Source organism: Fistularia commersonii, chromosome 26, assembly GCF_037954325.1.
Source record: "Fistularia commersonii isolate RoL2024-O1a breed Wild chromosome 26, RoL_Fcom_v1.0, whole genome shotgun sequence".
Lineage (NCBI taxonomy): Eukaryota > Metazoa > Chordata > Actinopteri > Syngnathiformes > Fistulariidae > Fistularia > Fistularia commersonii.
Window position 1 is genome coordinate 8,014,181 of NC_141309.1, and position 55,278 is coordinate 8,069,458.

Sequence of the window (55,278 nt, forward strand, 5' to 3'; positions counted from 1 at the left end):
CAGGTGGTAAATTCCAGATAGTATCGGGTCGGTTTTTGCGCCGTGTCAAGTCGTTCAGTTATGAAACTGGGTCCCTGCAGCTGTGGCATCAGAATGCACTTCGTCTTTGTCAGCGTGTCCATTGCAATTCATTTTGTCTGACGATGGAATCACAGATATGTTGGGATGTCATGTTCTGAATTGTCTAACATTGAAAATTAGCTTATAATCAACTCAGCCCCGTGTCAATAGAATGTTTGTTGAAGCTTTTTAGCATAAGAGGCAAGGAGAGAGAACGCAGCTCTGCAGTTTCTGCCCAAATGACTGAAAAAATAGCAACCAGTTTTCAAATGTTGTCAAAATTAAGAGTAATGAAGAGACATAAAATGCCTCCAGAATGCTCTTTTTCCATAATTCTGGTCTCCTGATGCATCACAATGCTGCGGTGAATTGCAAGTCTTTGCTGAAATATGTGTAATTGCAACTATGCATGTGACTGAGATGTAAGCAGCTACAGCGGACATGCTTGCAAAAAAAGAAAAAAATATATATAGATTATGTGTTTTCAAATCATTTTCAGGTTTTGGGTCTGATTATTCCTCATTAACAATCTTTTGATTTAATACAAATAAAAATTGGACATCATTTGCTTTTGCACTTGAGGTGGTTTTCCTGTAAAATTCCAAATTTTGATTTTTTTTCCAAATCCCCAAATCATCTGACATTATTAAAGTGACTAAATAATCACTTTTTTACTTTCTGTCTTTCCTTTCCTTGTTACTACCAAGTAGAGGGTTTTCATATGATTTAAGAAATTAATTAAACATATTTGCATACTGCCTCCTATCCTCTGTCCGATCCAGACCAGTCCAGTCATGCAGGTGTAGAACTTTGCTCTTTGGCTTCAACAGAAATTCCTCATTGTCAATGACATAACCCTACCACTCAAAATAAAATAACCAAAATTAACAATTACTCGCCAACTGATGTCCATTTCAGGCGGAATCTAGATTTTTTGCCATCATTCAGGTAAAAATTGCAAAGCTCTAAAAAAAACCTTCAGAAATCATTAATACGTACCTTTAAAGGTTGATTTTGATGTCTAATTACAACAGCTTTTAGTCATGTACACCTTTTACACACTTTAAAACACTTACATTAAATGATCAATGATTGGTCCATTAAAACCTAATTTTGGGTCAAAGAGTTTTAGTTTAGTCTTGCCCCCCCACTAATACAGTACACATAACAATTCATCCAAGATGCTAATGAATGCAATTGCTGTGCCTGTCCTTTTAAGGGCATATGTTTAAATGGAAGAAAGAAGAAAATAGAAGACAATAGAAAAAAAATAAAGGAGTTTAACATTGTTATTTATGTAATGTAGATTTGTTTGAAGCTCGTCACTGACAAATACCGCAAAATGATTTTTTTTTTCTCTCAGACACTAAGCAAGAGGCACATCATCTACCACAATTCTATGATCCCAGTCAAAAAAAAATTGAGAAATGGATGAGTCATGGACATCTTGATTCTGAAACAGGGTATCTTTGGCATAGTTAGATTAACTATATATTCATGAATTTTCTTCCAAGAGCCAACGATACTATTTGATGTTTCCCTCAGTCAGAACTCTGTACCCCACTTCATGTGAACTAGAATTAAAAGCAATCAACAGATAGTGATTTTTGATCAGTCAGTCCAAGCAGAAAAGGATTAATAAAAAGTTTGAACATGTTTAACTGAAGTCGAAATGGTCTACGATACAAGAGTTAACAGTGATGTAGCTCCAACTCCCCACTCCTCGCTCCCACCCAGCCGCACCCAAGAGTGGAAAGTTTTATTTAACTAGTTCTTTCTGATATACTGATCCCAATCTACTTAAAGCAGGCAGTTTAGCCTCTAATTAATAATAATAAAACAAGAAAAAGTAAACGAATCAATGATATTATTACCATCTGAAATAATCAGTTTCTTCTGCTCATTTCCTTAAGACATTTAAGGTAATGTATTTAGGAAAAAAATATTAATATTGATATTCAACTGAGAGATATTATACACATGGCAAACTGTTTATGATTCAGTCGGATGGTTTGGAAGAGTTTTCTTATGATAATGACAGAAATGTGTTATTGGCAACAACGACTTGTGACTCATCCAGGACCAGAGACATGACACACTGTATACAACACCCTTGGACCTGACTGGTGCGCTACCAGGCGTTTGCGACTTTGGATGTGCTCGGACTTTGGAATCTTGGTGATTATATTTCTTGCTATATCTTTAAATTTTGATTGAATTGAATTACTTTGCAGGTAATCTCATTTATACAAAGTTTAAGTGCGCTGATTTTGTCTTTGGAGGAGTCGCCCCTCGCCTAAAGTAACGGATGTGTTACCTGCAATAGACGCAAAGTCGGAAACTCTGATTGGATAGGGATGTTCCCTCAGGCATGAGGCCAAATTAGGTCTCTCCCCTCCTCCCCAAGGTGTCTAACTCACTTTTCAGATGGGCACTCTGCCCCTCCTCTTGAACAATGGCGAAATAACAGTGTGCGTAAGGCAAAAATTGAAGTTATTGCTTGCCAGACCCTCACGGTTTCTGTGTCTCCATTCAGAACCGGCACTTTCCAGCGGCGGCCATTCTGGACCAAGAGGAGGAAAAGCGCAGCAGGGAGACAAGTGCTGTTGCGCTCACTTGGAGAGGGCACATCTGTTTTTTTTTTTTTTTTTTTTTTTTTTACATTTTTTTTTAATATTTCTTTTACGCACAAATGTTACGCACTAGGAATAACGGGATTTAAGGACAGTTTTCTCCTAAAACTGTGTTTTATGGAATAGAACGACTTTCAACGTAAGTGGGTTTTCACATTTTAATAATGAGTGTTTAAGTCTAAAAGCAAAGTATTTATATGTGCGTAAATCTTCTCCCCCTCTAAAATAAGATTTTTCATTAAGATGTCAGGCAAATGAGTAAAAAAAAAAATACAAATCTAGTTATGTGTGGTCTTGGGATATTGGATCGTAAGTTATTGCCGCGGGAAGCATCCAGTGATGCACTTTTGTCCTTAAATAACCTTATTTCCTTGGGAAGAGAACTGCGGCGCTTGGATCTTTGTAGCCGCTCTGCAGATCCTGCATGTATTCAGCGGAAGCGATTTTTTTTGTCAATCAATAAGAAATAAAAAAATAGTTGACGAAAAAAAAATTAAGCAAATTAAAAAAAAAAAAAAAATTAAAGTACATTTTAAATTTTCTCGATAAAGGAGCTGAATATCAACATGCCGCAGGTGCGTCTCAAACAATGAGCACAAGAAGTGACACTCTCTCGCTCTTTTTTTCTTTTTTTTTAAATCGTCATCATATCAGGCGTTAAAAAAAGAATACAATTGTACACACAACATAAATTTCTCCTGTATGCTGGTCAGATCTCCCAAGAAAAACCTCTGTAAATCTGTTTCCAACACACTGTTGTAGGTTTTCTGCAAATGTTGTCTCAAGTATAAGCACTTGAATAACATGAGGTTGCTATTGGTCTCATCACCACCACAAAGTTTCATTTCATGAGGTTCTCATTTGGGTGGATCCGATAGACTGTTAGACTATTAGTGCAATCTGCGGCCATATACACCCTGAAATATAAACTAATGATGTTTAATGCATTTCGATTGCCCTGTTGTAAAAATGTCTAATTTTTATAGAGGTGAGGACTTTTCTGCTTCACCCAGAATCAGCCACTTGTGTTTATCCAGAGGGATACAAGTAAGGCTGTGGGGTCACTGCTCTCCTTCCTCCCCCCTCCAAACACTTTGCTGCTCGACCCCACATGAAGATTATCAGTCCAGCCACCCACAAATTCATCTATAATTAAAAAAAGAAAAATAAATAAAATGCTATTTTATAATGCTATTTTCTACAGAGTGCTGAAATGTGCATGTATCACTCAACTGATACTGAGGAAATAATTCGTGGTTGTTTGCGAAAATGATTTTGTTCAATTTTGTTACTGAGATTTTAGAATGGTTTCTAGTAATACTTTTTTTCTGCCCTGTTTTAATGGAGTTTTTTTTTTAACATTGAATTTTGCAGAAATTTGTTGAAATTTAAACATTTAAATGATTGGAAGGAATTACTTTCTAATGTATGTATTTTTTTTTTTATTCTGCTCACAGATGAATCTAGATATAAAGCATATCCTGTGGTTATATTGTTTCTGGGAAGTTGCAACTGCGAAAGGTAAGCTTGAAATCATCAGAGGCACCTCTGTCTCTCTCTTTATTTCTGTGCCACTCATCTCTTCTTATTCTCATACAGCATTCTTCTTACTTCTCTTTTCCATCTCAACCTCTGTGCTTCAACAAACATCAAAGTAGTGTTGTGCTTGCAAGTGTCCCAACTTAGCTGATAAATCTTACAACAACAACTGGTTTTGCTCAATTAGTAAAAGTCCAGTTGCCATGATAAGCCATGATTTAGTGATGCTCCACAGAATTAAGTAGATTATGGCGAGACCCTTTAGTCTTATCCAGTCAAACCTGTTTGCGTCCGCTCATGGAGTATATGATACATTTGGCCATGGAGGCACCTCTCGTCACCCCTGGCCCCCCTGGCTCCCCTGGCTCCTCAGCTTTGTCTCAGTGTGTGGAAGGACACCTTTCAATTAGATCCTGCTTCCAGTCTGAAAATAACAGCTGGTTTTACTCCTCATCCTAATAAGGGCCTGTGTTAAAGTACACACTGATGCCCCTGGGGCAGTCCCACCACTGTTCCTGGAGCATTCCCTACATTGTTCATCATCAGCTATCCCCTCCCTCCAAATATTATGTCCCCCTATCACGAAATGAGGGGCGATTCACTGGTTTTACGTCCAAGCTTTAACAAGAAAGTCACGAGTGTGTTACATGCTGATGACAAGTCTCAGTTATTTTTGTGAGTCTACTGTTCATCATCAATTAGTCTTTATGCAGCTGACTGTTTAAACCAACTAAACCATTATTGATGTACTCTGTTGATGTACATTACTGATGTACCCTAATTTTAGTTTTATAACAAGTTGAAGTACTATACTTACACTATTTCTTTTCCTCCCACACTCCCAAAATTTCAAAATGATGTTTGACTTTCCAGTTGCAGACCATGATGTATGCTTTTTTTAATAGTCTGGGTGTGGCAGTCCCTCCTTTTCAGCATAAATTGATTTGACAGTTTACAGTTGCATTCTGATGCAGTGACAGTAAATGAGTATGTAGGACAACAAAATAAAAATGCTGCTGGAAATGCATCCATTCCAAATTAGACCTGCACTGACTTTCACTTTTTTGCCTTTCAGTCTCCAACTCATTGTCGATAATCCGGCCAGTCACCGGAGCCCTCTCGGGAAAGGTTAATCTTCCATGCTTCTTCTCCACCATCCCGACCTCTGCACCGATCATTAGTCCCGATGGATCAGCTCCATACACCCGAGATTACTTGCGAATCAAATGGACCAAAATTGATGGAGAAGCAGAATTAACAGTGCTGGTCGCACAAAACGGAGTCATCAAGATTGGCTCCAGCTATAGGAACCGTGTCTCAGTGCCAAGTCATCCTGAAGACGTAGGTGACGCGTCTTTGACAATGGTCAAGTTGCGTGCCAGTGATGCGGGGACATATCGTTGTGAGGTCATGTATGGTATTGAAGACACCCAGGATACGGTTAATCTTGATGTCAATGGTAAGAACTTCATGTCTTTTCATGGTAGCCCTGAAAACAAAGACCACAATGGCTCCCTTTGAGCATATTGATGGGTTATTTCAAGATCTTAATTAGAGAAAATGAAATAGAAATGGTTGAAATGTAAACAACATGAACAGCTACCAAGCAGTAACATGGTAATGACATTTATGTTTAGGTTTTTGAGAGACCATTGGGGAAGTGTTATGAGAGTTTGATTTGCTCTCTACTTAACTGCAATGTTTAACATTCAGTTTTTATCGATCTGACCCAATCAGATATGTCTGATGTGTAGTTCTTCTCTCATAGCCTGTACATTTCTGTCAAAGATTTCACATTGTCAAGTTAATTAATGGGTTATACTTTACATGCATCATTCAGTTCCAATAACATTTTTAAAAGGCGTTCTGATATATTTTAAACCACTTAAATCTATTTGATTAATAAAAAATAAATCCTTATTTTCACGGTGAATAGGTTTCAATAGAACTTCACCTGAATTTATAGATCTGAAAACTTAACTCCATATCATTGGGTTTTAAATTCAAATGCCAAATGTCATTATATTTGACATTTGAATTTTCCATTTTATGTTTTATTTTCAGGTGTTGTTTTTCATTACCGCACAAATGCCAGCAGGTACACTTTAGACTATCAGAGTGCCATCCAGACATGCCAAAACATTGGAGCATCCATTGCTACATATGACCAACTGAAAGCAGCCTATGAGGATGGCTTCGATCAATGTGATGCTGGATGGATTGCTGACCAGACAGTGAGGTTGGTGAGATATTAATTCTCTGTTGTAACAAATAAACAAAAAATTCTAATCACTACAATTGCTCTGTATGAGGTGACTTAAGGTTTATCAAGGATCTTGAACTCTCCATGTTTACAGATACCCAATTACAAATCCAAGGAAAGGCTGCTATGGCAACCTTCACTTTAAGCCTGGGGTTCGTTCATATGGAACCAGGAAACCTACAGAGACATATGACGTATTTTGTTATGTCGATGAACTTGACGGTAAGTCACCTGCAATATTAACCTTTCTGAGTTCTCTAAGCAAAGTGGAAGAGGGTTGATCCACCACCTGCACAAGTAAAATTTATTGTTTGCATTTGTTGCTATAAAATTATACAATAAAATGTGATAATGGTTGTTTTAAATGTTTTGGCACTGTTTGTGGGAAGTTGTCTCTTCTCAGCCAACAGTCGTTCTCTTCACATTCATTGTCCAACTCGATTTCATTCAGGATACAAAGCATTTTCTGAGTGTTAATGTATTTTTGAAACAAAGCCCAGTCAACTCTGTGTAACTTGTCTGTCTGGGATCTAGACGTTGTGGCTCACAGAGTTTTTCAGTGTAGCATACATAAATTTGGATTCATTTGCGAACTTTATACTTATGGCAAATGAATAGTATTGCCACATATGCATCTTTAAATAGATAGTTCACCAATAGGAAGAGTGTGAATGAAGTAAACCTCAGCTGGTTCACTCTCCCTGTAATAGCTACAGTAATATTCTGAAGCATAGGCTTGGCACATTGCTATCCATTGTTATCCCACCTCAGTGTCATAAAAGAACTACTATTGTCCCAAATATTCTTGATTCTTGAAAAATGAGTGGTGGGAGATGTTTGGCCGTGTACGATGCCTTTTGTCAGTTGTTTTGGGATTTGTCTCTTAAAAAGGTCAGACATTTTACTTCTCTTTTCAGCTAAAAAAGTAATTAAACTAATAATATGAGCTATTGTGAAATTACTTACCAGTGTGTTTGTTACATGCACTGATAAATGTATTTGTATTGCTCGAAAATCTGTTGGGTAATCAAATGAAGTAGGTCCAAATGATAATTTTTTTGCCATATTTCCTCTGAATTGCCATCATTTTTTTTGCCCTTTTTTTTAAGTCTTCATTGTATTGTCAATATCTTGATCTTAGGTGACGTGTTCTATGCTCCCACGAGCAACAAGATGTCTTTTGAAGAGGCAAGAGAGGAGTGTAAGGGGAGGAATGCTGTTTTGGCATCTCCTGGACACCTTCATGCTGCCTGGCGACAAGGTCTGGACCGATGCGACTATGGCTGGCTTTCGGATGGAAGTGTGCGACACCCTGTTGCTGTACCCAGGATTCAGTGTGGAGGTGGCTTGCTTGGTGTGCGGACCATGTATCGCTACCGAAACCAGACTGGCTTCCCTCATCCAACGACCAAGCTTGGAGCTTACTGCTTTAAAGGTACCTTCATCCAGTGTATCTTGACGTCATTTTTTAGTATGTTTCCAGTCTGTCATGGAACATAGTGTTACCTGTTTTCAGGATGTACAGTATTTCTGTTTAAATTTAACCTTATAAAAGTCAGTGATTGACCATGCAGACATTTCTGTGAAGAACGAACCAGACTGTGACAACCGATGATCTCATCTTGTATTCATCTCTGCTCCTCCACCCTTTGATTTTCAGCTTTTTTGCTCTTGTATATACAATTGCTCATCTGTACTAACCCAACACTTTAAATATGTTTTGCTTGTCTCATCCATTGTCATTTGAAATGTTTATTTTGTGTCTCTCTTCCCTATGCACTGCTAATATAACAGTTTTACTCTACAAGGCCTGCCTCACAAATTGTAGATTCCAGTTGACCTCACTGTCTCACATTTTTCCCTCGCCCATTTCTGTGGCAACAAAATTATCTGAGAGGAGGGAAATGTAATCGCTATAAATTCTGTTTACTTTAAACTCAATGAGCAGAGCAGATGATTTTTTTACAGGGAGGTAGATTATTTGATTTAGTTTGTGAGCAGTATCTGTGATTCTTAAATACATTAATCTGATTTTGTCAAACAGGCACTGATTGAGCTTAATAGTCACACAAGCTCTTTGATGATCTTCAAATGTAAAAGCACACTTTTACTAAAGGACTATTTATAGTCCACAATTAATTTAGATTTATCAAAATGTCAGATGATGTGACATCTAGTTGGGATATTCTTAATATTATCTGAAGGGTAGTTTTTCTTGAACCACATAACATAGTATGTCACTCATTGGCCAAAAGGACAATTTAGCAATAGATATCAATAACAGCAATGCTTGATGATTAAAAAGATTTTCTAACAATTATGCTAATACCTCTTAAGTATGAGTGTGCCATTCTTAACAGTATTTCCATAGGAAAACCAAATGACTGATGACAGTTGTCGTTCAGAGGAGCAGAAAAAATAACTAATGCCACACCTGTCAGTCCTTTTAGTCTCACTATTTCACTCCTTTTTTGTCTTTCTTCTCTCATTTCCGCTGTCAGAGTTTGCACTCCATCATTCTCACTTGTACTTATCAGGTCAGACATTTGGATAATGGACAAAGCTACTACTGGACTTCTAAATTCAGTCATCCTTGGTGACCCTTGACCTGGCCTTTCCATCTTTACAAATGAGAGGTTGGGCAGATAAGCCAATCCCTGCCTGGTCATTTAGTACTCCTGAGCAAGGCTAACTCTCGCGGTGATAAGTCCCTAGTGAGTTCAGAGGGCACACAAACAGCCCACCCTCACCTCCTGCTCTATGTATTCCATGTCAGCTCTCTCAGGCATGCTGTATTTACGCCCCCATTTAAGTGCTTTTCAAGTGCCTTTGTTTGGTGGTACTCAGTCAATCATTTCCTGCTGTCCTACCATGAATAATATCTGCTACTACACTATTATGAAACCATGTAAAGCTACATTTGTCAGACTGTACAGAAAGCAATGTCAAAAGAGGTGGTTTCAGAGGGAAAAGTATGATAATTGCTGTCTGATTGGTCTCTGGACTGGACTGTAGAAAACAAAGGCTTCAGTAATGGCAGTAACTCAACTGCTTCAGTGAGATAATGTGCTCCCTTTGAAAAAAAAAAAAAAAAATCCTGTTGGGGAAAAACGTGTCTCACACTTAACATCACAGATAGTTTAATGAGGAAAGAGGGTCAGTATGCAGTGACGAAGCGCTGGGTTTACACAGTGTGTCAGACTGAGAAAAGCTTTCAAAGCTGTTACATTGCTTTTTATGTGCTGTTAAATGAGCATGTGACAAAAAAGGGAGCAGAGGACATTGAACGAGCAGAAACAGAGATGAATGAACAAAATACTCAATTCATTTATTGAGAATATGACATCTGCCAAGGACTTCAATTGACATCTTCGGCATTTTAATTATTTGTGGCAGAAGGCCGCCTGCTCACAGGTTACAACACAGGAGACAATGGGGATATCATCACTGTATCATGCTATAAACTGATGACTACCTATGTGATTCAATGATGTACAACTAAAGAAAAACATAAATACATTTTTATTAAAAGAGCACTTTTTTGATTAATTCATCTAACATCCTGATTATTACCACAGTAACAACCATTATATTGCTGAAGAATAAATATATGCACCGAGGCTTAGAATGAAGCATCGTTCTAGTGGCTCAAGACCAGACTAAAGCTAAGATTATGTTGTCATGGAGACACTGTTCCTCGACAACATAACTTTAAATGACGTTATGACTCCTTAGAGAACACTAGGAGCTCAGGGTAGGAGACCTTGCCCACTCAGTGTATGGGACACTTTAAGAATATTAGTTTCCCAGTTTGGCACAGCTACAGAATAATAATCAATGACTGTTCTTTCATTCAAAGATACACAGTCACAATTTTTTTTCAGCACTAAAATCAAGATTTTTCAAGTCTCACTTGTGTGCTGGAAACATAAATTTTGTTTACTTGTTGTTGTTTTTACAGGCTATTCAGAATTTGCAGGTCTGAACAAATGCTGTAATTTCCTCATTTAATCTCTAACTGCAGTAAACATTTCTTGTCATTGCTGAATTTAGTCAAGGCATTTTGGTAGTGGTAAAAATGTACTCCTGTAAAGGAAATAGGTCAAGTGTGTTTTAAACTCAAGACAAAACAAGTATATCTTTCACATGTTGACTTCGGCACAATATATGGCTCCACTCATAACTGTAGTGTAAATGAAAAAGATCACACGAATAAATGTGCCCAGCAATGCTTTGTCACATTGTATAAAATGATGTGAGATTTCACCTTGAAATTACCAAAATGATACAAATTTCTCTGAGAAGTATTTTTTAGATTTTCTTCTTTTTACAGTTTATTAGATAGACACAGGTATGTTTCATGTAATCTATACGCATTTAGTAATTTCTCTAATTTTGTGTTTTATAGAAAGGAGTAGGAGGATCAACCAGACCTCCTTTGTGGATGTTACCGTGATTGGTGTCACCAGTATGACCCCAAGCTCCACTCCCTCTGTTCCCTTCCTGGAAGGAACCACAACAACCGAGTTGGATGCAGAAATTGAAACTCATTCAAATTCTCCATCTATGTTTTCTACAAGTATGGCTCCACCTCGCCCCACCCCGGTAGGACAAGAGGAGGAGTTATTTACCACAATTGCGCCCACGATAAAAGAGGATCAAGAAGACTTTGAAGATGTATTGACAGTGACACTAGACTTTGACATTGATGATTTAGCAAAATATGAGGAACCCGGTCCGCACCGGGGGGACATTTTCTCAGAGACCCAAACAATAACTGAAAGCACAGCATCAACATCTGATCCATCGGAGGAGCCGGATGATCACTCAGTTATTGAGATTAGTACAATACAACCTGATGTCCCCATCTTGGTTGAGTCTCTTGGCACGGATCCCATGTTTGCCAAGGGCCAGACAGAGGAGACTGTTTTAGAATCTGGGATGATGAATGCAACGAAAGGATCAGTTGAGCGGGCCAGTGAGGATGATTTCAACTCCCTAGAATCAACACTCTCCCCTTCTATGACCGATTTAACAACAGCATTCTCAAATTATGAAGCTGGTGTGGATGACATTGTGACAGAATATGCTGAAGAGGCTTTATCACATGTGCAGTCAATGCCACCGGACCACCCATCAGACACTGATATTACTACAGCAACAGAAATCCCTGACATCAGCCAACCCCCAGAAACTACCAGCACTGCAAGCAAAACCACAGCTACCACGCAGGATGCCCCTGTTGCTGACTACAAGCAAGGGAGCACATCAGCAACTGTGACGGGTGCTCCAATTCTCATTGACATCGGGGCGCCAGCTGAAGATGTGACAGTCCACGTTTTTGATCAGTCCCCTAGTCAGGTGGCAGAGCAGGGTAATGACTTACAAACGGAGGATGGCACAGATACAGACATTGGCACAGAGTTTTTCACATTGACTCCAGCAATATCAGCTGTGGCTATCACGACCACCACCACCACCACCACCACCACCACCGCCAGAGGAACAGTTGCTGCAGATGAACAGAGACCATCTGGTAAGATGTAACCAAAAACATAAACCTGACTGGATTGTCAGTGCTTTTTTCTATACAGTTTGCAATGATTCTAATCTAAATGCAATGTTGTGGAAATATTATGTATGCCCATCAGAAAAAAACAAACAAAAAGGGTCCCCTTTTAATCATATAATAACGCAGGCCGATTTGATCATTCCGACTAATCTCCCTTTATTCTGTTTTTCTAAAATGGTCTGGCAGGGACAATGGAAGTTGGTTGCAGGGCTTCTGTTGACTATCATAATTATTTTGCTGTATCTAGTTTTGTTCACACATGAAACCCAGGGAAATTTTGATTCTTAAGGGGTTTGTGAAAGGCAACGGCTTCGGACCGGGCCTCTCAGTGTGAAAGTTGCATGTTCTTTGTGTCAGTGCAGTTTTCCTTCGGTTCTCTGGTTTCTTCCCACAGTCAAAAGACATAGTGAAGGTTAATTAGACCTTGTGGCCCTGTGATTCACTGGCAACCCGTCCAAGGTGAACCCCACCTCTCGCCCAATGACAGCTGGGAGAGCCTCCAGCCCCCCTGCAACTGTGATTTTAGATTATGACTTGCATTCCAAAGGCACCCAGAAGTTATTAAACTCAATGAGTTACTTTTCCATATTTCTCCAATGATTATTAGAATCCACACATAATGCCAGAGCAATGTCAATAGGAATATTTGCAAAAGTTGTGGTGTGTTTTCTTTTATAAATTCGGTTTTCTTCCCCAAGGATTAAAAAAAGTCCTTGTGTTTTGTTTTCTGATTCTATTGCTTATCTTTGTGGTTTCTCAGTGTAGACTGCTTCTGGAAGACTGTTTAACCGCAGTACTCTCTCAGTTGGTACATCTGTGAAACCTTTCTTTCATATAGTAAAAAAGACAAAGGAGAAGGTTATAATGTCCCCGGGCAAAAGTGAGCAAATATATATTTCCTATGTATGTTTATTGGAGAAACATGGCAATACACAAAATGTGTTTGGCTCTGGATTTACGAGACAACTGAACATCTCATTTACAAATAGAAGCTAACCCACTTGCTTTTTATTCGGTTATTTATCTCATTCGACTAAAATGTAATGAAACTTGTTCCCTGCCTCATCGAAGAAAGGTCATGTTATAAGACAGGGATCTGACTATCAGAATGTCTACAGGTCAGTGGGCAGCCTGTGGAATTTTTTTTTTGTTGAAAAGAAGGTATTCCTTCTGTTTTCCTGGTTACACACGTTTTTAACTTCTGGGATGTTTAATGGAACATATCAGAGCTTTTGTATATGCCCTGTGTTCAGTTTAATTGCCAGGAGAACACATTGCAGGGCTTGGTGTGTGCATGTAGTCTATACAAAGACAGTTCAAAAACAAGAAACGCCTACTTGACAGTCACTTCCTGTATCCTTGTCATACAGACTTTGCTGTCACACTGGCAGCTCCGCAGGCTCCTTACTCCAGAGGGAGTTTGGAATATAGTGTAATGTCCGAGCAGACATGCCCAATGATGACAAACTGCTGGTTAACAAACCTTACTTTTATTTGAACAATTATGAACAATTATGCCACACTTAAGCAACAGTGGCTAAAATAACCTTCTGCGCCTCTCGCATTCACCCTCACTCACACACCTCGCCCTTGCTCTCTCTCATCCCAAAATACATTCACAGCCAGTAGGAAATCACAGAACTCTGAACATTCCTCTAAACAGTACCGCATGGTCGCTACACTGCCCTCCCCAAAGACCCTCACCCTTTAAATGGGCTGGAGGCCTTCTCTGTCTTCGTGGTCGCCTTGGAGTGAACAAGAGTGGCTGTATCTGCAGTCTCAGAACTGCCTGCTGACAAGCAGGGGGTCAGCTTTGGGATGATGAAGTTAGGGGGTTGCTAGGGGGGACGGTCCCTGAACCTGGGGGTGTGGTTGCTTTACTTTTCCGGGCAGCCATTAAAGGTCCAGGGTTCTGATGTGAATGTGCGTCACCTCTGTATGGGGCCAACCTATCCCTGTGGAGAACCTTCCTTCTTCCCCAAGGAGTCAGTTAAACCCTATAAACCACCTCCGTCAGCCTCTCCAATACCTCACAAGGCCCCACCCACTAACTTTCCAGCTTAGGGCTTTGCCCTTCTTCCCCTTCAGACTGTATACCCACACCAGGTCCCAGCCATAATATCCCTTCCCCTGGCCATCATGTCATAATTTCTTTTCGGCCTCAAGCCCACTGTCTTGCAGCTGGTCATGAGCAAAGGCATGAGCAGACTCAATTTGATCTTGGAGCCTTCCAGCAAATTCGGGTCCTGGTGGCACCACCGTTGTGTCCAGGGGTCTGCCGAACACCATTTCCGCTGGTGCCTGCAGCTCCAGCCCCATCATGAGCACGGCAGGTGTGCATGAAGTGGATTCCTGTACAGCTGACCTGAAGGCCAGTAAAATGAGGGTGAGGTGCATGTCCCAGTTACGCTGATGTTCCGCAGTGAGGATGGCCACTTATTTTGCCAGGGTTCTGTTGAATTTTTGGACGAGCCCGTCACTCTGAGGATGAGAAGGAGTAGTTTTAGTCTTGCACATCCCCAGACATTCACACATGGCAGAAAACACTTGACTTGAGGTTTCTTCCTTGGTCACTGTGGATGACCTCCGGTGCGCCAAACTTTGGGAAACATGCCCTCCATGAGAGCATCTGCAACAGTCCCTGCCCCTGGTCTGGTATGTTATATGCCTCTGGCTATTTTGTAAAATAGTCCATAGGTGCCAGATCATAACAGTTGCCAATGTCTGTGTGAGGAAATGGACCCACTATGTCCACTGCCACCCTCACCACTTGGGCCCCGACTGCCAGTTGTGAGTCGGGGGTGGGGGTCCTCTCAGATGTGCCCAGGTCTAACATTAGACGAGGCACGATGGTACACAGGGACCAGGGTCTGCGTTGCCCCTAGGGTGTTTCCCAGACTGCTGATTGGATCCCGTCCCATTATACCTCACCACTGTATGTGGGTGGATCCTATGCATTCGTTGATGAAGCAATAGAAGATATTTAGGCTTAAATCAGCATTTAAGTCAGCAGTCAAAATAAAGTGTAGAGGTCTGGGGATGATCTTCTATTCCCTGAGAAGCAACAGTGTGTCAGTTCACAAAGTCTGACTGGCTATGTTTCCCTGACCCAGTGTTTTTATAATACAAAGAATCAACTGTGCAGTTGTAGGGGTCTTCTCATTGGCCATTGACAGTTATTATGATCTACTCCCAGGATGTGGCTTCCGGAGATATGCCCGTCTGATTCCTGATGTCTTTTTGGTTCCTCAGAATGGTGGGCTGCAACTTGTAGTTCATTATGTTCACAGCTCTCACCTCTATAAACAACCCTCAGAACTTGCTTGTTTGTCTTTGTTTATCATTTATGTAATTGTTATCCATTTCTCTACAATCACATTCTTTACATGAGGCCCTCTATTGTGGTCAAGTATGACACTTTCTGATGTGCAATGCACATTCTTTTATCTGTACTTCTCCATCCTGAGCTGCCCGTGTACATAATATTGCTATGGTTGAAGACATCTTGGTCTGCTGATGTGCTACTGCTCTCATGACATCTTGATGTAGTTAATAAGGCTTTAGTGGTTTGGCTTAATGAATATTATTGTAATAATTTGTTAATGACTAATAGCGTGTTGAAAAGGATTGAGCATGAATGTAAAGCTGTACAACGTCTGTCAGCCTGGGGCATTGTATGCTGATGTGGCGGGGCTGGCCATTCACCCAATGCACAGGAGGGCGCTGGCGAGGGGGGTTGCTGCTGCGGAGTGGTTGCAGTGATACTACATGGATCAGTTCCACCAATCCACCCATCCATTCCTGCTTCTTCTGGTCTGGGTCCACCTGTCCTGAAGCTCTCACAACAGGGCCAGCTCTGACATGGTCATTCTGAGCAGACCTCCGGCCTCCCTCTCCCAGGCCAGTGCCTCCCATAGAGTCAGGGGGTGTGCTAGCTGCGTCTGTATGCACAACGCCCTGGGAGTTAAGGCATGGATAAACTGCACCTCAGCAGGTATGTGGGTATGCTCTCCCCGCCAGAGTCTCTAAGTCATTTGCTAACACATAGTAGTTCCCCGGGCTTTCTCTTCCAATTCCATAGCTCTGAGAACAGAACACCAGGTTGATTGCACTGTCCAAAACATCCGTCGAGCACCAACTATGGCCCAATAGTTGTCTCTTTTAGATGGGCTCAGCAGTAGCGAGCATGTTGACACTTCCTCAGTGAGACACAGGGCAAGCTGGAGTACCTAACTGTCCACCAACTAGCCTGCACCCCGTGCCAGCAGTTAAAACTGGGTATGGAAGGCCTCCCAGTTGGTCTTACTGGAGTATTTCAGCATTTTGATATGCCGTTGACTACAGTGAGTGTTGCCATCTTTGCACTCATTAACCCTAACCCTGCGTTGCCTGTGGCGGCCATTTTCCAAGCGGTGCTCTTCGCTGCACTGGGTGAGCCAAAACCAGCGTCAGCAGCTAGCTTCTTGACTGTGTCTCAGGCAAACACTATGCTCTGCATCACGGTCAGACTCCTCTTCACGCCCCAATGTACCCACAGAAACGTCCGTCGCCTCTTCCTTGACTGTCAGATGGGGGTCTGTCTTGTCTTGCCGTGTCGTTATCCTTCTGGCTGAAGAAGAGTAGTGTAGGGTTGCTACAATAGTTTTAGTGATTTGTTGCACCCAAGAGTCTTTGATATTGACCGTGAAATAAAAAGAAAAATGTTGACAAGCTTCGTATTGTAGCGTTTTCAGTCAGCGAAACACTCGGTTGGTGGTAATAGTGAGCAATAGCTGTTGTTGGCCACAGCTACGCTAGACAAGCCTGCATAACTAACTGTTCCCGCTCAATTCCAGGTAAACCCCCCAGAATTCATTGCCCCCCAAACCACATCTACATCATTCCCAGCAACCCCAAAATCACACAGAAAACAAGCATCAGCATAAACACCAACATTTGTGACTTGCTACAATATTTTCCAAATATTCTAAAATTATCATTGGATTCATGCTGTCTTTTTTTTTTTGCGTTTAATGGTTTGTATTTAAGTGAAATGATATGGAGGTACAGTATCTCTGACGGAGTTATGAGTAGTCAATATCCAAAATCAGAACCTTGATCAGCAGTTTACTGTTGTGAATGGTGCCCTGTGTGAGGGGAACTCAAATGCAAATTTTGATAACAGTAAATTAGCCATGATCATTAACAATTTTACATAATGTTTTGCTTAAAAAACATTGGATATATCTGTATATCTTGGACAGGGATAGCATAGCATAAAAGCTAGTGGGCAGTGTTCTTGTGGTGCACTGTTCACAATGTCTTTGGGTTAAAAACTGTTTATTTGTTTTCTTCTGTCTGCTTTGGTGGACCTATCGCAGTATGCTAAATGAAAAAAATCATATACGATACAGGTACAGAACAGGATTTTTTTTTGTAAATAAGTACATGCAGAAAAGTCCTCGATGGAAGGGGATGTATACAAGTAACTGTGGATACTCTTCTGATAATATAAGCAACTACAAGGCTGTCTTGTCAGCAGCAGAGATATTACTATACCACACCTGGATCCTGGAGTAGGAGTACACAAACAGCTATTGTTATAGGTTGATTTTCTGAGTGAGCAGAGCCTCTATTGTACTGTCTTGGGGGATAAATGATGCACCCCCAGAGAGAACATGGGATGTAAATGCATTTGGAGTCACAGTTGTTCATGTGCTATACATTGAAATCCTACATATGTACAATATCTTTCAACTGTAATAATCTGAGACTGGAGGATATTTTTCTTCCCGCTGATCAGAAAAGATGTTGAATATTATCTCCCCTGTATATTCCTCCACTAAGTTTTTGACTGAGGCTTCTTGGACACATATACTTACTTATACATAAACCAATAACCTGCTCAGAGGTTGAGATAAAGAATTATTGTTATTGGATCATGAGAGAAGTCTTTGCAAACTTTATACTGTCTCATATATTTAATCACTGCCTTTTGTTTTAAAGCACCTGTCATGTATTTCCTGAGGCAGGAATATGATCAATATGCCCTTCGTGCACTTCTAATTCAAACTAGTATGCATTTTGTAGTATTCTTGTGATCTTACAAGTACGTTCAAGCTTCCTAGGAGCTAGCAAGCAATGACATCTGCTTGTTGGCAGTCTACCTGAGTAATCACAGATGCCCTGTCATATGTTTATAATGGATACATCACAGGGGCTGATGTCATCGCTAACACAAAGTCTCCCCTCTCTGTCAGGACAGCTGGCTCTAAGCAAAGAAAGCGATTATAGCCACTTCTGCTGCAGAATCACGTGATAGGGCTCAGCTGAGAAACTTCCAGGGCTCTTTTGCTCTCCTAAAATGCGTGAGAAAATCCTTTGGAAATTGTTTTGGCAAGGCGTTTTTGCTGTTCAGCTGTATGTTGCAAAAGTAATATTTTACATTCCACTGTCCAACTTGTTAGAGGGCTATATCTTGAATCATTCATGGGCTTTACAATTATTTATTTCTCATTGAACTGACAGCAATACATTGATTATATAGAATGTACAGAATGTATAGAATGATGAACCCTGTCAGGTCTGTTGTTTTGTGTGACGCAGTCTGTAATCTGGTTGCTGGTTGACACATTTGAAGTTTAATATTGCACACAGTGAAAGTTAGTTAACTGGGTAAGTGACTGTCTTGGCTGAGAACAGAGACAGTACAACACCTGTATAGGATATTTTGTTTTGCAGATGCAGGAGCAGGTTTTTCATACACTGTATACTTCTATGTTGCATGCTTATTTTAACGTTAATGTATGATTTTTATGTTTTTTTTAAATTAACAGACAAGTACCGTAATTTCTGGACTATTACCGCAATTTTTTTTCACACGCTTTGAATAGGCTTAAAGAATGATATAGCTAATTTATGGATTTTTACAGGATAACAAGCTTCATGCCACCAAAATACTTAGCCTTGATATATCGGACCAATGAAATTGCACATAGCACAGCAGAACACACGCGTGTGGTTTATACAAGTGACATTGAGAGCGACAACGACAGAGAGACTAAGGAATTGTGTGTTCGAGGAATTCTGAAGCTGTTTACCGTAATTTCCGGACGATAAACCGCTACATTTTTCACTTAAAGAACGATGCGGCTAATATATGCTTTTTTTTTGGGGGGGGGGGGGGGGGTGTAACGATTTTCACGCCGCTAAAACATTTTTCCTCGTCACATCAGACCGATGAAATGACCAGGAAATTCTGGGAATTTCCAAAGAAGACGACTTACACGGTTATAGTGCGCAGGAGGAAGCCTAAGATCGCGATCGGCCAGCCGGTGCGGCTTATATTGAGGTGCGCTTAATAGTCCGGAAATTACGGTAATTCCAACACTGAAGAAGATGACTAAAGTCGTTTGAGTGTGGAAGATATAGACGAAGATAGGGATCAAACACTTTTCCTGGTAGGCTATTTTATTTTTTATTTTTCTAACCAGGCATGTTACAGGGACTGTTTGGAAAAAAAAAAACATTTCCAGTACATATTTAATTAAAAGTTTGAACATTTCTTTCTGTGTAACATCTTTCTGTATATCATATCACAAACGATGATATCTCAATATCTCATGCTACAAATGGACACTTGTGGCTTATAGACAAGTGGGCTCAATAGTCTGAAAATTATGGTACCAAAACTAAACAAAATAAAAAGCCAAAATGACCCTAGTGATTAAGCTGATATCATTATTTGCCACATTCTGCCTTCGACACCACTGAAAGTAATTGCAGTGGTTAAACGTCTGTGTTTTGATTTGCCTTTTTTAAGATGTTTTTTGAAGTTGTTTTTTTAAGATGTTTTTTTTAAGATGTTTAGCCGAGAAAGAGAGCGCGAGAGAGAGAGTGAGAGTGAGAGAGAGGGAGAGAGAGAGAGAGAGAGAGAGAGAGAGAGAGAGAGATTGTGTATGTGTGTGAATGTATGTGTGAGTGTGTTTGAATGTGTGCGTGCGCGTGTGTGTATGTGTGTGTGTGTGTGTGTGTGTGTGTGTGTGTGTGTGTGTGTCTGAGTTGCGGTCAGGTGGATCCATTGGTGGTGTTCCCAGGCTAAGTCATGACTTTAAACAGGTGTCATCCCAGTAGAGCAGAGAAGCTGCAGGTGTTGTTGGCTGTAGCTAGTAATCTTCATGAATCACTATTCGTGGAAGAACAGTGGTAGAGTGGAGAGAAAGTGGAAAACAGAGGACACAGAGAGGTTGTGTCATGACTGTGTGAAATTTCAAGATCTTTCTGTTTCTAAATTTTATGCCTCTTTACTTGTACAAACTTTACATAAAATAACCCTTTCCACCTGAGCCATACTGTCTTTTTTATTGTAAAATGACTGGTTTGGATATTATTGTAGGAAGGATAAATACAAGAATCAGAGAAGGCAGACAATTGCAGCAATAGAGTGCAGTGTGTTAAGCCAGGCAGCATTATAAAGTAACTCTTTTCTGGCTGAATACTGAGCCTTTATCAACAGTCATTGGGAGAGAGGTGGGGTTAACCCTTGACTGTACGCCGATGGATCACATGGCTACATACAAAAACATGCAACCTTTCACACTCCCACTTACATGCCTGGGCAATTAAGGAATTAAGAGTCTTCAATTAGCCTGCTGCATGTTTACTGACTTGTGCGAGGAAACCCGAGAAACCTGAGAAAACAAACTCAAACTATGCAATCTCTACACAGACAGGTCCCAGTCGACCCTGAACCAGAAACCGTCTTGTTAGCCTGAAATCATTATCACTTCATCAGATTATCATTCTCTAAATATATAGAATTTTACACACTGGCAAGTCATTAGCATTTTCATATTCTCATATTAGTCTCTTTTTCTCATTTTCATATTAGCAAGCACAATTTGTTAATTAATACAATTATTAATGATAAAATTATTGGGAATTATTGGGAATTATTATTTCCTGTTAAATTAATGGAAAAGTTAATATCACCTGAAGCTGTAAACAAGCAAGTCTTTTTTTCCACATTGTGAAATATTTTGTTGCCACTAACAAAAAACAGAATGTGAAATGTGGGGAAACAGTATCCCACCTCTCCAAAGAGTAGTAATGAAAATTCAGAGCAACCCCTTACTTTTGTTGTCACATAAAGAATTTTAATTCTGTTACTTTAAAATTAATTTTCTTTTATCTGTTTTTCGCAGTCAGCCAGAGAGTAGAGATACAAGAGTTACAATCTCCTACAATAACAGTTGTGCCCAACCACCCTACACCCGCCATACTCGATGATGACCAAGGTCGAGAGAGCGGTGCTATGGATCTCTACTCAACTACGGCTGCAATCATCACTCCAAGTGATAACTCTACACATAGCAAAAATGGTCTTGCGCTGGATCCACAGACCGCAGAGGTAAACAAGACAGAAGGTACACAGACTTTAGGAAATATGACCATGGTGGTAGAAAGTGATGAAATAGCTACTCATAGCGTCACTGAATCTACAGGGGAACCCCTCCCAATTACAGAAACACAGTCTTCTACTGAGACCCTTGACTCTGTCATCACCACAACAGTTCAATTAATATCTCCCCACATCCACCCTGAAGAGATGGAGCTGACCTCAAACGTCCCCACACAGACAGAAACAACCTCTACTCTTGACTCAGCAGTTGAGGAAATGGCAGCAGTGAAGACCTCACAGAGTGCAGCTATCCCTACAACCACAGATGGGATGAGTGATATCACAAGTAGCGCTGTTGATTTGGTTCCCACGGTATCACCAGCTGAGGCACTTATTACCACAGGAGTTGAAGAAACCAGAACAACATTAGTTGGCAAGGAAATAATCACTGTAATCTCCACATCTGTTCAAAATGAGGTAGACAGTTCAGCGAAGACGTCTGTGGCAGAAGTGACTCAGAGAAAAGAGGGCCAATCTCTGGTCTCTCCTACAATTGATCACTCAAATGAAGATGGGGATAAGCCTATAGAGAATGCAATAAGCACATCTGCCACAGCTGCTGAAGAAACTACACAATCATTACTGACTGTTTATTCAGTGTCCTCTGGTGATGGGAAAACACCAACATTAACAACTAGTGACTTGCAGAGCTCCACTCAACTTGTAGCAGGAGGGAAAGGGTCTGAAACTCCCAAAGAATATGCCCCCAGTTCAACATTTTTTTCTGTTTTCAGTTCAGGCTCTCCTGATCATACAACAAAGCCCGAGATAATGCCAGATGACGTTACAGTTGATAGTGAATCATCATCATCATCATCGTCTACTGCATCTACCCTTACCATTACGGATATAGGCACTCCTGTCAGCAGTAAGACACCATCACCAGCTTTATATGCAACAACAGGAAGTCTAGAAACAGGTAGAACTAAAGTGCCAACACCCCATGGAAAAATAACAGCTTCTTCTCCAGATAAGACTTTGTCAAGCTCAAGAACAATTTCTCCAAGTTTGACTTTGGTTCAGTCAACTGCTGAACAGGATATTGATGATGAACATATTAGCAGTGAAACTAAAATTATGGGGTCTAGTTTTTCTTTCACTGAATCAACCCTGGATCTTGAGATGGAATCATTCTTTCCTGATGGAGAAAGGTCTACCGACCGTGCTTCAGACCTCACTGCAGAATCTTTAATCACAGCAGCAACTGTTTCTCCAATAACCAGCTCCAAAATACAATTTTCAACATCAGATAAAACTAAAGCACATGATGTTTCAGGAACAGACACGAAAATTGATTCACTTCTCAGTACCGAGAAGCCCAATTCAACTTCTTCTGAAACAAAAGAGGCACAAATCCATGTTATAGGAGGAACAGGATCAGAGTTTCCACCTTTGGCATCAATTCCATCTAAAGCTGGTGATATCCAAGATACAAATATATCAACAATGTATGGCGAAGAGAAACCATTAGAAGGGTGGCCAACAACAAAAAAAACTCTGGAAAAAAATGAAAACAAATTGGCATCATCCACCAAACCACCATCTGTTTCATTCCACTCAGCAAAAGGTATTACAAGCTCAATGACACTGTCTTCAACAATTGTTCCAGATATTGAGGATGACAAAATAATCAGTAAAACAACAATGGGAGAGTCCATCCCATCCTCCCTGGGAACAACTATGAAAGCTGAAATTCTTCCCGTTTTCACAGACTCTGAATTTGAGATTTCTGCAAAGGCCACTGTTGATTTATCTGAAAATCCAATGTATAAACCGACGACTGTTTCTGCAATGTTCAGTAGTGAGACTCCAGCAGTAATGACATTACATAGAAGTGAACAACCTGACGCATCAAGTCCATCTGTTCCTGTTGGTTCAACATTGTACACTACCAGGAAACCCTTAGTGAGTTTAACAACATCAAGGCATACTGTGGATACTGATGAAACTAAAGGGCCATCTTCTCCAAAGACAACATCTGTCTCATCCCACTCTAAAATTGTGGTTACAAGCTCAATGACGTGGTCTTCCACAATTGGTCCGGATATTGAGGATGACAAGATTAGCAGTGAAACAACAATGGTAGAGTCCGTCCCATCCTCCCGTGGACCAACCATGAAAGCAGAAACTCTTCCCATTTTCACAGACTCTGAATTTGAGCTTTCTGGAGACACCCCAGCTGATGTAACTGAAGATCCAAAGATTAAACAAACTACTGTTTCTTCAATGTTCAGTAGTGAGACTCCAGTTGTAATGACATCAAAAGAAAGTGAAAAAGCTGATACGTCTAGTCCATCTTCTCCTGTTGGTTCAACATTCTACAGTACTGGGAAACCTTTCGTAAGTTTCCCATCAACAAGGCATACTGTGGATACTGATGAAACTGAAAGGCCATCTTCCCCCAAACCAACATCCGTCTCAGCCCACTCTGAAATAGGTGTCACAAGCTCAATGACATTGTCTTCGACAATTGGTCCAGATAGTGAGGATGACAAGATTAGCAGTGAAACAACAATGGTAGAGTCGGTCCCATCCTCCCTCGGACCAACTACGAGAGCTGAAACTCTACCCATTTTCACAGACTCTGAATTTGAGATTTCTGGAGACACGACTTCCGATTCATCTGAAGATCCAAAGATTAAGCCAACTACCGGGTCTTCACTTTTCAGCACTGAGACTCCAGCAGTAATGACATTACATAGAAGTGAACAACCTGACGCATCAAGTCCATCTGTTCCTGTTGGTTCAACATTCCACAGTACTGGGAAGCCCTTAGTAAGTTCCCCATCAACAAGGCATACTGTGGTTACTGATGAAACTAAAGGGCCATCTTCTCCAAAGACAACATCTGTCTCATCCCACTATGAACTTGGTGTTACAAGCTCAATGACGTGGTCTTCCACAATTGGTCCGGATATTGAGGATTACAAGATTAGCAGTGAAACAACAATGGTAGAGTCCGTCCCATCCTCCCGTGGACCAACCATGACAGCAGAAACTCTTCCCATTTTCACAGACTCTGAATTTGAGCTTTCTGGAGACACCCCAGCTGATGTAACTGAAGATCCAAAGATTAAACAAACTACTGTTTCTTCAATGCTCAGTAGTGAGACTCCAGTTGTAATGACATCAAAAGAAAGTGAAAAAGCTGATACGTCTAGTCCATCTTCTCCTGTTGGTTCAACATTCTACAGTACTGGGAAACCTTTAGTAAGTGTCCCATCAACAAGGCATACTGTGGATACTGATGAAACTGAAAGGCCATCTTCCCCCAAACCAACATCCGTCTCAGCCCGCTCTGAAATAGGTGTCACAAGCTCAATGACATTGTCTTCGACAATTGGTCCAGATAGTGAGGATGACAAGATTAGCAGTGAAACAACAATGGTAGAGTCGGTCCCATCCTCCCTCGGACCAACTACGAGAGCTGAAACTCTACCCATTTTCACAGACTCTGAATTTGAGATTTCTGGAGACACGACTTCCGATTCATCTGAAGATCCAAAGATTAAGCCAACTACCGGGTCTTCACTTTTCAGCACTGAGACTCCAGCAGTAATGACATTACATAGAAGTGAACAACCTGACGCATCAAGTCCATCTGTTCCTGTTGGTTCAACATTCCACAGTACTGGGAAGCCCTTAGTAAGTTCCCCATCAACAAGGCATACTGTGGATACTGATGAAACTAAAGGGCCATCTTCTCCAAAGACAACATCTGTCTCATCCCACTCTGAAATTGGTGTTACAAGCTCAATGACGTGGTCTTCCACAATTGGTCCGGATATTGAGGATGACAAGATTAGCAGTGAAACAACAAAGGTAGAGTCCGTCCCATCCTCCCGTGGACCAACCATGAAAGCAGAAACTCTTCCCATTTTCACAGACTCTGAATTTGAGCTTTCTGGAGACATCCCAGCTGATGTAACTGAAGATCCAAAGATTAAACAAACTACTGTTTCTTCAATGTTCAGTAGTGAGACTCCAGTTGTAATGACATCGAAAGAAAGTGAAAAGGCTGATACGTCTAGTCCATCTTCTCCTGTTGGTTCAACATTCTACAGTACTGGGAAACCTTTCGTAAGTTTCCCATCAACAAGGCATACTGTGGATACTGATGAAACTGAAAGGCCATCTTCCCCCAAACCAACATCCGTCTCAGCCCACTCTGAAATAGGTGTCACAAGCTCAATGACATTGTCTTCGACAATTGGTCCAGATAGTGAGGATGACAAGATTAGCAGTGAAACAACAATGGTAGAGTCGGTCCCATCCTCCCTCGGACCAACTACGAGAGCTGAAACTCTACCCATTTTCACAGACTCTGAATTTGAGATTTCTGGAGACACGACTTCCGATTCATCTGAAGATCCAAAGATTAAGCCAACTACCGGGTCTTCACTTTTCAGCACTGAGACTCCAGCAGTAATGACATTACATAGAAGTGAACAACCTGACGCATCAAGTCCATCTGTTCCTGTTGGTTCAACATTCCACAGTACTGGGAAGCCCTTAGTAAGTTCCCCATCAACAAGGCATACTGTGGATACTGATGAAACTAAAGGGCCATCTTCTCCAAAGACAACATCTGTCTCATCCCACTCTGAAATTGGTGTTACAAGCTCAATGACGTGGTCTTCCACAATTGGTCCGGATATTGAGGATGACAAGATTAGCAGTGAAACAACAAAGGTAGAGTCCGTCCCATCCTCCCGTGGACCAACCATGAAAGCAGAAACTCTTCCCATTTTCACAGACTCTGAATTTGAGCTTTCTGGAGACACCCCAGCTGATGTAACTGAAGATCCAAAGATTAAACAAACTACTGTTTCTTCAATGCTCAGTAGTGAGACTCCAGTTGTAGTGACATCAAAAGAAAGTGAAAAAGCTGATACGTCTAGTCCATCTTCTCCTGTTGGTTCAACATTCTACAGTACTGGGAAACCTTTAGTAAGTGTCCCATCAACAAGGCATACTGTGGATACTGATGAAACTGAAAGGCCATCTTCCCCCAAACCAACATCCGTCTCAGCCCACTCTGAAATAGGTGTCACAAGCTCAATGACATTGTCTTCGACAATTGGTCCAGATAGTGAGGATGACAAGATTAGCAGTGAAACAACAATGGTAGAGTCGGTCCCATCCTCCCTCGGACCAACTACGAGAGCTGAAACTCTACCCATTTTCACAGACTCTGAATTTGAGATTTCTGGAGACACGACTTCCGATTCATCTGAAGATCCAAAGATTAAGCCAACTACCGGGTCTTCACTTTTCAGCACTGAGACTCCAGCAGTAATGACATTACATAGAAGTGAACAACCTGACGCATCAAGTCCATCTGTTCCTGTTGGTTCAACATTCCACAGTACTGGGAAGCCCTTAGTAAGTTCCCCATCAACAAGGCATACTGTGGATACTGATGAAACTAAAGGGCCATCTTCTCCAAAGACAACATCTGTCTCATCCCACTCTGAAATTGGTGTTACAAGCTCAATGACGTGGTCTTCCACAATTGGTCCGGATATTGAGGATGACAAGATTAGCAGTGAAACAACAAAGATAGAGTCCGTCCCATCCTCCCGTGGACCAACCATGAAAGCAGAAACTCTTCCCATTTTCACAGACTCTGAATTTGAGCTTTCTGGAGACATCCCAGCTGATGTAACTGAAGATCCAAAGATTAAACAAACTACTGTTTCTTCAATGTTCAGTAGTGAGACTCCAGTTGTAATGACATCGAAAGAAAGTGAAAAGGCTGATACGTCTAGTCCATCTTCTCCTGTTGGTTCAACATTCTACAGTACTGGGAAACCTTTATTAAGTTTCCCATCAACAAGGCATACTGTGGATACTGATGAAACTGAAAGGCCATCTTCCCCCAAACCAACATCCGTCTCAGCCCACTCTGAAATAGGTGTCACAAGCTCAATGACATTGTCTTCGACAATTGGTCCAGATAGTGAGGATGACAAGATTAGCAGTGAAACAACAATGGTAGAGTCGGTCCCATCCTCCCTCGGACCAACTACGAGAGCTGAAACTCTACCCATTTTCACAGACTCTGAATTTGAGATTTCTGGAGACACGACTTCCGATTCATCTGAAGATCCAAAGATTAAGCCAACTACCGGGTCTTCACTTTTCAGCACTGAGACTCCAGCAGTAATGACATTACATAGAAGTGAACAACCTGACGCATCAAGTCCATCTGTTCCTGTTGGTTCAACATTCCACAGTACTGGGAAGCCCTTAGTAAGTTCCCCATCAACAAGGCATACTGTGGATACTGATGAAACTAAAGGGCCATCTTCTCCAAAGACAACATCTGTCTCATCCCACTCTGAAATTGGTGGTACAAGCTCAATGACGTGGTCTTCCACAATTGGTCCGGATATTGAGGATGACAAGATTAGCAGTGAAACAACAATGGTAGAGTCCGTCCCATCCTCCCGTGGACCAACCATGAAAGCAGAAACTCTTCCCATTTTCACAGACTCTGAATTTGAGCTTTCTGGAGACACCCCAGCTGATGTAACTGAAGATCCAAAGATTAAACAAACTACTGTTTCTTCAATGCTCAGTAGTGAGACTCCAGTTGTAGTGACATCAAAAGAAAGTGAAAAAGCTGATACGTCTAGTCCATCTTCTCCTGTTGGTTCAACATTCTACAGTACTGGGAAACCTTTAGTAAGTGTCCCATCAACAAGGCATACTGTGGATACTGATGAAACTGAAAGGCCATCTTCCCCCAAACCAACATCCGTCTCAGCCCACTCTGAAATAGGTGTCACAAGCTCAATGACATTGTCTTCGACAATTGGTCCAGATAGTGAGGATGACAAGATTAGCAGTGAAACAACAATGGTAGAGTCGGTCCCATCCTCCCTCGGACCAACTACGAGAGCTGAAACTCTACCCATTTTCACAGACTCTGAATTTGAGATTTCTGGAGACACGACTTCCGATTCATCTGAAGATCCAAAGATTAAGCCAACTACCGGGTCTTCACTTTTCAGCACTGAGACTCCAGCAGTAATGACATTACATAGAAGTGAACAACCTGACGCATCAAGTCCATCTGTTCCTGTTGGTTCAACATTCCACAGTACTGGGAAGCCCTTAGTAAGTTCCCCATCAACAAGGCATACTGTGGATACTGATGAAACTAAAGGGCCATCTTCTCCAAAGACAACATCTGTCTCATCCCACTCTGAAATTGGTGTTACAAGCTCAATGACGTGGTCTTCCACAATTGGTCCGGATATTGAGGATGACAAGATTAGCAGTGAAACAACAATGGTAGAGTCCGTCCCATCCTCCCGTGGACCAACCATGAAAGCAGAAACTCTTCCCATTTTCACAGACTCTGAATTTGAGCTTTCTGGAGACACCCCAGCTGATGTAACTGAAGATCCAAAGATTAAACAAACTACTGTTTCTTCAATGTTCAGTAGTGAGACTCCAGTTTTAATGACATCAAAAGAAAGTGAAAAGGCTGATACGTCTAGTCCATCTTCTCCTGTTGGTTCAACATTCTACAGTACTGGGAAACCTTTAGTAAGTGTCCCATCAACAAGGCATACTGTGGATACTGATGAAACTGAAAGGCCATCTTCCCCCAAACCAACATCCGTCTCAGCCCACTCTGAAATAGGTGTCACAAGCTCAATGACATTGTCTTCGACAATTGGTCCAGATAGTGAGGATGACAAGATTAGCAGTGAAACAACAATGGTAGAGTCGGTCCCATCCTCCCTCGGACCAACTACGAGAGCTGAAACTCTACCCATTTTCACAGACTCTGAATTTGAGATTTCTGGAGACACGACTTCCGATTCATCTGAAGATCCAAAGATTAAGCCAACTACCGGGTCTTCACTTTTCAGCACTGAGACTCCAGCAGTAATGACATTACATAGAAGTGAACAACCTGACGCATCAAGTCCATCTGTTCCTGTTGGTTCAACATTCCACAGTACTGGGAAGCCCTTAGTAAGTTCCCCATCAACAAGGCATACTGTGGATACTGATGAAACTAAAGGGCCATCTTCTCCAAAGACAACATCTGTCTCATCCCACTCTGAAATTGGTGTTACAAGCTCAATGACGTGGTCTTCCACAATTGGTCCGGATATTGAGGATGACAAGATTAGCAGTGAAACAACAAAGGTAGAGTCCGTCCCATCCTCCCGTGGACCAACCATGAAAGCAGAAACTCTTCCCATTTTCACAGACTCTGAATTTGAGCTTTCTGGAGACACCCCAGCTGATGTAACTGAAGATCCAAAGATTAAACAAACTACTGTTTCTTCAGTGCTCAGTAGTGAGACTCCAGTTGTAGTGACATCAAAAGAAAGTGAAAAAGCTGATACGTCTAGTCCATCTTCTCCTGTTGGTTCAACATTCTACAGTACTGGGAAACCTTTAGTAAGTGTCCCATCAACAAGGCATACTGTGGATACTGATGAAACTGAAAGGCCATCTTCCCCCAAACCAACATCCGTCTCAGCCCACTCTGAAATAGGTGTCACAAGCTCAATGACATTGTCTTCGACAATTGGTCCAGATAGTGAGGATGACAAGATTAGCAGTGAAACAACAATGGTAGAGTCGGTCCCATCCTCCCTCGGACCAACTACGAGAGCTGAAACTCTACCCATTTTCACAGACTCTGAATTTGAGATTTCTGGAGACACGACTTCCGATTCATCTGAAGATCCAAAGATTAAGCCAACTACCGGGTCTTCACTTTTCAGCACTGAGACTCCAGCAGTAATGACATTACATAGAAGTGAACAACCTGACGCATCAAGTCCATCTGTTCCTGTTGGTTCAACATTCCACAGTACTGGGAAGCCCTTAGTAAGTTCCCCATCAACAAGGCATACTGGGGATACTGATGAAACTAAAGGGCCATCTTCTCCAAAGACAACATCTGTCTCATCCCACTCTGAAATTGGTGTTACAAGCTCAATGACGTGGTCTTCCACAATTGGTCCGGATATTGAGGATGACAAGATTAGCAGTGAAACAACAATGGTAGAGTCCGTCCCATCCTCCCGTGGACCAACCATGAAAGCAGAAACTCTTCCCATTTTCACAGACTCTGAATTTGAGCTTTCTGGAGACATCCCAGCTGATGTAACTGAAGATCCAAAGATTAAACAAACTACTGTTTCTTCAATGTTCAGTAGTGAGACCCCAGTTGTAATGACATCAAAAGAAAGTGAAAAAGCTGATACGTCTAGTCCATCTTCTCCTGTTGGTTCAACATTCTACAGTACTGGGAAACCTTTAGTAAGTGTCCCATCAACAAGGCATACTGTGGATACTGATGAAACTGAAAGGCCATCTTCCCCCAAACCAACATCCGTCTCAGCCCACTCTGAAATAGGTGTCACAAGCTCAATGACATTGTCTTCGACAATTGGTCCAGATAGTGAGGATGACAAGATTAGCAGTGAAACAACAATGGTAGAGTCGGTCCCATCCTCCCTCGGACCAACTACGAGAGCTGAAACTCTACCCATTTTCACAGACTCTGAATTTGAGATTTCTGGAGACACGACTTCCGATTCATCTGAAGATCCAAAGATTAAGCCAACTACCGGGTCTTCACTTTTCAGCACTGAGACTCCAGCAGTAATGACATTACATAGAAGTGAACAACCTGACGCATCAAGTCCATCTGTTCCTGTTGGTTCAACATTCCACAGTACTGGGAAGCCCTTAGTAAGTTCCCCATCAACAAGGCATACTGTGGATACTGATGAAACTAAAGGGCCATCTTCTCCAAAGACAACATCTGTCTCATCCCACTCTGAAATTGGTGTTACAAGCTCAATGACGTGGTCTTCCACAATTGGTCCAGATATTGAGGATGACAAGATTAGCAGTGAAACAACAATGGTAGAGTCCGTCCCATCCTCCCGTGGACCAACCATGAAAGCAGAAACTCTTCCCATTTTCACAGACTCTGAATTTGAGCTTTCTGGAGACACCCCAGCTGATGTAACTGAAGATCCAAAGATTAAACAAACTACTGTTTCTTCAATGTTCAGTAGTGAGACTCCAGTTTTAATGACATCAAAAGAAAGTGAAAAGGCTGATACGTCTAGTCCATCTTCTCCTGTTGGTTCAACATTCTACAGTACTGGGAAACCTTTAGTAAGTGTCCCATCAACAAGGCATACTGTGGATACTGATGAAACTGAAAGGCCATCTTCCCCCAAACCAACATCCGTCTCAGCCCACTCTGAAATAGGTGTCACAAGCTCAATGACATTGTCTTCGACAATTGGTCCAGATAGTGAGGATGACAAGATTAGCAGTGAAACAACAATGGTAGAGTCGGTCCCATCCTCCCTCGGACCAACTACGAGAGCTGAAACTCTACCCATTTTCACAGACTCTGAATTTGAGATTTCTGGAGACACGACTTCCGATTCATCTGAAGATCCAAAGATTAAGCCAACTACCGGGTCTTCACTTTTCAGCACTGAGACTCCAGCAGTAATGACATTACATAGAAGTGAACAACCTGACGCATCAAGTCCATCTGTTCCTGTTGGTTCAACATTCCACAGTACTGGGAAGCCCTTAGTAAGTTCCCCATCAACAAGGCATACTGTGGATACTGATGAAACTAAAGGGCCATCTTCTCCAAAGACAACATCTGTCTCATCCCACTCTGAAATTGGTGTTACAAGCTCAATGACGTGGTCTTCCACAATTGGTCCGGATATTGAGGATGACAAGATTAGCAGTGAAACAACAAAGGTAGAGTCCGTCCCATCCTCCCGTGGACCAACCATGAAAGCAGAAACTCTTCCCATTTTCACAGACTCTGAATTTGAGCTTTCTGGAGACACCCCAGCTGATGTAACTGAAGATCCAAAGATTAAACAAACTACTGTTTCTTCAGTGCTCAGTAGTGAGACTCCAGTTGTAGTGACATCAAAAGAAAGTGAAAAAGCTGATACGTCTAGTCCATCTTCTCCTGTTGGTTCAACATTCTACAGTACTGGGAAACCTTTAGTAAGTGTCCCATCAACAAGGCATACTGTGGATACTGATGAAACTGAAAGGCCATCTTCCCCCAAACCAACATCCGTCTCAGCCCACTCTGAAATAGGTGTCACAAGCTCAATGACATTGTCTTCGACAATTGGTCCAGATAGTGAGGATGACAAGATTAGCAGTGAAACAACAATGGTAGAGTCGGTCCCATCCTCCCTCGGACCAACTACGAGAGCTGAAACTCTACCCATTTTCACAGACTCTGAATTTGAGATTTCTGGAGACACGACTTCCGATTCATCTGAAGATCCAAAGATTAAGCCAACTACCGGGTCTTCACTTTTCAGCACTGAGACTCCAGCAGTAATGACATTACATAGAAGTGAACAACCTGACGCATCAAGTCCATCTGTTCCTGTTGGTTCAACATTCCACAGTACTGGGAAGCCCTTAGTAAGTTCCCCATCAACAAGGCATACTGTGGATACTGATGAAACTAAAGGGCCATCTTCTCCAAAGACAACATCTGTCTCATCCCACTCTGAAATTGGTGTTACAAGCTCAATGACGTGGTCTTCCACAATTGGTCCGGATATTGAGGATGACAAGATTAGCAGTGAAACAACAAAGGTAGAGTCCGTCCCATCCTCCCGTGGACCAACCATGAAAGCAGAAACTCTTCCCATTTTCACAGACTCTGAATTTGAGCTTTCTGGAGACATCCCAGCTGATGTAACTGAAGATCCAAAGATTAAACAAACTACTGTTTCTTCAGTGCTCAGTAGTGAGACTCCAGTTGTAGTGACATCAAAAGAAAGTGAAAAAGCTGATACGTCTAGTCCATCTTCTCCTGTTGGTTCAACATTCTACAGTACTGGGAAACCTTTAGTAAGTGTCCCATCAACAAGGCATACTGTGGATACTGATGAAACTGAAAGGCCATCTTCCCCCAAACCAACATCCGTCTCAGCCCACTCTGAAATAGGTGTCACAAGCTCAATGACATTGTCTTCGACAATTGGTCCAGATAGTGAGGATGACAAGATTAGCAGTGAAACAACAATGGTAGAGTCGGTCCCATCCTCCCTCGGACCAACTACGAGAGCTGAAACTCTACCCATTTTCACAGACTCTGAATTTGAGATTTCTGGAGACACGACTTCCGATTCATCTGAAGATCCAAAGATTAAGCCAACTACCGGGTCTTCACTTTTCAGCACTGAGACTCCAGCAGTAATGACATTACATAGAAGTGAACAACCTGACGCATCAAGTCCATCTGTTCCTGTTGGTTCAACATTCCACAGTACTGGGAAGCCCTTAGTAAGTTCCCCATCAACAAGGCATACTGTGGATACTGATGAAACTAAAGGGCCATCTTCTCCAAAGACAACATCTGTCTCATCCCACTCTGAAATTGGTGTTACAAGCTCAATGACGTGGTCTTCCACAATTGGTCCGGATATTGAGGATGACAAGATTAGCAGTGAAACAACAAAGGTAGTGTCCGTCCCATCCTCCCGTGGACCAACCATGAAAGCAGAAACTCTTCCCATTTTCACAGACTCTGAATTTGAGCTTTCTGGAGACACCCCAGCTGATGTAACTGAAGATCCAAAGATTAAACAAACTACTGTTTCTTCAATGCTCAGTAGTGAGACTCCAGTTGTAATGACATCAAAAGAAAGTGAAAGAGCTGATACGTCTAGTCCATCTTCTCCTGTTGGTTCAACATTCTACAGTACTGGGAAACCTTTAGTAAGTGTCCCATCAACAAGGCATACTGTGGATACTGATGAAACTGAAAGGCCATCTTCCCCCAAACCAACATCCGTCTCAGCCCACTCTGAAATAGGTGTCACAAGCTCAATGACATTGTCTTCGACAATTGGTCCAGATAGTGAGGATGACAAGATTAGCAGTGAAACAACAATGGTAGAGTCGGTCCCATCCTCCCTCGGACCAACTACGAGAGCTGAAACTCTACCCATTTTCACAGACTCTGAATTTGAGATTTCTGGAGACACGACTTCCGATTCATCTGAAGATCCAAAGATTAAGCCAACTACCGGGTCTTCACTTTTCAGCACTGAGACTCCAGCAGTAATGACATTACATAGAAGTGAACAACCTGACGCATCAAGTCCATCTGTTCCTGTTGGTTCAACATTCCACAGTACTGGGAAGCCCTTAGTAAGTTCCCCATCAACAAGGCATACTGTGGATACTGATGAAACTAAAGGGCCATCTTCTCCAAAGACAACATCTGTCTCATCCCACTCTGAAATTGGTGTTACAAGCTCAATGACGTGGTCTTCCACAATTGGTCCGGATATTGAGGATGACAAGATTAGCAGTGAAACAACAAAGGTAGAGTCCGTCCCATCCTCCCGTGGACCAACCATGAAAGCAGAAACTCTTCTCACTTTCACAGACTCTGAATTTGAGCTTTCTGGAGACACCCCAGCTGATGTAACTGAAGATCCAAAGATTAAACAAACTACTGTTTCTTCAATGTTCAGTAGTGAGACTCCAGTTTTAATGACATCAAAAGAAAGTGAAAAAGCTGATACGTCTAGTCCATCTTCTCCTGTTGGTTCAACATTCTACAGTACTGGGAAACCTTTAGTAAGTGTCCCATCAACAAGGCATACTGTGGATACTGATGAAACTGAAAGGCCATCTTCCCCCAAACCAACATCCGTCTCAGCCCACTCTGAAATAGGTGTCACAAGCTCAATGACATTGTCTTCGACAATTGGTCCAGATAGTGAGGATGACAAGATTAGCAGTGAAACAACAATGGTAGAATCGGTCCCATCCTCCCTCGGACCAACTACGAGAGCTGAAACTCTACCCATTTTCACAGACTCTGAATTTGAGATTTCTGGAGACACGACTTCCGATTCATCTGAAGATCCAAAGATTAAGCCAACTACCGGGTCTTCACTTTTCAGCACTGAGACTCCAGCAGTAATGACATTACATAGAAGTGAACAACCTGACGCATCAAGTCCATCTGTTCCTGTTGGTTCAACATTCCACAGTACTGGGAAGCCCTTAGTAAGTTCCCCATCAACAAGGCATACTGTGGATACTGATGAAACTAAAGGGCCATCTTCTCCAAAGACAACATCTGTCTCATCCCACTCTGAAATTGGTGTTACAAGCTCAATGACGTGGTCTTCCACAATTGGTCCGGATATTGAGGATGACAAGATTAGCAGTGAAACAACAAAGGTAGTGTCCGTCCCATCCTCCCGTGGACCAACCATGAAAGCAGAAAATCTTCTCACTTTCACAGACTCTGAATTTGAGCTTTCTGGAGACACCCCAGCTGATGTAACTGAAGATCCAAAGATTAAACAAACTACTGTTTCTTCAATGTTCAGTAGTGAGACTCCAGTTGTAATGACACCAAAAGAAAGTGAAAAAGCTGATACGTCTAGTCCATCTTCTCCTGTTGGTTCAACATTCTACAGTACTGGGAAACCTTTAGTAAGTGTCCCATCAACAAGGCATACTGTGGATACTGATGAAACTGAAAGGCCATCTTCCCCCAAACCAACATCCGTCTCAGCCCACTCTGAAATAGGTGTCACAAGCTCAATGACATTGTCTTCGACAATTGGTCCAGATAGTGAGGATGACAAGATTAGCAGTGAAACAACAATGGTAGAGTCGGTCCCATCCTCCCTCGGACCAACTACGAGAGCTGAAACTCTACCCATTTTCACAGACTCTGAATTTGAGATTTCTGGAGACACGACTTCCGATTCATCTGAAGATCCAAAGATTAAGCCAACTACCGGGTCTTCACTTTTCAGCACTGAGACTCCAGCAGTAATGACATTACATAGAAGTGAACAACCTGACGCATCAAGTCCATCTGTTCCTGTTGGTTCAACATTCCACAGTACTGGGAAGCCCTTAGTAAGTTCCCCATCAACAAGGCATACTGTGGATACTGATGAAACTAAAGGGCCATCTTCTCCAAAGACAACATCTGTCTCATCCCACTCTGAAATTGGTGTTACAAGCTCAATGACGTGGTCTTCCACAATTGGTCCGGATATTGAGGATGACAAGATTAGCAGTGAAACAACAATGGTAGAGTCCGTCCCATCCTCCCGTGGACCAACCATGAAAGCAGAAACTCTTCCCATTTTCACAGACTCTGAATTTGAGCTTTCTGGAGACATCCCAGCTGATGTAACTGAAGATCCAAAGATTAAACAAACTACTGTTTCTTCAATGTTCAGCAGTGAGACTCCAGTTGTAATGACATCGAAAGAAAGTGAAAAGGCTGATACGTCTAGTCCATCTTCTCCTGTTGGTTCAACATTCTACAGTACTGGGAAACCTTTATTAAGTTTCCCATCAACAAGGCATACTGTGGATACTGATGAAACTGAAAGGCCATCTTCCCCTAAACCAACATCCGTCTCAGCCCACTCTGAAATAGGTGTCACAAGCTCAATGACATTGTCTTCGACAATTGGTCCAGATAGTGAGGATGACAAGATTAGCAGTGAAACAACAATGGTAGAGTCGGTCCCATCCTCCCTCGGACCAACTACGAGAGCTGAAACTCTACCCATTTTCACAGACTCTGAATTTGAGATTTCTGGAGACACGACTTCCGATTCATCTGAAGATCCAAAGATTAAGCCAACTACCGGGTCTTCACTTTTCAGCACTGAGACTCCAGCAGTAATGACATTACATAGAAGTGAACAACCTGACGCATCAAGTCCATCTGTTCCTGTTGGTTCAACATTCCACAGTACTGGGAAGCCCTTAGTAAGTTCCCCATCAACAAGGCATACTGTGGATACTGATGAAACTAAAGGGCCATCTTCTCCAAAGACAACATCTGTCTCATCCCACTCTGAAATTGGTGTTACAAGCTCAATGACGTGGTCTTCCACAATTGGTCCGGATATTGAGGATGACAAGATTAGCAGTGAAACAACAAAGGTAGTGTCCGTCCCATCCTCCCGTGGACCAACCATGAAAGCAGAAAATCTTCTCACTTTCACAGACTCTGAATTTGAGCTTTCTGGAGACACCCCAGCTGATGTAACTGAAGATCCAAAGATTAAACAAACTACTGTTTCTTCAATGTTCAGTAGTGAGACTCCAGTTGTAATGACACCAAAAGAAAGTGAAAAAGCTGATACGTCTAGTCCATCTTCTCCTGTTGGTTCAACATTCTACAGTACTGGGAAACCTTTAGTAAGTGTCCCATCAACAAGGCATACTGTGGATACTGATGAAACTGAAAGGCCATCTTCCCCCAAACCAACATCCGTCTCAGCCCACTCTGAAATAGGTGTCACAAGCTCAATGACATTGTCTTCGACAATTGGTCCAGATAGTGAGGATGACAAGATTAGCAGTGAAACAACAATGGTAGAGTCGGTCCCATCCTCCCTCGGACCAACTACGAGAGCTGAAACTCTACCCATTTTCACAGACTCTGAATTTGAGATTTCTGGAGACACGACTTCCGATTCATCTGAAGATCCAAAGATTAAGCCAACTACCGGGTCTTCACTTTTCAGCACTGAGACTCCAGCAGTAATGACATTACATAGAAGTGAACAACCTGACGCATCAAGTCCATCTGTTCCTGTTGGTTCAACATTCCACAGTACTGGGAAGCCCTTAGTAAGTTCCCCATCAACAAGGCATACTGTGGATACTGATGAAACTAAAGGGCCATCTTCTCCAAAGACAACATCTGTCTCATCCCACTCTGAAATTGGTGTTACAAGCTCAATGACGTGGTCTTCCACAATTGGTCCGGATATTGAGGATGACAAGATTAGCAGTGAAACAACAATGGTAGAGTCCGTCCCATCCTCCCGTGGACCAACCATGAAAGCAGAAACTCTTCCCATTTTCACAGACTCTGAATTTGAGCTTTCTGGAGACATCCCAGCTGATGTAACTGAAGATCCAAAGATTAAACAAACTACTGTTTCTTCAATGTTCAGTAGTGAGACTCCAGTTGTAATGACACCAAAAGAAAGTGAAAAAGCTGATACGTCTAGTCCATCTTCTCCTGTTGGTTCAACATTCTACAGTACTGGGAAACCTTTAGTAAGTGTCCCATCAACAAGGCATACTGTGGATACTGATGAAACTGAAAGGCCATCTTCCCCCAAACCAACATCCGTCTCAGCCCACTCTGAAATAGGTGTCACAAGCTCAATGACATTGTCTTCGACAATTGGTCCAGATAGTGAGGATGACAAGATTAGCAGTGAAACAACAATGGTAGAGTCGGTCCCATCCTCCCTCGGACCAACTACGAGAGCTGAAACTCTACCCATTTTCACAGACTCTGAATTTGAGATTTCTGGAGACACGACTTCCGATTCATCTGAAGATCCAAAGATTAAGCCAACTACCGGGTCTTCACTTTTCAGCACTGAGACTCCAGCAGTAATGACATTACATAGAAGTGAACAACCTGACGCATCAAGTCCATCTGTTCCTGTTGGTTCAACATTCCACAGTACTGGGAAGCCCTTAGTAAGTTCCCCATCAACAAGGCATACTGTGGATACTGATGAAACTAAAGGGCCATCTTCTCCAAAGACAACATCTGTCTCATCCCACTCTGAAATTGGTGTTACAAGCTCAATGACGTGGTCTTCCACAATTGGTCCGGATATTGAGGATGACAAGATTAGCAGTGAAACAACAATGGTAGAGTCCGTCCCATCCTCCCGTGGACCAACCATGAAAGCAGAAACTCTTCCCATTTTCACAGACTCTGAATTTGAGCTTTCTGGAGACATCCCAGCTGATGTAACTGAAGATCCAAAGATTAAACAAACTACTGTTTCTTCAATGTTCAGTAGTGAGACTCCAGTTGTAATGACATCAAAAGAAAGTGAAAAAGCTGATACGTCTAGTCCATCTTCTCCTGTTGGTTCAACATTCTACAGTACTGGGAAACCTTTAGTAAGTGTCCCATCAACAAGGCATACTGTGGATACTGATGAAACTGAAAGGCCATCTTCCCCCAAACCAACATCCGTCTCAGCCCACTCTGAAATAGGTGTCACAAGCTCAATGACATTGTCTTCGACAATTGGTCCAGATAGTGAGGATGACAAGATTAGCAGTGAAACAACAATGGTAGAGTCGGTCCCATCCTCCCTCGGACCAACTACGAGAGCTGAAACTCTACCCATTTTCACAGACTCTGAATTTGAGATTTCTGGAGACACGACTTCCGATTCATCTGAAGATCCAAAGATTAAGCCAACTACCGGGTCTTCACTTTTCAGCACTGAGACTCCAGCAGTAATGACATTACATAGAAGTGAACAACCTGACGCATCAAGTCCATCTGTTCCTGTTGGTTCAACATTCCACAGTACTGGGAAGCCCTTAGTAAGTTCCCCATCAACAAGGCATACTGGGGATACTGATGAAACTAAAGGGCCATCTTCTCCAAAGACAACATCTGTCTCATCCCACTCTGAAATTGGTGTTACAAGCTCAATGACGTGGTCTTCCACAATTGGTCCGGATATTGAGGATGACAAGATTAGCAGTGAAACAACAATGGTAGAGTCCGTCCCATCCTCCCGTGGACCAACCATGAAAGCAGAAACTCTTCCCATTTTCACAGACTCTGAATTTGAGCTTTCTGGAGACACCCCAGCTGATGTAACTGAAGATCCAAAGATTAAACAAACTACTGTTTCTTCAATGTTCAGTAGTGAGACTCCAGTTTTAATGACATCAAAAGAAAGTGAAAAGGCTGATACGTCTAGTCCATCTTCTCCTGTTGGTTCAACATTCTACAGTACTGGGAAACCTTTAGTAAGTGTCCCATCAACAAGGCATACTGTGGATACTGATGAAACTGAAAGGCCATCTTCCCCCAAACCAACATCCGTCTCAGCCCACTCTGAAATAGGTGTCACAAGCTCAATGACATTATCTTCGACAATTGGTCCAGATAGTGAGGATGACAAGATTAGCAGTGAAACAACAATGGTAGAGTTGGTCCCATCCTCCCTCGGACCAACTACGAGAGCTGAAACTCTACCCATTTTCACAGACTCTGAATTTGAGATTTCTGGAGACACGACTTCCGATTCATCTGAAGATCCAAAGATTAAGCCAACTACCGGGTCTTCACTTTTCAGCACTGAGACTCCAGCAGTAATGACATTACATAGAAGTGAACAACCTGACGCATCAAGTCCATCTGTTCCTGTTGGTTCAACATTCCACAGTACTGGGAAGCCCTTAGTAAGTTCCCCATCAACAAGGCATACTGTGGATACTGATGAAACTAAAGGGCCATCTTCTCCAAAGACAACATCTGTCTCATCCCACTCTGAAATTGGTGTTACAAGCTCAATGACGTGGTCTTCCACAATTGGTCCGGATATTGAGGATGACAAGATTAGCAGTGAAACAACAAAGGTAGTGTCCGTCCCATCCTCCCGTGGACCAACCATGAAAGCAGAAAATCTTCTCACTTTCACAGACTCTGAATTTGAGCTTTCTGGAGACACCCCAGCTGATGTAACTGAAGATCCAAAGATTAAACAAACTACTGTTTCTTCAATGTTCAGTAGTGAGACTCCAGTTGTAATGACATCAAAAGAAAGTGAAAAAGCTGATACGTCTAGTCCATCTTCTCCTGTTGGTTCAACATTCTACAGTACTGGGAAACCTTTAGTAAGTGTCCCATCAACAAGGCATACTGTGGATACTGATGAAACTGAAAGGCCATCTTCCCCCAAACCAACATCCGTCTCAGCCCACTCTGAAATAGGTGTCACAAGCTCAATGACATTGTCTTCGACAATTGGTCCAGATAGTGAGGATGACAAGATTAGCAGTGAAACAACAATGGTAGAGTCGGTCCCATCCTCCCTCGGACCAACTACGAGAGCTGAAACTCTACCCATTTTCACAGACTCTGAATTTGAGATTTCTGGAGACACGACTTCCGATTCATCTGAAGATCCAAAGATTAAGCCAACTACCGGGTCTTCACTTTTCAGCACTGAGACTCCAGCAGTAATGACATTACATAGAAGTGAACAACCTGACGCATCAAGTCCATCTGTTCCTGTTGGTTCAACATTCCACAGTACTGGGAAGCCCTTAGTAAGTTCCCCATCAACAAGGCATACTGGGGATACTGATGAAACTAAAGGGCCATCTTCTCCAAAGACAACATCTGTCTCATCCCACTCTGAAATTGGTGTTACAAGCTCAATGACGTGGTCTTCCACAATTGGTCCGGATATTGAGGATGACAAGATTAGCAGTGAAACAACAATGGTAGAGTCCGTCCCATCCTCCCGTGGACCAACCATGAAAGCAGAAACTCTTCCCATTTTCACAGACTCTGAATTTGAGCTTTCTGGAGACACCCCAGCTGATGTAACTGAAGATCCAAAGATTAAACAAACTACTGTTTCTTCAATGTTCAGTAGTGAGACTCCAGTTTTAATGACATCAAAAGAAAGTGAAAAGGCTGATACGTCTAGTCCATCTTCTCCTGTTGGTTCAACATTCTACAGTACTGGGAAACCTTTAGTAAGTTTCCCATCAACAAGGCATACTGTGGATACTGATGAAACTGAAAGGCCATCTTCCCCCAAACCAACATCCGTCTCAGCCCACTCTGAAATAGGTGTCACAAGCTCAATGACATTATCTTCGACAATTGGTCCAGATAGTGAGGATGACAAGATTAGCAGTGAAACAACAATGGTAGAGTTGGTCCCATCCTCCCTCGGACCAACTACGAGAGCTGAAACTCTACCCATTTTCACAGACTCTGAATTTGAGATTTCTGGAGACACGACTTCCGATTCATCTGAAGATCCAAAGATTAAGCCAACTACCGGGTCTTCACTTTTCAGCACTGAGACTCCAGCAGTAATGACATTACATAGAAGTGAACAACCTGACGCATCAAGTCCATCTGTTCCTGTTGGTTCAACATTCCACAGTACTGGGAAGCCCTTAGTAAGTTCCCCATCAACAAGGCATACTGTGGATACTGATGAAACTAAAGGGCCATCTTCTCCAAAGACAACATCTGTCTCATCCCACTCTGAAATTGGTGTTACAAGCTCAATGACGTGGTCTTCCACAATTGGTCCGGATATTGAGGATGACAAGATTAGCAGTGAAACAACAAAGGTAGTGTCCGTCCCATCCTCCCGTGGACCAACCATGAAAGCAGAAAATCTTCTCACTTTCACAGACTCTGAATTTGAGCTTTCTGGAGACACCCCAGCTGATGTAACTGAAGATCCAAAGATTAAACAAACTACTGTTTCTTCAATGTTCAGTAGTGAGACTCCAGTTGTAATGACATCAAAAGAAAGTGAAAAAGCTGATACGTCTAGTCCATCTTCTCCTGTTGGTTCAACATTCTACAGTACTGGGAAACCTTTAGTAAGTGTCCCATCAACAAGGCATACTGTGGATACTGATGAAACTGAAAGGCCATCTTCCCCCAAACCAACATCCGTCTCAGCCCACTCTGAAATAGGTGTCACAAGCTCAATGACATTGTCTTCGACAATTGGTCCAGATAGTGAGGATGACAAGATTAGCAGTGAAACAACAATGGTAGAGTCGGTCCCATCCTCCCTCGGACCAACTACGAGAGCTGAAACTCTACCCATTTTCACAGACTCTGAATTTGAGATTTCTGGAGACACGACTTCCGATTCATCTGAAGATCCAAAGATTAAGCCAACTACCGGGTCTTCACTTTTCAGCACTGAGACTCCAGCAGTAATGACATTACATAGAAGTGAACAACCTGACGCATCAAGTCCATCTGTTCCTGTTGGTTCAACATTCCACAGTACTGGGAAGCCCTTAGTAAGTTCCCCATCAACAAGGCATACTGTGGATACTGATGAAACTAAAGGGCCATCTTCTCCAAAGACAACATCTGTCTCATCCCACTCTGAAATTGGTGTTACAAGCTCAATGACGTGGTCTTCCACAATTGGTCCGGATATTGAGGATGACAAGATTAGCAGTGAAACAACAATGGTAGAGTCCGTCCCATCCTCCCGTGGACCAACCATGAAAGCAGAAACTCTTCCCATTTTCACAGACTCTGAATTTGAGCTTTCTGGAGACATCCCAGCTGATGTAACTGAAGATCCAAAGATTAAACAAACTACTGTTTCTTCAATGTTCAGTAGTGAGACCCCAGTTGTAATGACATCAAAAGAAAGTGAAAAAGCTGATACGTCTAGTCCATCTTCTCCTGTTGGTTCAACATTCTACAGTACTGGGAAACCTTTAGTAAGTGTCCCATCAACAAGGCATACTGTGGATACTGATGAAACTGAAAGGCCATCTTCCCCCAAACCAACATCCGTCTCAGCCCACTCTGAAATAGGTGTCACAAGCTCAATGACATTGTCTTCGACAATTGGTCCAGATAGTGAGGATGACAAGATTAGCAGTGAAACAACAATGGTAGAGTCGGTCCCATCCTCCCTCGGACCAACTACGAGAGCTGAAACTCTACCCATTTTCACAGACTCTGAATTTGAGATTTCTGGAGACACGACTTCCGATTCATCTGAAGATCCAAAGATTAAGCCAACTACCGGGTCTTCACTTTTCAGCACTGAGACTCCAGCAGTAATGACATTACATAGAAGTGAACAACCTGACGCATCAAGTCCATCTGTTCCTGTTGGTTCAACATTCCACAGTACTGGGAAGCCCTTAGTAAGTTCCCCATCAACAAGGCATACTGTGGATACTGATGAAACTAAAGGGCCATCTTCTCCAAAGACAACATCTGTCTCATCCCACTCTGAAATTGGTGTTACAAGCTCAATGACGTGGTCTTCCACAATTGGTCCGGATATTGAGGATGACAAGATTAGCAGTGAAACAACAATGGTAGAGTCCGTCCCATCCTCCCGTGGACCAACCATGAAAGCAGAAACTCTTCCCATTTTCACAGACTCTGAATTTGAGCTTTCTGGAGACATCCCAGCTGATGTAACTGAAGATCCAAAGATTAAACAAACTACTGTTTCTTCAATGTTCAGTAGTGAGACTCCAGTTGTAATGACATCAAAAGAAAGTGAAAAAGCTGATACGTCTAGTCCATCTTCTCCTGTTGGTTCAACATTCTACAGTACTGGGAAACCTTTAGTAAGTGTCCCATCAACAAGGCATACTGTGGATACTGATGAAACTGAAAGGCCATCTTCCCCCAAACCAACATCCGTCTCAGCCCACTCTGAAATAGGTGTCACAAGCTCAATGACATTGTCTTCGACAATTGGTCCAGATAGTGAGGATGACAAGATTAGCAGTGAAACAACAATGGTAGAGTCGGTCCCATCCTCCCTCGGACCAACTACGAGAGCTGAAACTCTACCCATTTTCACAGACTCTGAATTTGAGATTTCTGGAGACACGACTTCCGATTCATCTGAAGATCCAAAGATTAAGCCAACTACCGGGTCTTCACTTTTCAGCACTGAGACTCCAGCAGTAATGACATTACATAGAAGTGAACAACCTGACGCATCAAGTCCATCTGTTCCTGTTGGTTCAACATTCCACAGTACTGGGAAGCCCTTAGTAAGTTCCCCATCAACAAGGCATACTGTGGATACTGATGAAACTAAAGGGCCATCTTCTCCAAAGACAACATCTGTCTCATCCCACTCTGAAATTGGTGTTACAAGCTCAATGACGTGGTCTTCCACAATTGGTCCGGATATTGAGGATGACAAGATTAGCAGTGAAACAACAATGGTAGAGTCCGTCCCATCCTCCCGTGGACCAACCATGAAAGCAGAAACTCTTCCCATTTTCACAGACTCTGAATTTGAGCTTTCTGGAGACATCCCAGCTGATGTAACTGAAGATCCAAAGATTAAACAAACTACTGTTTCTTCAATGTTCAGTAGTGAGACCCCAGTTGTAATGACATCAAAAGAAAGTGAAAAAGCTGATACGTCTAGTCCATCTTCTCCTGTTGGTTCAACATTCTACAGTACTGGGAAACCTTTAGTAAGTGTCCCATCAACAAGGCATACTGTGGATACTGATGAAACTGAAAGGCCATCTTCCCCCAAACCAACATCCGTCTCAGCCCACTCTGAAATAGGTGTCACAAGCTCAATGACATTGTCTTCGACAATTGGTCCAGATAGTGAGGATGACAAGATTAGCAGTGAAACAACAATGGTAGAGTCGGTCCCATCCTCCCTCGGACCAACTACGAGAGCTGAAACTCTACCCATTTTCACAGACTCTGAATTTGAGATTTCTGGAGACACGACTTCCGATTCATCTGAAGATCCAAAGATTAAGCCAACTACCGGGTCTTCACTTTTCAGCACTGAGACTCCAGCAGTAATGACATTACATAGAAGTGAACAACCTGACGCATCAAGTCCATCTGTTCCTGTTGGTTCAACATTCCACAGTACTGGGAAGCCCTTAGTAAGTTCCCCATCAACAAGGCATACTGGGGATACTGATGAAACTAAAGGGCCATCTTCTCCAAAGACAACATCTGTCTCATCCCACTCTGAAATTGGTGTTACAAGCTCAATGACGTGGTCTTCCACAATTGGTCCGGATATTGAGGATGACAAGATTAGCAGTGAAACAACAATGGTAGAGTCCGTCCCATCCTCCCGTGGACCAACCATGAAAGCAGAAACTCTTCCCATTTTCACAGACTCTGAATTTGAGCTTTCTGGAGACACCCCAGCTGATGTAACTGAAGATCCAAAGATTAAACAAACTACTGTTTCTTCAATGTTCAGTAGTGAGACTCCAGTTTTAATGACATCAAAAGAAAGTGAAAAGGCTGATACGTCTAGTCCATCTTCTCCTGTTGGTTCAACATTCTACAGTACTGGGAAACCTTTAGTAAGTTTCCCATCAACAAGGCATACTGTGGATACTGATGAAACTGAAAGGCCATCTTCCCCCAAACCAACATCCGTCTCAGCCCACTCTGAAATAGGTGTCACAAGCTCAATGACATTATCTTCGACAATTGGTCCAGATAGTGAGGATGACAAGATTAGCAGTGAAACAACAATGGTAGAGTTGGTCCCATCCTCCCTCGGACCAACTACGAGAGCTGAAACTCTACCCATTTTCACAGACTCTGAATTTGAGATTTCTGGAGACACGACTTCCGATTCATCTGAAGATCCAAAGATTAAGCCAACTACCGGGTCTTCACTTTTCAGCACTGAGACTCCAGCAGTAATGACATTACATAGAAGTGAACAACCTGACGCATCAAGTCCATCTGTTCCTGTTGGTTCAACATTCCACAGTACTGGGAAGCCCTTAGTAAGTTCCCCATCAACAAGGCATACTGTGGATACTGATGAAACTAAAGGGCCATCTTCTCCAAAGACAACATCTGTCTCATCCCACTCTGAAATTGGTGTTACAAGCTCAATGACGTGGTCTTCCACAATTGGTCCGGATATTGAGGATGACAAGATTAGCAGTGAAACAACAAAGGTAGTGTCCGTCCCATCCTCCCGTGGACCAACCATGAAAGCAGAAAATCTTCTCACTTTCACAGACTCTGAATTTGAGCTTTCTGGAGACACCCCAGCTGATGTAACTGAAGATCCAAAGATTAAACAAACTACTGTTTCTTCAATGTTCAGTAGTGAGACTCCAGTTGTAATGACATCAAAAGAAAGTGAAAAAGCTGATACGTCTAGTCCATCTTCTCCTGTTGGTTCAACATTCTACAGTACTGGGAAACCTTTAGTAAGTGTCCCATCAACAAGGCATACTGTGGATACTGATGAAACTGAAAGGCCATCTTCCCCCAAACCAACATCCGTCTCAGCCCACTCTGAAATAGGTGTCACAAGCTCAATGACATTGTCTTCGACAATTGGTCCAGATAGTGAGGATGACAAGATTAGCAGTGAAACAACAATGGTAGAGTCGGTCCCATCCTCCCTCGGACCAACTACGAGAGCTGAAACTCTACCCATTTTCACAGACTCTGAATTTGAGATTTCTGGAGACACGACTTCCGATTCATCTGAAGATCCAAAGATTAAGCCAACTACCGGGTCTTCACTTTTCAGCACTGAGACTCCAGCAGTAATGACATTACATAGAAGTGAACAACCTGACGCATCAAGTCCATCTGTTCCTGTTGGTTCAACATTCCACAGTACTGGGAAGCCCTTAGTAAGTTCCCCATCAACAAGGCATACTGTGGATACTGATGAAACTAAAGGGCCATCTTCTCCAAAGACAACATCTGTCTCATCCCACTCTGAAATTGGTGTTACAAGCTCAATGACGTGGTCTTCCACAATTGGTCCGGATATTGAGGATGACAAGATTAGCAGTGAAACAACAATGGTAGAGTCCGTCCCATCCTCCCGTGGACCAACCATGAAAGCAGAAACTCTTCCCATTTTCACAGACTCTGAATTTGAGCTTTCTGGAGACATCCCAGCTGATGTAACTGAAGATCCAAAGATTAAACAAACTACTGTTTCTTCAATGTTCAGTAGTGAGACCCCAGTTGTAATGACATCAAAAGAAAGTGAAAAAGCTGATACGTCTAGTCCATCTTCTCCTGTTGGTTCAACATTCTACAGTACTGGGAAACCTTTAGTAAGTGTCCCATCAACAAGGCATACTGTGGATACTGATGAAACTGAAAGGCCATCTTCCCCCAAACCAACATCCGTCTCAGCCCACTCTGAAATAGGTGTCACAAGCTCAATGACATTGTCTTCGACAATTGGTCCAGATAGTGAGGATGACAAGATTAGCAGTGAAACAACAATGGTAGAGTCGGTCCCATCCTCCCTCGGACCAACTACGAGAGCTGAAACTCTACCCATTTTCACAGACTCTGAATTTGAGATTTCTGGAGACACGACTTCCGATTCATCTGAAGATCCAAAGATTAAGCCAACTACCGGGTCTTCACTTTTCAGCACTGAGACTCCAGCAGTAATGACATTACATAGAAGTGAACAACCTGACGCATCAAGTCCATCTGTTCCTGTTGGTTCAACATTCCACAGTACTGGGAAGCCCTTAGTAAGTTCCCCATCAACAAGGCATACTGTGGATACTGATGAAACTAAAGGGCCATCTTCTCCAAAGACAACATCTGTCTCATCCCACTCTGAAATTGGTGTTACAAGCTCAATGACGTGGTCTTCCACAATTGGTCCGGATATTGAGGATGACAAGATTAGCAGTGAAACAACAATGGTAGAGTCCGTCCCATCCTCCCGTGGACCAACCATGAAAGCAGAAACTCTTCCCATTTTCACAGACTCTGAATTTGAGCTTTCTGGAGACATCCCAGCTGATGTAACTGAAGATCCAAAGATTAAACAAACTACTGTTTCTTCAATGTTCAGTAGTGAGACTCCAGTTGTAATGACATCAAAAGAAAGTGAAAAAGCTGATACGTCTAGTCCATCTTCTCCTGTTGGTTCAACATTCTACAGTACTGGGAAACCTTTAGTAAGTGTCCCATCAACAAGGCATACTGTGGATACTGATGAAACTGAAAGGCCATCTTCCCCCAAACCAACATCCGTCTCAGCCCACTCTGAAATAGGTGTCACAAGCTCAATGACATTGTCTTCGACAATTGGTCCAGATAGTGAGGATGACAAGATTAGCAGTGAAACAACAATGGTAGAGTCGGTCCCATCCTCCCTCGGACCAACTACGAGAGCTGAAACTCTACCCATTTTCACAGACTCTGAATTTGAGATTTCTGGAGACACGACTTCCGATTCATCTGAAGATCCAAAGATTAAGCCAACTACCGGGTCTTCACTTTTCAGCACTGAGACTCCAGCAGTAATGACATTACATAGAAGTGAACAACCTGACGCATCAAGTCCATCTGTTCCTGTTGGTTCAACATTCCACAGTACTGGGAAGCCCTTAGTAAGTTCCCCATCAACAAGGCATACTGTGGATACTGATGAAACTAAAGGGCCATCTTCTCCAAAGACAACATCTGTCTCATCCCACTCTGAAATTGGTGTTACAAGCTCAATGACGTGGTCTTCCACAATTGGTCCGGATATTGAGGATGACAAGATTAGCAGTGAAACAACAATGGTAGAGTCCGTCCCATCCTCCCGTGGACCAACCATGAAAGCAGAAACTCTTCCCATTTTCACAGACTCTGAATTTGAGCTTTCTGGAGACATCCCAGCTGATGTAACTGAAGATCCAAAGATTAAACAAACTACTGTTTCTTCAATGTTCAGTAGTGAGACCCCAGTTGTAATGACATCAAAAGAAAGTGAAAAAGCTGATACGTCTAGTCCATCTTCTCCTGTTGGTTCAACATTCTACAGTACTGGGAAACCTTTAGTAAGTGTCCCATCAACAAGGCATACTGTGGATACTGATGAAACTGAAAGGCCATCTTCCCCCAAACCAACATCCGTCTCAGCCCACTCTGAAATAGGTGTCACAAGCTCAATGACATTGTCTTCGACAATTGGTCCAGATAGTGAGGATGACAAGATTAGCAGTGAAACAACAATGGTAGAGTCGGTCCCATCCTCCCTCGGACCAACTACGAGAGCTGAAACTCTACCCATTTTCACAGACTCTGAATTTGAGATTTCTGGAGACACGACTTCCGATTCATCTGAAGATCCAAAGATTAAGCCAACTACCGGGTCTTCACTTTTCAGCACTGAGACTCCAGCAGTAATGACATTACATAGAAGTGAACAACCTGACGCATCAAGTCCATCTGTTCCTGTTGGTTCAACATTCCACAGTACTGGGAAGCCCTTAGTAAGTTCCCCATCAACAAGGCATACTGTGGATACTGATGAAACTAAAGGGCCATCTTCTCCAAAGACAACATCTGTCTCATCCCACTCTGAAATTGGTGTTACAAGCTCAATGACGTGGTCTTCCACAATTGGTCCGGATATTGAGGATGACAAGATTAGCAGTGAAACAACAATGGTAGAGTCCGTCCCATCCTCCCGTGGACCAACCATGAAAGCAGAAACTCTTCCCATTTTCACAGACTCTGAATTTGAGCTTTCTGGAGACACCCCAGCTGATGTAACTGAAGATCCAAAGATTAAACAAACTACTGTTTCTTCAATGTTCAGTAGTGAGACTCCAGTTTTAATGACATCGAAAGAAAGTGAAAAGGCTGATACGTCTAGTCCATCTTCTCCTGTTGGTTCAACATTCTACAGTACTGGGAAACCTTTAGTAAGTTTCCCATCAACAAGGCATACTGTGGATACTGATGAAACTGAAAGGCCATCTTCCCCCAAACCAACATCCGTCTCAGCCCACTCTGAAATAGGTGTCACAAGCTCAATGACATTGTCTTCGACAATTGGTCCAGATAGTGAGGATGACAAGATTAGCAGTGAAACAACAATGGTAGAGTTGGTCCCATCCTCCCTCGGACCAACTACGAGAGCTGAAACTCTACCCATTTTCACAGACTCTGAATTTGAGATTTCTGGAGACACGACTTCCGATTCATCTGAAGATCCAAAGATTAAGCCAACTACCGGGTCTTCACTTTTCAGCACTGAGACTCCAGCAGTAATGACATTACATAGAAGTGAACAACCTGACGCATCAAGTCCATCTGTTCCTGTTGGTTCAACATTCCACAATACTGGGAAGCCCTTAGTAAGTTCCCCATCAACAAGGCATACTGTGGATACTGATGAAACTAAAGGGCCATCTTCTCCAAAGACAACATCTGTCTCATCCCACTCTGAAATTGGTGTTACAAGCTCAATGACGTGGTCTTCCACAATTGGTCCGGATATTGAGGATGACAAGATTAGCAGTGAAACAACAAAGGTAGTGTCCGTCCCATCCTCCCGTGGACCAACCATGAAAGCAGAAAATCTTCTCACTTTCACAGACTCTGAATTTGAGCTTTCTGGAGTCACCCCAGCTGATGTAACTGAAGATCCAAAGATTAAACAAACTACTGTTTCTTCAATGTTCAGTAGTGAGACTCCAGTTGTAATGACATCAAAAGAAAGTGAAAAAGCTGATACGTCTAGTCCATCTTCTCCTGTTGGTTCAACATTCTACAGTACTGGGAAACCTTTAGTAAGTGTCCCATCAACAAGGCATACTGTGGATACTGATGAAACTGAAAGGCCATCTTCCCCCAAACCAACATCCGTCTCAGCCCACTCTGAAATAGGTGTCACAAGCTCAATGACATTGTCTTCGACAATTGGTCCAGATAGTGAGGATGACAAGATTAGCAGTGAAACAACAATGGTAGAGTCGGTCCCATCCTCCCTCGGACCAACTACGAGAGCTGAAACTCTACCCATTTTCACAGACTCTGAATTTGAGATTTCTGGAGACACGACTTCCGATTCATCTGAAGATCCAAAGATTAAGCCAACTACCGGGTCTTCACTTTTCAGCACTGAGACTCCAGCAGTAATGACATTACATAGAAGTGAACAACCTGACGCATCAAGTCCATCTGTTCCTGTTGGTTCAACATTCCACAGTACTGGGAAGCCCTTAGTAAGTTCCCCATCAACAAGGCATACTGTGGATACTGATGAAACTAAAGGGCCATCTTCTCCAAAGACAACATCTGTCTCATCCCACTCTGAAATTGGTGTTACAAGCTCAATGACGTGGTCTTCCACAATTGGTCCGGATATTGAGGATGACAAGATTAGCAGTGAAACAACAATGGTAGAGTCCGTCCCATCCTCCCGTGGACCAACCATGAAAGCAGAAACTCTTCCCATTTTCACAGACTCTGAATTTGAGCTTTCTGGAGACATCCCAGCTGATGTAACTGAAGATCCAAAGATTAAACAAACTACTGTTTCTTCAATGTTCAGTAGTGAGACTCCAGTTGTAATGACATCGAAAGGAAGTGAAAAGGCTGATACGTCTAGTCCATCTTCTCCTGTTGGTTCAACATTCTACAGTACTGGGAAACCTTTATTAAGTTTCCCATCAACAAGGCATACTGTGGATACTGATGAAACTGAAAGGCCATCTTCCCCTAAACCAACATCCGTCTCAGCCCACTCTGAAATAGGTGTCACAAGCTCAATGACATTGTCTTCGACAATTGGTCCAGATAGTGAGGATGACAAGATTAGCAGTGAAACAACAATGGTAGAGTCGGTCCCATCCTCCCTCGGACCAACTACGAGAGCTGAAACTCTACCCATTTTCACAGACTCTGAATTTGAGATTTCTGGAGACACGACTTCCGATTCATCTGAAGATCCAAAGATTAAGCCAACTACCGGGTCTTCACTTTTCAGCACTGAGACTCCAGCAGTAATGACATTACATAGAAGTGAACAACCTGACGCATCAAGTCCATCTGTTCCTGTTGGTTCAACATTCCACAGTACTGGGAAGCCCTTAGTAAGTTCCCCATCAACAAGGCATACTGGGGATACTGATGAAACTAAAGGGCCATCTTCTCCAAAGACAACATCTGTCTCATCCCACTCTGAAATTGGTGTTACAAGCTCAATGACGTGGTCTTCCACAATTGGTCCGGATATTGAGGATGACAAGATTAGCAGTGAAACAACAATGGTAGAGTCCGTCCCATCCTCCCGTGGACCAACCATGAAAGCAGAAACTCTTCCCATTTTCACAGACTCTGAATTTGAGCTTTCTGGAGACACCCCAGCTGATGTAACTGAAGATCCAAAGATTAAACAAACTACTGTTTCTTCAATGTTCAGTAGTGAGACTCCAGTTTTAATGACATCAAAAGAAAGTGAAAAGGCTGATACGTCTAGTCCATCTTCTCCTGTTGGTTCAACATTCTACAGTACTGGGAAACCTTTAGTAAGTGTCCCATCAACAAGGCATACTGTGGATACTGATGAAACTGAAAGGCCATCTTCCCCCAAACCAACATCCGTCTCAGCCCACTCTGAAATAGGTGTCACAAGCTCAATGACATTGTCTTCGACAATTGGTCCAGATAGTGAGGATGACAAGATTAGCAGTGAAACAACAATGGTAGAGTCGGTCCCATCCTCCCTCGGACCAACTACGAGAGCTGAAACTCTACCCATTTTCACAGACTCTGAATTTGAGATTTCTGGAGACACGACTTCCGATTCATCTGAAGATCCAAAGATTAAGCCAACTACCGGGTCTTCACTTTTCAGCACTGAGACTCCAGCAGTAATGACATTACATAGAAGTGAACAACCTGACGCATCAAGTCCATCTGTTCCTGTTGGTTCAACATTCCACAGTACTGGGAAGCCCTTAGTAAGTTCCCCATCAACAAGGCATACTGTGGATACTGATGAAACTAAAGGGCCATCTTCTCCAAAGACAACATCTGTCTCATCCCACTCTGAAATTGGTGTTACAAGCTCAATGACGTGGTCTTCCACAATTGGTCCGGATATTGAGGATGACAAGATTAGCAGTGAAACAACAATGGTAGAGTCCGTCCCATCCTCCCGTGGACCAACCATGAAAGCAGAAACTCTTCCCATTTTCACAGACTCTGAATTTGAGCTTTCTGGAGACACCCCAGCTGATGTAACTGAAGATCCAAAGATTAAACAAACTACTGTTTCTTCAATGTTCAGTAGTGAGACTCCAGTTGTAATGACATCAAAAGAAAGTGAAAAAGCTGATACGTCTAGTCCATCTTCTCCTGTTGGTTCAACATTCTACAGTACTGGGAAATCCGTAGAAAGTTTACCAACAACAATGCACACTGTGGATACTTATGAAACTAAATCGCCACTTTCCCTAAAACCAACATATATCTCATCCCATTCTGCAAAGACTGTAACGAGCTCATTGATATTGTCTTCAACAATGAATCCTGATATTGAGGATGACGAAGTTAGTACCAAAACAAAAATGGTAGAGTCAATCCCATTCTCCATTGGACCATTCATTAAAGATGAAGTGCAATCCACATTCATGGACAAAGTTTCTGCTTCGATAACAAATCCGTATAGTACTGTGAAAACAACATCACCCCCCACTACCTCCAGGGATCCTGAGAAAATATTCAATTTCACTGTGAATCAGAGCAAATTTGACTTTGAATCCAGACTATCAACTCCATCCCCATCACAACTTTCGATAGATACAGATACAAATACACCACAATTTACCGTCTTCTGGAGCTCATCTGGTTCCCTTGATGAAATGACTGAGTCAATGTCTGAGTCACAAACTGAACGTGTGAGTCCAATGCCTGAAACATCTACATCCAAGGATGAAAATCCCCCAGGAACGCCAAAAGACAGTGATAAAATATTTGAGGGACAGACACCCATACCGACCACATTGAGACCATCAATCACTTTCAATTTTGTCGAGGAAGAGAATTCCAGTGATAATGACTTTGTAATCATTACATCAAGACCTAATACACTTAAAACAACTCAACCAGTGGAGATTCCTTCTATCCCTGGGTTCACATCAAAAGAACCTTCAACCTACATTGACATGGAGATCTCTGGTTTTTCACCTGAGGAGGGTGATTTAGAAGGAAGTCTAGATGGATCTGGAGGAAATATATTCATTGAGACTGGCACAAAACCCGAGGAGGAATTTACTGTATCCACAGATGAGAACGAAACATACAAAGTAAATAGCACATTTGATATATCATTGCAGTCAAGCACACAGCTTCCTGAGAAATATATGTCAACAACAG

General features: G+C 42.3%; 1 protein-coding gene across 1 annotated transcript; it reads left to right on the top strand.

The window, feature by feature from the left end:
* The first annotated feature begins 3,526 nt into the window (after nt 1-3,526).
* On the top strand, nt 3,527-54,760 carry LOC147218490 (uncharacterized). Its single transcript, XM_086174389.1, has 18 exons — nt 3,527-4,214; nt 5,308-5,691; nt 6,297-6,471; nt 6,590-6,717; nt 7,637-7,943; nt 10,917-12,031; nt 13,438-13,499; nt 14,249-14,400; nt 15,916-16,061; nt 21,250-22,367; nt 23,952-24,035; nt 25,278-25,367; nt 26,745-26,798; nt 28,461-28,532; nt 28,616-28,631; nt 31,381-31,676; nt 32,238-32,390; nt 54,668-54,760. The coding sequence occupies exons 1-18, from the start codon at nt 4,094-4,096 to the stop codon at nt 54,758-54,760; spliced, it is 4,566 nt and encodes a 1,521-aa protein (XP_086030515.1). The 5' UTR covers nt 3,527-4,093.
* The last annotated feature ends 518 nt before the right edge of the window (nt 54,761-55,278 follow it).

Coding starts and splice junctions, on each gene's coding strand:
- LOC147218490 (XM_086174389.1), top strand. CDS start 4,094: ATGATTGGAAGGAATTACTTTCTAATGTATGTATTTTTTTTTTTATTC. Junction 13,500..14,248: donor GAGGGAGTTTGGAATATAGT/GTAATGTCCGAG, acceptor ACTGTCTTGCAG/CTGGTCATGAGCAAAGGCAT. Junction 24,036..25,277: donor CAACAATGGTAGAGTCGGTC/CCATCCTCCCTC, acceptor ACGTGGTCTTCC/ACAATTGGTCCGGATATTGA.